We start from the raw sequence: 72,089 nt of genomic DNA, 5'->3' as shown, positions 1-72,089 counted from the left end.
TCGTCGAGATTTTTTCACTGTAGCATGCTGAAGATGACCCGACTTGTTGTGGGAGGCCCTGGTCTTGCTGTGCTGCCACATGACAGCGCCCGACTGGATGCTGACTTCCCTGAATGGTTCTTGGGCCTATACCCCCATGGCATGGAGGCTGACCACTTGAGATGTGAGAAATGAAGGCTTAGAATCAGAGAAAAATGCATTTTCTGCCCTTAAGGGGTGGAGATACGGAAAGGAGCCAGCGTACAAAGTTACAAGAATAGTAAACTCTATGAAGACAAGAACAACATACAAAGAAGACTGATGGGCTCCAACATTTAGGATCAAGTTCCAAATCAAACAGGGGATGAATTTAACAACTTACAGGAAGAAGCAGAGGCAGTTAAGCTTAATATGTCGGCAGCAGATTTTACATTTCCTCCAGTGCTGACACTTGCTGCTACGTCGTCATGGTCTGCACCCATATCCTGTGCAAAATCAGCACATCGAGCTGCAACTAGTGCAGCTGCTGAGGCCACAACTATGCCTGTTCTGGAATCTTTCTCATCAACAGCTGAACTTGCAGTCGCAGCCGCAACAGCAGCTATAGCTGCAGCTACACTAGCAACAGATAAGGCTGCATGTACGTGGGAATTATGGAGGAGCATTTTCTCTTTTCTTCTGTACTTCAACCACTTTCTGGCTGGTGCCCTTCTGAACAGATTCCTTAAAGATTCGATACTCTTATTTAGCTGCAAAAACTAAAAAGAGGTAATGAGACTGCAAGGAAGAAGGCATTAAAAACATATGATTTGTAGTGTGTTTGGTTGGGTTGCTCGTGTACAAAAAATCAATAAGGGGAAATCATGTCTTGCTTCTAATCACCAATGAGGACAACATATGGACCTTGATGATTTGAGGAAACTTAAAATGACTATTTTCCTTCAAACTTAGTGGTCATGCTGGCTTACCCACTTTAGGTGAAGGCAACGGACTGCATTCAACTCAATCGATTGCTCTTGTTGCAGCCACAGCCAATTCTGGTTGTCATTTTTGCACCAAATGTGATCAGTTAAACATGACACCAAAAAGAAGGCACATTGATTCAAAGTGGTATAAAAAGCACTACTTCCAAAAAAGGTGGCTGACAGAGCACGAGAAATTGTAAGACTTGAGAGTTTGAAGTCACAATGGATATATTTCATCCAGGGCACTTCTAAGACAGTACCACCAAGGAATTGAGACCTAAAGCTTTCAACATGTTCTGACCTTCAATGGCATGTCCAAAAAGTAACAATGTATGCCACACTGGTTATAGTGAAATGCCGAGATCAAGGCATACAATCAGACCTTTGAGCCGGTGGATAAGCAAACTACCTTTAGCTCCTCCAGCCTTCTGGGAGTAGAATGACAGCTTTGACGTGCTGGACTGTAGCTGTCATAGCTTAAAAGACTGTAGCCGTGGCTTTGCTTGGAAATAAGAGGATACAGATCCTGCACCAATACCAGAAGCCTGTCACAATCGAAGCAAAGCCCCACCTAATCTTACGTAGAAAGTCAACAAGAGGATTATTCCTGCACTTAGAATACAAAAAAAAGTGGCGTAGAAGAGCAGACAACAAGGGATAACTCGAAGACAGCACGACTAACGTCTTAACGTGAAATTTTGTTGATTCAACACACGTTCTGTGTAGTTGTCAAATTGTAGTTACTCAATTTCTTGCTAGAATATCAGAAAGATGTCGCCGTCTGTTGTAAACTGGCACATCCATTCCTAAAGATTGCAATGAGCTTTGGCGTAGGAAATTTACGGATGGTGAGCGACCGTTTTCCAGGAAGGAGTCCAATTTCAAGCGAGGTGAAATTTCCGTTCCCATGTCGTGTGAACCTCGTTCCAAACAGTGCATAACGGTCTGTGTGTCGTCTAATCGGGTCAAGGTTCGCAATGTTCTGCCGAGCTCAGGAGCCGGCATGCTCCATGAGCGTGTGAGAAGCTCCTGCATATCGTCTTGAAGAGGATCGGAACGCCCACCGAGGGGCGTCGCTGGTTGCTGCCGAAAGGAAGGCTCGTCTTCAAGGTCGTGCGAGGTATTGACATCGTAAGAAGCATTGAAATGCATTGTTCCGGTTCGCTGATAGCGGTCTATGCAAGCGGTCCTTCCGATAGTCCTGCAACAAAGCAGAACGTCAAAGCCAGGGAGCTTATTGGTTTCTTGCTCAGAATCGTATTCGTGGATTTAAAATTACACACCGTTTGCTTCAGGTTCCAGTTCCATGTCGGCGTTGCATGAGAAACGATTGCTTACGAGATGGCTGGTGAAGTGCAATATTTGATGTAAAGCTTTTGCGTGTGAAAGAAGCAGGATGAGTATTGCTGTGAAGAAGGAAATCGAGGAAGAAAGGGATGGGGGAGGAGAGGCGATCGAGCGAAGAGATGGATGATGGTAGAGTGTGATCATCAAAAGCAACAGGCAAGTAGTGCGCACAGCGACGACAATCATCGGAGAAACTGCAGTGATGTTTCGGTCGTCTGACGCACGACGCGATTCCAGCAGCTCTAAGAAGACATCATCGGGAGGAGCGGCAGCTGGCCAGTGTCACGATTCTCTAGTGAAGGAGAGAGGAGGGGAAGCGAGCATCTGCAAGTGCGGCTGGTGGAGGGGCTCACCGGAGCTCATCAGCTGGGAAAGCGAAAAAAAGAGGCCGGCGGGGCGGCTGAAAAGAGCAATGCGATTTTAGATTTTCTTTGTTTGTTGGTGGGGGGGTGGTGCACACCACAAAAGAAGGCGATTTGCTGTTGTGCCGTTGACGGGGGGTGCTTGCTTTTTTGTTTGTTGTGTTTTATGCATCATGCGAACCTCTCTCTCTCTCTCTCTCTCTCTCTCTTTGTACCAATATACCTACTTTCATTCATGTGCATCACACCTTTCCCTCTATTGTCAATCCCACAACATGCCTTCTTTCATTTCCTCTTATAGCATCCAACCTCTACCCTTTGTATCTCTTTCATATTGCAACCCTCTTATTCATAGCTTCAACATGTCCCTCATTCATGATCACACATCCCACCTCTTTAGGTGTTATCTTTGCCAAGTCTATACACTATAGTATTCTTTACAAGCACTATTGAGTGCTATTGACATATTGTACACTGACGTGATCCATAGTTGTCATCTATCCAAGGACTATTACCACTTTGTTGGATCATACAACTCCCAACACCTAACTGCCAATAACAGTATAAAAAAGGTCACCCAAAAAATGTGGGCCCAATCTTTATTGGCAATTTGCAACTCAATACCACCCAGCCATATGTTTGTATCTCAATACCACCCAAGCCATATCTTTGTGTCGGCCATATCAATTTCCTAGTTTAATTTCAAAGGTACACAATACTATTTGCCTACAAGAGCTTTCATATGCCCTTCCATTGTCTTTGTCTCCATCACTTTCTTTCTATAGTATTCAAGCATGAATTCTATAAAATAACCTTTCTAAATCTCAAAAGAAATCTATATCAATATTACTTCAACCGTATAACTGTTGCTCTCACTCAACATGGAACAAAAAATACTGCATACTTGTAGGATTAGCTTTTAATAGTTATGATAGAAGTAGAATATACTCCATTATGTTTGTAATATACTAATAACCAAGATTCCTCGAATGCTCCTTTTGCTAAAAATACACTCATGACACCCATCCTAGAAACATTACTTATTAATGTCTCGAACAACAAATAGATTCCCTATTCAAGACACCTCTACTACTCACTTCAAAGCCCTAGAGCTAGAGCATGAAAGATATAGTATGACAAGACCAGTCCTCTAATTACCACTAGTAGTGCTACTTGTGAGACTCATAGTAGAAAGGCAACGAAGTTAAACATAAGTATGTATGTTTTGATCAGCTTTTGTTTGTAGAATTAGACATTCTCTAAGTAATTTTATGCTCAAGATGGCATTACAGGGTGTAACATCATGGGATGCATTGTGGGCCTATCATTATGCTCTCTCTCTCTCTCTCTCTCTCTCTCTCTCTCTTTCTCGTTCATATGCACCCCTCCCAACACACACACACACACACACACACACACACACAAACTTACTTCCATATTGACAATGTGGACATATTTTATATGGACATAATACAATCCCAAGTAGATGATTCCATGTAATCAAATTCTCTCTCTCTCTCTCTCTCTCTCTCTCTCTCTCTCTCTCTCTCTCTCTCTCTCTCTCTCTCTCTCTCTCTTGTTCACATGCACCCCTCCCACCACACACACACACACAAATTTACTTACGTATTGACAATGTGGACATATTTTAGATGGACATAATACAATCCCAAGTAGATGATTCCATGTAATCAAATTCTCTCTCTCTCTCTCTCACACACACACAACACACACACACACACACACACACACACACACACACACACACACACACACACATACACACACACACACACACACACGCATGCACGCACGCATGCACGCACATGCACGACACCTAATCACTAGGGCAAATTTGTAGTTATAGTGAGCGGCTGCCACATAGATGCTTTGATAAGAAATAATTAACCAAAAGATGCATGTTGGGATCAAGGAAAGTACCATGGGATCCCCTAGATATTGTGCTCCATCGATTATCAATTGTGAGGCTATAGCTATTTAGATATGAAGCAATGGCATGCTAATTCATGGGAATCAAAGATTCAATACCCACAAATGGATGGAACTTTGACCAAATGCAAAGTCTATAGGCTTACTATTTTATAACTTTCAATGCTCATATTCTTACAAACTTTTAAATAGTGTGACATTTGAAATGACAACACTGTATAGTTTTCATTTTGAGCTTTTGAAAGATTTCCTTAAGAACTAAGAATATGTATCAATTTGTAAAACCCAACTTTGTGCACATCCTAGGATAAAAAGACCACTATAATTTACACTTTTGAATTTGTCAGATCATATCGTGGGACCCAGACATAGAATTCTATTCTCATATGAAAGAGGTTAGGTGCTCCCATGTACTTGAAATCCATAGCTGTAAACCATGTACTCGAAACAAAGCTTTGTATAGCCCATTGGCACACTTCTAACACAACAATCTCATTTGAGTTACTCTCTTCTAACGCCGAAGACATGGTCCTTGAAGGAAGGATTCTCCTCGCATCCATGAAGCATGGAAGTGCCGATGTGTGGTCCACCTTGCATGCACAGGTCCATAAGAAGGCTCACAACAAGGGGGTTAACAAAGGTAACTTCCCAAATGCATGTCCATGGAAGCCGATGGCGAAAGGTCGTAGAACAAAAGTGACCCAATGAAGGGAGTGGCCCAAATTTTCAAAGATTGAAGGATGAATAGCTGGTTGTGGAATGAAGTGCGGAAGCATTGAAGAAGCTTACCGAGACTTGCACGAGACCACAAGAAGGCCAGTAGCTAGTTAGAGAAAAGAAGCTGCCTTTAAAATCATATAATCATGAGCATAATGTTGGTACCAAGAGGATCAACTACCAAAGGATAGGTCAAAAGCATACAAAAAGACCAAACAAATCTAGGGGACAAAAAACAAAAGATCAAAGACTAAAGACCAGAAGAGGAATGCCGAAGATCAAAAGCGAAATGAAAACCAATGAACCCTAAGAACAAAGATCGAGGCTAACACCAAAGCTAAATGTTGAGGGCCAAGAAGCACAAAAGGGCCAAAGATAAATCAAAAGATGAAGGAAAACCATGAAGCATCAAAGCAGCAGCAGGCAAGCCCATTGTATGCATGAGACCAAAAGGAGGCCGGCAACAATGAAGACAACAAATGACCACTTCAATATCACATGGCCATGGGAACACCAAGACATCCATGAGGACATGGAAAACTTTGGATGGGGAGATAAGTGTTAACACAAGGTCCATGGAAAAGTGGTGTTAACATCAAAATGAAGGCCAAAGACGAGGAACAAAGATAAAGGACAAAGGTTGATGTGGACAAAGGATGAAGAGTGAAGGTTGGCCAGAAGGCAATAAGCTCCAGACCCAAACAAATTGATGTCAAGAAAAAGGAGAAAAGCAAAAGGCAAAGGCTCGGCAAAGGTGAGGGCAAAAGGGTGAGGCAACGAAAGACAAAGCTGCGAGGCCAAAAGGGCAAGCATCTTGAGATGACGGTGGCCTGATAGGAGCCATAGGGTTTAGCAATTGAGAAATGCAACCATTAGGAGGTAAGTGGGAAGTTAAGATAAGGATGCTAGTATGGGGAGGTAGGAGCGCAAGTGGCAGAGAGAATCTAAGCCAAAGCCACTACTGAAATGCTATAAAATGGCACTCTCCCACTTACAAAGAAAGAAGAGCATACATATATGCTTGTGGCATGCATGGGACATTGGAGTGAAGAACATATCATAAATAGTAAGATCCTTGAGGAATCTATGAGGGAAAAGGATGCTATTGTAAAGTGAAGCAAGAGAAAGGAAATAGTTAAAGATAACCCAAGGAGGCCAAACATGGATATTAACCTTATTGAGGTTAACCATCCCAACCAAGGTCAAGAGTCACAGAGCTCATCAATACGTTGTTCTATGGACATACTTGGTCAATGGCTCACTCAAGGATATGAGGATGGTAGCCATGAAGCTGAGAGTAGTCACTCTTGTAGTCCTAGGAGTTCTAGAGACAATAGTGCCCAAGGACCAGGCCTACAAGGCTGAAATTCTACTAAGAGTCTAGTGAATTTGGTATCATCAAAGAATATGGTCATATGTGGGAATTATGGTAGTTCTAAGAAAAAGGAAGGGACAAGAAAGTCACCTTGAGGTTGTCACAATTGTGGGACATTAGACCACATTGTAAAAACATGTCTGACTTCTCCTAAGGAGATGTCTTCCCAAAGACCTATTTCCAATCCAAAGGACCCTAAGGAAATGTCCTCCCAAAGACCTATTGCAAAACCAAAGGACCCTAAGGATGAGGTGAGGAAGATCAAGCACAGTTGACTCCATTATGATATCTAGTTGTTTTATATAGGGATTATCCAATGAAACAGCTTATGCTCTTAACCAAGGAGTTGATTGGAAAAAGTTGAAAATTTTACTGCTCTCTTGGACAAGATAGCTACGTATTAGAATGCATGCCATACGGCTAGTCATTTCAAATCTTAGAAATAGTTAAATATGGAGTTCCTTAGAGATTTTTTCCCTAGAAAGGTTAACATCAACATGATTGAGTTGCAAATCGTAGGGAATTCTACTAGGGTAGGGAATGTGGATGAGAAACTGGAGTCCACCACTAGGGGTGATCAAGAAGGTTCTCTTATATAATATGCAATGGAATGCTTTATAATTATAGAAGCATCGAAAGGGAAAGTATATTATCATGTGTCCCTCATCAATACCTAGGTTTGGGTTCATCAGAAGCATTGAAAGGGAAAGTATATTCTCATGTGCCCCCATCAACACGTAGGTTTGAATTCATCAACCTATGCCTTGAGGAATTTTCATGTGGTGAGGTGCCAAAAACGAACAGTGAGACCAAGGTTTGTGTGGATACATGTAAATCTATTATGATAGTGCCTAAGAAAGGTAGAGGGATGAAGTTTCTTATGTCAAATCAATTACCCATTTAAAGAGGACATAGGGGTTTACGTGGTGGAATAAGGAGCTAGTTGATGACTAGCAAACTTGCCAAATGTGACCATGAGGGTTGATGAGTCTCTTAGGAAGTATATCCAAAGGTTGAAATTAATATCCATAGAAGATTTAGTTTTCTCATTCAAAACCAACACATGCAATGTTTTTTAAATGGGTTGCCACGCCAATTCAAGTGGTAGGTGCTTAGGGAGAACATGATGCATGCACAACAAGCCCTAAATTTCTTAGCCAATCATTGGATCTCTCACCAGGTACTCGAGCACAACTTGTTCTTACAAACAAAGTACCGAGAGGAGGTAACAAGATTTTTTGAAGACCAGACTACCAACCTATGCTAGGCCAAGGAGGATCTATCAGCAGAGTGCAAGTCATTGCAGGAGCAGCTCAAGGGCAAAACCGCACGAGTTGATTCAGTCCCACTTGCAATTGGAGTAGACCCACAATGAGTTGAAGATGGAATTTGGTAACCTGTAATGCAAAGTAGACAGGCTAAAGGCAATCTCAGGAAAAGCCCAGGCAAATGTCGTAACCATTGCTGGGAAAAATGTGAAGTTGTAGCATGCCCGATAGTGCTCGTAGAAGTAGGTCTCAGAGAATTGGCGACAGCAGGTACCTTGAGCTCAACTCGAGGCTCTCAAGGAAGAGAATGCACGCCTAAGGGAGCCTGCCACGAAGAGCCAAGCATTAAAGGAGGAGATGCATGCCTGTAGGCTAGGCTAGAGAGGTACAACCAGCTCCACCACTCGGTTCGTCTCCTCCGGGTACCTGACGAGCACCCGGACAACTTGCCTTGCCGACAACCACTAGACAACGATGGCACGGATGGCCAAGCTGGTGCGCATAACTCTTCCACTCCGAGTGAGCATGTGGGGAGATTGGGTCAACACTCCACTGAAGGGGGGGGTGCCTCACAAATGAGAGCAGCATAAGGGATCTTGGCACAAGAATTCCTGATGCTACAATCAGTAGGCCGAGCAGAGAGCACCGAGTGGGCTACCCAGACCAACTGCAGTTTTGAAGATGCAGTAGTGCAGGTCCAATTTTCTTAGAGACAATAGATATAGGGGTGCAGACGGAGCAAAAAATGGATGTCGAGCCCATTTTGCCATCCGAGGATTTCCCTGTTGTAGTTCCCACCATAGAAGTTTTGCATCACGTTCGGGAGGAAATGCCCATCCGTCGCTATCGGGTATATCGGTATATTGAAGAAATCAAGATGTTTGCTCCCCCCCACTATATGCACCAAGGGGTCTTGGAACCCGTACAGCCGATCGTCTTGGTATATAATTGAGCAATAATGACATTCAACAGTTTTGTCAAGGAGCATGCTCAACAACGACATCATAACATTTTTAAGACCGGAGCACAAGTTGATCCTTGTTAGAGTATGCCCACTGCCGAAGACAACTATGCCCAAGCTACCCATTTACTATGGTAATCTTTCACGTGAGCTCAAAAAATTAATAAGTAGCCATGTCATGAAAGCTAAGTCTATGTGAGACAATATCCGTGAATTATGTTAAGATCCTGACGTGAAGTAGCAAGAGTGGTTAGCCAGTTCGGGTGATACCATACCAATTTTACAATGGCACTAGATATTGGTGTACCATCTGAAGACCCAGTAGCCAAAGCCTAGATAATGGATTGGCTCACCAACAAAACCATGAGTAGTCTCCTATTCATATTAGCAACATCTATCCTTGGACATGAAGGGGACATCGTTTTGATGTTGAGCCACCATGTTCCCCTTCTTACACTTTGATAGTAGATGAGATTGGTCCATCTCGGCAGCTAGTTTATTCCCACCCTCCCATCCGTCAAAGGCATCATTGATGACCATGAGGCTTTAACCCCAGAGCCTCTATGTTTGAGCAGTGGCTCATCCCTGCTAGTCCATGAGGAAATGGGCAAGGATAGCCGAGGTGAGATGTTAGCCCTTGGGTTAAGCCAACATGCACATGGTCACTAAGAATTGACCTCGGTTGGAATTGGTGGAGTTAGCCAAGCACCAATTTTGTAGTGCAAGTGCAGTTGATCACGGGCGACACAACCAATCAGTAGATGGAGGTTGGTGCACCGAGTGCATACTCATTTGGAAGGCAGTTCTTGAGGTAGTGATATGATTGTAACAGGCAGGGAAGAGAACAAGAGAGTAGTGTGCCGAGTTCTCTTCCTCTGTCATGAGTTTGCTAGGATAGGGAGTGTTCACTGCAAGCCAAGGCGAGGTTGGTTGTAACAAGAGAGTTTGATTTTCAGATTTGTTGTGTATACTCCATTGTCTAGGTGCTTGTGTGTTCATGACTCGGTATTCTCCTATCATCACATGGTTCTCCTACAATAGCTAGCCCCGACCTCTGAGTTTTTTATATGTTGGCACCTGTTATGCACCCAAGCACACTCACCTTGGTACTACAAGAGCAAGCATCTTCACCAAGCATAGCACCAAGTTAGGTTGTAAACTGAGCATTTCTGAGTTAGTTGGGTGAAGGAACCAAACCGTCAATAGTACAGCAACCAAAGCTTAGAAGGAAGGAAAAATACTCGAGGGCATGCAGAGGGTATACAGAGAGATTTCGGAAAGAAGTCTAGGTAAAATAAATGGTGAAGGTAGGTAGGAATCAAGGAAAGGTTGCAACCTAAGGGCTAGTGGTCAAGGAGCCAAAATCGGCTCTAGGAACAAAGACAAACTGTAGTTCCTCCCCAAGAAAAGAAGGCAATAGGTTGAACAAACACAGGCCTTGAAGGCCATTTCGAGAAATGCTCCCACCTTTGAGGTGCTAAGGCAAGTAAAGGACCTAAATATGACCTTGCATAACCTTGTGCAAAAGGCACCCAAATTTTGCATCAAAAACAAAAAATGGACGGGTGCTGACGCTGACTATGGATCCTTCAAAAACAAAAATGGATGGTAGCTAACTATAAATCCTTCAAATCAAAGAGGCCAAGAGTTTGGAACTAGGGAGACTAAAGCAAGCCAAGGGAACACTAAAGATGGAGCAGTTTTGTACCATGCAGACTAGCCCAAAGGCGAAAGATGAAAGAAGACAACCAAGGAAACACAATAGAGATAAAGCAATTCCAGGGCATGTTGAAGCCACCAAGAGGGAGCGAGTCATTCATAGAGTGAAATTTTGAGTGCAAATAATACGATGAAAAAAGGAAGAGTACAAAGACAAAGCCAACCAAATGAATGAAGCAAACTGAGTGCAAGAGCCATCCCAAAGAGACATCGAGTCATAGTAGCTATCAACCCGCTTGTTCCCTAAGGACAACTTACTACCCAAAGAGGCAGGGGAGGTGAAGACCCCAACCAATGGTGCTAAGAAAAGCCTAGGTGGTAAAGATATAGAAAGGATAAAATTTAGAGGAGCAAACAAGTCACCACAAGCTGTAGTTCATGCAATAGGAGCAATGAATCAACAGATATGATAGGGAGAACCTTTCCTATATGTATTGTAATCTTCATATTTGAATTTTGGTAGGAGGACAAAACCCGCACTGATAGAATGAGACATGCTAGAAGCATGGCTCAAAAGATGAAAGACAACAATTGAAGGTCAAATGTCAAAGAAAAAGACAAAGGTCCAAGGTCGAATAAGCCAAGGAAAAAGGGCAAATGGTGAAAGACCACGAATTCGAAGAAAGAAGGGGTGAAGGATTGATGACTATGCGAGATCGATCAAACGTTGACAACCATGAGCTTTTGGGGATGCAGCCTCAAATAATAACAAACAGAAGGGGGAGTTGGTAAGAAGGAGGCAAGAGTGTTGAAGATGTTGAAGTACGGGAGTGCCAAAGCATGAATACCCCACGATCTCCCAAGGATGCACTCCCAAATATCTATTAAGCATAAAAGAACCGACGCGGTGTACTCTAACTAGGTAAGACTAAGAGAAATCCTACAACAAAGACATTAATGAAAGGGGACTTCATGCAGGCATGTTTATGGAAGAAGACAAAATGTAGAGGATCAAATGTGCCAAACAAGGAAGTAGTTGAAGTGCTAAACACAATGTGCCTTCACCTTCAAGAGTTGAACACAGTGCATCTACTCCTCCTAAGAACCTCATAAAGTGAAGGTTGCACATTGATAAAAGATTTATGAGTTATTGGAGGATGAGGATGCAATGCTTGATATCCCATCTCAGTTGAGGGAAACATGCACTACCATGTGTTGTGTTCAAAATTGTTTAGCGAAAGTATGTGTTGCTGTGAGGACACAGTATGTTGGTATGAATCATGAGGGACAACATTATTACTTGAATGCAACAATTACTCCTCTAAATAATGAGTAGGCATTTGGGGAGTATGAAAATTTATAGATTAGTCCTTAAGGACATTCATATATTGGGGATCTCAAGGCTTGCATGTGTACAAAAGAGGACAAGATGTTTTAGGAATCCACATCTTATTGGGCCTATTGGACATACATCCATAATATCATGGATGGAAAGCTACTTTGCTATGAATGTAGGAGTGATGGCCATAACTGGAAAATTGCACTTGATGTGGATAACTACACAAGATTTGAGGTTTACAGACCATTCAAGGAGGAGATGCCAGAGGGGGACGAAAGCTTTGCTAGCTATAGTCATTTCAATAGATTGATGGAAGAACTTCTTTCATATTGTGATATCCCTGAAAAAGGAAGAATAGAAGTATGTAGTACGTGTGCAAACCTCAAGAGTCGATGAAAGAGGGCAACAACCTCAAGTGAATGAGGTACCAAGATTTTCACATGTACAATTTGATGATAGAGGGCCACCCTTGCTCAAGAGGCTCTGCAACAAGTTGAAGAGGATGCACAACAATGAGAACTCATGCACCAGGTTGGGGAAGATCTCCTTGATGTGTTTCCCATTCTAGGTAGTTGCACCTCCCCTGTAGCATTGATTCATGACCTTGGCAGAGATGCTAGCAATAGGCATGGGGGAGACCATGAGAGCTGGCTCATTTGCCACCACCATGAAGAAGAAGGGCAGAAGCCTAAAGCCCAAGAAGAGGACTCCTTGTCTCACTAAATGTTAAAGAGTTGGATGACTTGATACTAGCTGAAAGGATGAGACTAACTCAATCACGATAGAGCACCTCAAGCCCATTACGTCCATCTCCCTACTATTCCTGACCTCTGGCCCCCTCGCCCCTCCATTCTCATAGTCCCCATCCTAGACTTGCCCTAGGAGACTGAAGTTTTGCTTACTACTATGTCCTTACATCCCTTGTCCCTCTTGACAAGTTCGGTTCCACCTTGTGCACCCATCATCTCTCTACCTCCAGTTCCATGGTTCCATTATGACCATCCTTAGTCATTGATGCCCTCGACTATGTTAGGCATTTGTGGTAGGCTTGTTGATTTCTTGAAGAAAGAAGAAGTTAGAAATGGAGGTGAAGTCCACTTTGGCAGTGCACTCTCAGATGTTGCACCCCTAGACCCCCCCTAGATGTGTTGGCTACCCATAGACTGGATCCAATTTGCTGGTAGTCCAAAGGTGTGCCCAATACATATCCCAATCCCTAGAAGTAGAGGCCCCTGCAAAAACCAAGAATCTATGATGGTAGGTTGATGGGTTGCACTCCACAGCCAAGATGATAGGACGCAGAAGGCCGCAGAACAAAGGGAGTAGATGGAGGAGTGGATCAAGCATCTCATCTTGGATATCACAGCTCTTCGCAATGCATAGCAAGCCGCTGGGGCCAAAGATCATCTTTGGATGCTTGTCAGCCTCAGAATCCAAACCATAGATTTTCAGGTCCATGTACTACTCCTCAAAGCAAAAATGGAGAGCAGCTGCCAACCTAGTCAACACACATTTCCGGCTAGACCTAGAGGGGCTTGCACAATCATTGGGGATTCTCAACAGTCAAGACATTTCCCTATGGCAGCAACACATTGTGCAGCTGCATCTAATCCTCCAGCCCGCCAACTACAAATCCATGTAGGTGCTACAAATCAACAAGCTAGAGCCCAATAGTAGTGTGGTGCTAGTCTTCTAAGCAGACTCTATAGATCATCTCCTCCACACGGTCTGGGAAGAGACCACCATGGGAAATTTATAGCCCGCTAGCACCCATATGGTTGCCCAGGGGCAATTAGAGGTAGAACTGTGAGGGTTAAAGGCCACTGTACCTTAACCGTGATTATGTACAATACTCAAACTCATATATATATGGGTGACATAGAAGATTAGGGTATCCTGGACCCACCAAAACTTGTGTGGCTCTCTCTTTTGGCTCTATATGGATGACATAGAAGATTAGGGTGTTTTGCACCCACCAAAACTTGTGTGGTTGTCTCTTTTGGCTCTCCCTCTCTCTCTCACTTTCTTCCATTCTGCTTTCATTGTTGAGATCTCTCAACTAGTATCAGAGCACGGGTGTTCTAATACCTGAGCCCGAGTGTGAGCCTGGAGCCTGAAGTTTGCTACTATAGGTCTGTGAGAGAAAGGAGAAGATTAGTTGGGTGACTTTACCTGCATCCTGGTGTGCAGAGACCTTGCAAACACCTTTGGAAAGTTCTTTGAGTGGGTTTTTCCAAGCCAATAGGTGGTTTTGAAAAAAAAAAGATATTTTTTTATGATTCCTTTATTCCTTTCAACGAGACTGAGAACCCAGAATGACATGCAGAGGCAACCGTCTCTTGTTTTTGATATCCTTTGCACTTTGGGAGTTCAAAAACTCCTTCATTCTTGAATTTGGGATCATTTCATTGGATTTCTGACTCACTGTCTCTGCTTCAATGTTTTCTTGCCAGTGTGTTGGAACTCAAGTTTGAAGCAACCATTCACAAATCTGCCAGTTCCAATGAACTCAGAAGGTCCTAAAACTTCTGTGTTGCTCATCGTTTGCATTCCAATGGTGTTTACAAATAGGCCTATTTGCAAAAACGTTTTTTGGTCCGTTTGTTGGACTCGGTGATTGGGACCATGGTTTCCAAAATTGTCCCCTACCTACGAACTCTTGCACGATTTTGTGGAGATTTGGAAAAGTTATGTCTCTCTGAGGCACCTAATTGTTTGTCTCTCTGTCAAAAATCCATTCAAAGGTTCAAACCTTTGATTTTTTGATTATAGGTCAATTGCAAGGTTGACTCCCCATTTCCCATTCATCACTTGGGATTTTGGAGTTCCAGCAGAAGAGAGATATTTGTAGATTCTCTTACTGAGTTCGATTATGCAATGATGCCCATGTTTTGAGGCATCCCAAGTTCTATTTTTACTAGCGGTCATTGCTATGGGGCTATGATTTTTTGGATATACCTTATGTAGATCACTTTGGCTATAGTCTAAGCCATGTGCACTCATTTATGGTTTGCATTGGGTTGCAGTGGATGCTTTACAGGCCATTTGAATGCATTGCGATCCTTGTTGGATGTGCTGATAGGCCTAGATTGCCTTGTGGGATGCTTTATTAATAGACATTTAGCACACAGATGTTATTTTATGGTGAGGGACAGCTTTGACATATTGCAGTGGATGCACAGGTTGTGCTATGATCTCTTGGATGAGATTTTGTTGATGAATATGCTCATTGCCATTGTAGGTTGCATTTTCTTTTGGGCCAAATTCGCTCATATGGATGCATAGTATATGCAACATGAGTCAAATGCATTTTTATGCTTTGACCCTTTGAGGTTTGGTGATATTGCCTTCCATTTTGCCATACAAATTTGGGTGCACCTTGTATTTGGTGTGATTTCTCTCTTGCACCTAGGTACTAGCATTTGGGATTTTGTTTCATTTGCATCATGGCATCCTCCTCCATGTCTGAAAAGGAGTTTTTCAGCATTGAAAATTTTGATGAGACAAACCTTTCTTTATGGAAAGAACAGATAAGGGATGTGATTATTCAAAAGAAGCTGATTAAACCCTTGGTAGGGATTGGAGCTAAGCCTATAGATATGTCTGAGGATGATTGGAATGAGTTGGATGCATTAGCAAAGTCTACTATTAGACGTCATCATGTAGTAAATGAGCAAACTATGAAAGATTTGTGGAAGAAATTATGTGCCACTTATGAGAAGGAAACTTTCTGTAATAAAGTTTACCTCATGAAGAGGTTATTTGAGCTGCAGATAAAGGAAGGGGTCTCCATTGCTTCTCACTTGAATGAATTCAATATTATTTTTAGCCAACTTCAAGCTCCTCAAAATATGAATTTAAATGTGGAAACTAAGGCAATATTTCTCTTTTGTTCATTGCCATCCTCATGGGATACCTTCCATACAGTTATCTTAGTAACTCTGCACCTAGTTGAGTACTAAAGTTTGATGATTTTGTGGGTAGCTTGTTGGCCGAGGCAATTAGATGAAAGTCTATGGATGGCAACAAGCAAGATGTGGCCTTAAATGTGCAAAGGGGCAGATCACAATTCAGGGGGAAGTCCCAAGAAAGAGGGAAGTCTCGTAGCAAATCCAGGGCAATTAACATTGAGGGTTACCACTATGGCAAGAAGGGCCACATGAAAAAGGATTGCTACAATCTGAAAAGATAGCAAAAGGATAAGAAAAAGAATGCAAATTGGGGTGCAAATAAGAAGGAAGAGAGTCCAAGGGAGGACAAAGCAAAAATGGAGATTGAGGAGATCAATGCAGTCATTGATAATAGTGAGACAATGACATTCTCTTCATGTCTAGTCTAACTGACTTGCTTACCACTTCAGATGATGCATATTCCTAGAATTGGATTTTGGATTTTGGTGCTTCATTCCATGTTACTCCCCATAGGGAACGGTTCTCCACTTATGACAGTGGAAAGACAGGTTGTGTGCATCTTGGAAATAACTATTCATGTGACAAAGTGGGAGGAGGTGACATTAAGTTTTCTTTTGCAAATGGTTTGCATATGTTTTGAAAAATGTGAGACATGTACCTAAGCTAACCAAGAGTCTTATTTTAGTGGGCCAACTACATGACGCTGGTTTTTAGACCACTTTTGGCTTTCAAAGTTGGAAACTTCAGAAGGGCTCTATGGTTTTGGCAAGGGGTGCCAAGTGTGGGACATTGCCTTACATGTATCAGAGGTGTCTGATCATGTTGTTGCAATAACCAAGAAGCCAAGTACTTTTTTGTGGCATTGTAGGCTTGGGCACATGAGCCAGAATGGAATGAAACTCTTATACCATTTGGATTAAATGCACAAACTTGAACAATGGAGTGGATCCAAACTTGGATAATATATAAAACTAAAAATGTTACAAGTTCCATGATCGGTCAATCATGATATATCCCATCCAAGAAAGACTCAGTCATTGGCTAGTCTAAGTCCTTGGTTTGGACTAAGCTGTATACCACATCTTGAAGCAATGTCAAAAACCCCACAAAAATCTTTAGTACTTGGACGTCTATTCGGTTTGGCTAACTTTCCCTGAATCGCAAATCATCGTAGACACCCGATTAGAACTTTTGCAGGTCCTGTACTTGGCGACGGTGCATAAATGTCCAAGATTTTCAAGATGTAATAGGACATGGCGTACACATCTTGTGCAACATCAAAAGGTGGGGGATTGGTGTAGAGGCACTCTGGAGCAACATGACGAAACCTAGCAATGGAGCTCTGCACAGTGTTGGGGCTATCACTGAGTAATGCAGGATAGTGCTTTCTAGTGCTGCATGGGGTCATCATTCCCCAATCACAAATGCCCAGATACACCTCCTCGGATGACTCCGAGAAGTGTAGCATAATGTTTTGCACATGCAAATCATTATGCAGGACATTGTGTTGGTGCATGTAATGAATAGTGCAAACTAGTGCACTTAAAATATCAAATATATGCTGACGGACCCGTGGAGCTCTAACAAGCATTTCTACATCATCTCTGTGAAACACTGGAGATGGTTGCTTTTCGTCATGTCCGAGGTACGTTAGCCATCTTTCCAAATGATTTCCATTCCAGAATGGAAATAGTATCATTGGGTTATGATCATGGACTAGACCTATTGCTTGGATGATGCCTAGATGTACGGCATCACCCAAGCATGTGGCTTCTTCCAATGCTTTGGCCTTCAATGCATCAACAGGCACATAAACCCTCAGCACCTTACATGCATAAATCTTGTGTGGATCAAAGGGAGTGACAACAATATTGTACATGTTGACTGTTTCTTTCATGCCTGTGCCCACAGTTGCACTAGGCGTGAATCAGATGTCTCGTTGCGCTGAAGCAGTATGGGCCGCATGAGTCTTGGCACTACTACATGATCACGCAAGCCATGTGATGTGCATGGTGCTTGTGCAGGCGAGAATGAAGGAGATGGTAATGTATATGCTTGTCTAGATAGATTGTGCATTTGTGGTGCAGGCAAAAATGCGGGAGATGGAAACTGGTCTACGCGTGTGGTAGGAGGCACAAATGGAGGCACAAAAGATGTGGTGAAATGTGATCATGCATGTGGTGGGATATGTAAAAAAGGATGAGGAACTTCTTCTGGGTATGAAAGATCTTGGAAAAAAGGTAGGGGCGTTGCTATACTGGCCTGACATCATCCATCATGGGGATTGTATGTTGCACTACTGCGGCAAGTACTCCTTTCATTTCTGTGTATTTCCAGGCCATGCAATCCTTACATTCTCGTAGGAGAGCTATTAATGCATTCTCCTCACTAGGAGTGAGGTCATTGGCGACAAATACGGAGTGAGGTCATTGGCGACAAATACAGAGTTTTTCTAAATTTGAATTTTATGAGCACTGTCTCTATGGGAAGCAGACTAAATCAGCCCATAAAATAATGGGAAAGAAAGAGCTTGAAAGGCTTGATTTGGTGCATTCAGATGTATGTGGTCCCATGCCTACACAGTCATTAGGCGGGGCTGAATACTATGTGGCATTCATTGATGATGTAACTATGAAAGTGTAGGCTTATGCTATATCTCGGAAGAGCAATGTGTTCCAGGTATTTCAGAAATAGATGGCTTTGGTTGAAAATCAGTCAGGTAGAATGCTTAAATGCCTACAGATTGACAATGGTGGAGAGTATCTCGCTCATAACTTTCAGCATTTCTATGACACATATGGGATTAAGAGGGATCTCACATCCCCTCATACTCCAAAACAAAATCTAGTTGCTGCAGAACAGATGAACTGCACCATTCAGGAAAGGTTGTAATGTATGCTTTCCAATGCAAGTCTTTTTGGTGGTTTTTGGGCTGAGGTAATGAAGACTGCAGTGCATGTGATCAATAGATCACCTAGTAAGAGTTTAGATGGTGGTATTCCTGAAGAGTGGCAAGAAGCCTCTTACTATCATTTGCATATATTTGGGTGTGAGGCATTGCACATGTGCCAAAAGAGCTTCGGAAGAAGCTAGATCCTAAGTCTAGAAAATCCATCTTTTTGGGTTATGGTGAAAGTGGAGAGATGGGCTATCGTCTCTAGGATCCAAAAGCAAAGAAGATCATGTGAAGACATGATGCTGTCTTTAATGAGAAGAAGATGCATAAGACACCCATCACGTATGTGGACATGAAGAGAATCACTTTCCAAGATGTGAATCCACCTGAATATGATGATAGATAGCAAGCTGTCCATGCACCAAATGTATAGGAAATGGTACCTGGTCCACCCGAATATGTTGATAGACAGCAAGCTTTCCATGCACCAAATGTATAGGAAATGGTGCCACCAGGTACTCCCATGCATACACAATCAAGGGAAGATGATGGATCATCTATTGCTGGAAACGATGAGCCAAATGTGGTTGATATGCAAGCGGGACAACAAGCTGAAATGCCCTTGAGAAGATCATCCAGAGTGTCTAGACCGCCTGAGAGATTTGTTCCAAGGGTAGACTATGTAATGCTTACTAATTGTGGGGAGCCTTCTTACTATAGGGAGGCTATGATGCACGAGGATCAGTGCAAGTGAGAGTATGCTATGCAATTAGAGATGAATTCACTCATAAATAATAAGACTTGGGACTTGATTTCTTTTCCACATGGAAAGAAAGCATTGCCATGTAAATGGATCGGCAAGATGAAGGTCACAAGTGATCATGTGCCTAAGTACAAGGCCTGTTTGGTTGCTAAAGGGTTTAAGCAAGAGAAGGGTGTGAACTTTGATGAAATCTTCTCTCTAGTTGTAAAGATGACCACACTCAAAACCTCCTCATGGGGAGATCGCTAGCAAAGGAGCTTTGAGAAACTCAAATAGCAATTTATGTCAATCCCATCTTGAAAGTAGTGGATCTGAATCAACCATTTGGGGATGAGATTGATGTTAGCAATCTTGCTTTAGGTGCCATACTTTTACAAGGAGATAGACCTATAGCATTTGAAATAAGTAGTTGAATCATTATTATCACAATTATTCAACTTATGAGAGGATTTGCACGCAATTGTGCATGCTTTTAAGAAGTGGTGGAATTATTTGTATGGTACCCACTTTGAGATAGTCTTGATGAAGAGAGTATCAAATGGCCATATTCCAAAAGGATTTGAGGGTCTTAAAGCTCATTGGGCTAGAATGTTCTAGGAGTTTTAGATGAGATATAAAAAAGGTTATTACAATGTGGTGGTAGACTTGTTGCGTTGTGCACCCATGGTTAACGAGTTGATTTTACTCAACTAAAGAGTGATTTCTTGGAATCACTAGGGGAAGTGTGAAGTTGATCCACATTATTTCTAGGTGTGGCATGCAGTAAAAAGGAGGGATCCCTTATCCTTGATCTCTAATTTAGAGGAAGTTAAAGATCTTGGCCCCAATCATGCGACAAGCATAGCCAGAGAAGGCAGTACATCTCAACCAGTATCTCAAGAAGAAGAAACATTGCTGACGAGCGACGAAAGGGTGCACTGGAAGAAATTTCCCATTGAAGAGAGTTATTTACTCTATAAAGGTAGAGTATGTATACCATTGGACTTATACATATGGCACTACATTCCTTATGAATGTCAAGATAATTTGAGCATGGGTCATCTTGGAATAAGGAAGACCTATGCAAAGGTCTTCCTTCGCATAGGTCTTCCTATGTGTTAATTAGAAGGAAATTTTATTGGTATGGATTCCATAAGGACGTCTAAGGGTATGTTATGAAGTGCCAAAATGCTAGACCAATAGGGTGCAATGACTTAAGTTAGGTAACCTTTTGAGTCCGCTGAAGATTCCCATTGGAATGGACTTTATAGAGTTAGAATGCCTAGAACAAAAAGAGGCCATCACCCGATATGGGTAATCGTGGACCTATTGACTACATGTCTCAGTTATTTTGACAAAAAGTATGGTGGACTCCAAAGTTAGCTTGGGACTTTATTAAGAACATCTACTACTTATGTGGCTTACCACAGCTAACATTGTAAGTGATCGAGATGCAAAGTCCAATAGCCACCTTTGGTGAGTAGTGTTCAAGCAATTGGACACTTAGTTAAGTATGAGTATGACTGACCATGGAGAGAGCGATGGTCAGACTGAAAGAGTGAATCAGGTCCTAGAAGAAATGCTTCGTGCAAATGTAAATAAAAAGCAAACTAATTGGGAAGATTATCTTCCTATATTGCAGTTTGATTATAATAGTTCTAAACACTTAGCCACAAGTTACAGTCCCTTTATGTTCATGTGTGGTTTTCAACCTTGAGCCCCCATGGCCGTTGGTCATGAGAATGAGAAACTACAGAAAGTGAAATACTTAAGATAACCAAAGATAATGTTAGACATGCACAAGACTATGCTAGACATTACGCTAACAAAAGCTACGAGCAAGTCACATTTGAAAAGGTGATAAGGTATATTTAAGTGTTCCTGAACATTCTGGACCAGGGTAGTTCCTATACTATCGTTGAGGTATTGTAATAAATTCAACATCTCAATGAGATGTTGAAGATTACCAAATATAATGTTAGACAGGCACAAGGCTATGCTAGACATTATGCTGACAAAAGTAATGAGCAAGTCACCTTTGAAAAGGAGACCCAAGGAAAGCTTTACTTGGGAAAAAATGTGCCCACTTCAAAAAAGATTTCCAGAATTCATTTTCGAGGATGAAAACTCTCATTGGGGGGCTAATGTCAAGACAACGGTAATTTTGGGAATTAAAGTGAGAGCAAGACTGGAAATGGACACAAAAATGGACTATGATCATAAAGGATCGAGCTAGATAAGCACGGCCAAAAAGTAAAGGTATGTGTCTATTATTCATGATTCAGTCAGAGCCAGTATAGGCATTGAGTAGACATGAGTGGTGTGCACTAAGGCAATGTTCACATGCATAAAGAAAGGACTAGTTAAGTATGGCGAAGTAAGCTATTTTAGGCAAGGCAAGCCAATTATGGCAAAAGGACAAATAGCTATGTGGGGGTTAAAGGTCACTGTGCCTTTACCTCGGTTATGTACAATACTCAAACACATATAAATGAATGAAAAAGAAGATTAGGGTGTTCTGCACCCACAAAAACTTGTGTGGCTCTCTGTTTCTCTCTCTACCTCTTCCATTCTTGCTTCTGTTGAGAGCACTCTCAACTGGTATCAGAGCCCGGGTGATCTAGTTGAGCATGCGTGAATGCTTGAAGCTCAACAGCTCTATGCCCATGTTTTGAGGCATCTCAGGCTCTATTTTCAGTAGCAGTCATTACCGTGGGACTATGATTTCTTGAGCATACCTTATGCAGATCACTCTGGTTGCAGTCTGAGCATTGTGCGCTCATTCGTGGTGTGCATTGGGTTTGCAGTGGATGATTTATAGGCCATTTGGATGCATTGCGGTCCTTATTGGATGCACTGATAGGCCCAAATTACCTTGTGGGATGCTATTTTTATGGATGCTTTGCACATGGATGCTATTTTATGCTGAGGGACAGCTTTGACACATTTCAAGTGATGCACTGATAGTGCTATGCTCTCTTGGATGAGATATTATTAATGCATATGCCAGTGGACGGTGTTTATGCTTGAGTCATTTGGCACTTATTGGCATTTTGGATTGCCATTGCAGTTGGCATTTTCTTTTGGGCCAGATTTGCTCATATGGATACATAGTATATGCACATGAGTCAGATGCTTTGAGACATGAGTTTTGGTGATATTTCACTCTATTGTGGCATACACATTTGCGTGCACCTGGTATTTGGTGTGATTCTCTCTTGTAGACACTAGCATTTGGGATTTTTGCTTCATTTGCATCATGGCATCCTCTTCCATGTCTGAAAAGGAGTTTTTTAGCATTAAAAAGTTTGATGGGACAAACTTTTCTTTGTGGAAAGAACAAATAAGGGATCTGCTTATTCAAAAGAAGCAGATTAAACCCTTAGCAGGGATTGAAGCTAAGCCTGCAAATATGTTTGAGGATGATTGGAATGAGTTACATGCATTAGCAAAATCTACTATTAGACTTCATCTTGCAGAGTTAGTTTATTTCACAGTAGTAAATGAGTAGACTACGGAAGATTTATGAAAGAAACTGTGTGCCACTTATGAAAAGGAAACTGCCTCTAATAAAGTTTACCTCATGAAGAGGTTGTTTGAGCTGCAGATGAAGGAAGGGGTCTCCATTGCTTCTCACTTGAATGAATTCAATATTATTTTCAGCCAGCTTCAGGCTCAGAAGATGAATTTTGATGTGGAGACTAAGGCAATATTTCTCTTATGTTCATTGCCATCCTCATGGGATACCTTCCGTACAGCTGTCAGTAACTCTACACCTGGTGGAATACTGAAATTTGATGATGTTGTGGGTAGCTTGTTAGCCGAGGAGATTAGACGGAAGTCTATGGATGGCAACAAGTAGGATGCAGCCTTAAATATGCAAAGGGGCAGATCACAGTTCAGGGGGAAGTCCCAAGCAAGAGGGAAGTCTCGTAGCAAATCCAGGGCACGGAACATTTAGTGTTACCACTGTGGCAAGAAGGGCCATATGAAAAAGGATTGCTACATGCTGAAAAGAGAGCAAAAGGATAACAAAAAGAATGCAAATTGGGGTGCAAATCAAAAGGAAGAGAGTCCAAGTGAGGACAAAGGAAAAGTGAAGATCGAGGAGATCAATGCAGTCACACATGATAGTGACAATGACGTTCTCTTCATGTCTAGTTTATCTGTAGAATTGCTTACCACTTCACATGATGCATATTCCCAGGATTGGATTTTGGATTCTAGTGCTTCATTCCATGTTACTCCCCATAGGGAATGGTTCTCCACTTATGACAATGGAAAGACAGGTTTTGTGCATCTTGGAAATGACTATGCATGTGACATGGTGGGAGTAGGTGACATAAAGTTTTCTTTTACAAATGGGTCTGCATTTATTTTGAAACATGTGAGACATGTGCCTAAGTTGACCAAGAGTCTTATTTCAGTGGGTCAGCTAGATGATGTTGGTTTTTCACACCACTTTTGGCTTTCAGAGTTGGAAAATTCAGAAGGGCTCTGCTTTTGGCCAGGGGTGCCAAGTGTGGGACTTTGTATCCCTTACATGTATCAAGGGTATTTGATCATGTTGTTGCAATAACCGAGCAACCAAGCACTTCTTTGTGGCATTGCAGGTTGGGGCACATGAGCCAAAATGGAATGAAACTCTTGCCGTTTGGGTTATGTACCGCGTTTGAGTTTATCTGATTTTGTATTTTGTGAGTACTATCTCTATGGGAAGCAGACTAAATCAGCCCATAAAAGAAGGGGAAAGAGAGAGTTTGAAAAGCTTGATTTGGTGCATTCAGACGTATGTGGTCCCATGCCTACACGGTCATTAGGCGGGGCTGAATACTATGTGACATTCATTGATGATGCAACTAGGAAAGTGTGGGCTTATGCTATAGCTCGGAAGAGTGATGTGTTCTAGGTATTTCAGAAATGGCTGGCCTTGGTTGAGAATCAGTCAAGTAGAACGCTTAAATGCCTATGGACTGACAATGGTGGAGAGTATCTCTCTCATGACTTTCAGCATTTCTATGATACACGTGGGATTAAGAGGGAGCTCACATCCCCTCGTACTCCAGAGCAAAATCCAATTGCAGAAAAGATGAACCGTACCATTCAAGAAAGGTTGAAATGTGTGCTTTCCAATGCAAGTCTTTTTGGTGGTTTTTGGGCTGAGGCAATGAAGACTGCAGTGCATGTGATCAATAGATCACCTAGTAAGAGTTTGGATGGTGGTATTCCTGAAGAAGCATGGAGTGGCAAGAAGCCCTCTCATTTGCGTATATTTGGGTGTGAGGCATATGCACATGTGCCAAAAGAGCTTCGAAAGAAGCTAGATCCTAAGTCTAGGAAATGCATCTTTCTGGGTTATGGTGAAAGTGGAGAGATGGGCTATCGTCTCTGGGATCCAGAAGCAAAGAAGATCATACACAGCCATGATGTAGTCTTCAATGAGAAGAAGATGCATAAGGCACCCATGAGGGATGTGGAAATGAGGAGAATCACTTTCCAGGCTGTGAATCCACCTGCATATGTTGATAGACAGCAAGCTGTCCATGCACCAAATGTGCAAGAAATGGTACCACCAAGTAGTCCCACAGGTATACAATCAAGGGTAGATGATGGATCATCTATTGGTGGAAATGATGAACCAAATGTGACTGATATCCAGGTGGGACAGCAAGCTGAAATGCCCTTGAGAAGATCATCTAGAGTGTCTAGACCACCTGATAGGTTTGTTCCAGGGGTCGACTATGTGATGGTTACTGATTGCGGGGAGCCTTCTTGCTATAGAGAGGCTATGATGCACGAGGATCAACACAAGTGGGAGTATGCTATGCAATTAGAGATGAGTTCACTTATGAAGAATAAGACAATGGGACTTGGTTTCTTTGCCACATGGAAAGAAAGCATTGCCATGTAAATGGGTCTACAAGATGAAGGTCACAGGTGATGATGTGCCTAGGTACAAGGCCCATTTGGTCGCTAAAGGGTTCAAGCAAGAGAAGGGTGTGGACTTTGACGAGATATTCTCTCCGGTTGTGAAGATGACCACACTTAGATGCACGCTTGGACTAGTGGCATCAAAGGATATGGAGCTTATGCATATGGATGTCAAGACAGCTTTCTTGCATTGGGATTTGCATGAGGAAATTTACATGGTGCCGCTGGAGGCTTTGAAGAAAAGGGCAAAGAGCATTTAGTTTGCAAGCTAAAGAAGAGTCTCTATGGTCTTAAGCAAGCGCCTAAAGAATGGTATCAGAAGTTTGATGCTTTCAAGGTCCCAGGGTTTTAGAAGGAGTGAAATTGATCACTGCCTCTACACTAAAAGGGCTAAGGATAATAGCCTGATAATCTTGGCACCATATGCTATTTGCTAGCAAGGATACTTATGAGCTAGATGCATTAAAGTCCAAGTTGCATGAGGCCTTTGATATGAAGGATTTGGGACTTGCAGGTCATATTCTTGGTATGCGCATCTTTGGCTTTCACAAAAGGAGTATGTTACAAAAGTATTGCAATGTTTCAATATGTGAAACTGAGTTATACAGATAGTCCCAAATCAGATGAGGAAAGGGCCATGATGGCCAAGGTTCCTTATGCATTAGCAGTTGGGAGTCTTATGTATGCTATGATAGCTAGTAGACCAGACATTGCATTTGCAGTGGGAGTTGTTAGCCGGTATATGGCTAATCCAGGAAAGAGGCATTGGGAGGCAGTTCAGTGCATCATGAGGTACATGAAGGGTACCAAGGAGATGTGCATCTTCTTTGGTAGAGGAGACATGCGTGTACTTGGGTACATAGATTCAGATTATGCAGGGCATGTGGATAGTAGGAGATCCACTTCTAGTTATGTGTTCACCTTTGCAGGTGGTGCAGTGTCTATGTCTCGCGCATAGAAGTGCATTGCTTTTTCTACCACAGAGGCTGAGTATGTTGTAGCCACAGAGGGTTGCAAGGAGGCTATATGGCTTGATCGGCTAGTGGGAGATTTGGGGATTCATACAGGTGTACCAACATTGCATAGTGATTCCATGAGTGCTATTCAGCTAGCATGGAATCCGATCTTTCATGCAAAGACCAAACACATTGAGGTCAGGTACCATTTCATCAGGGAGGTACTTGAGGACAAGCACATAGAGCTTGTCAAGATTCATACAGATGATAACCTTGTAGATATGCTGACGAAGAGTCTACCTAGTCAGCAGTTTGAGTATTGTCGTGTATTGATGGGCACTAAATAGTATGCTCACTGGTTGTTCTCCCTTAAAGGCAAATTGTCCTTTAAGTGGGAGGTTATGGGGGTTAAAGGTCACTGTGCCTTTACCCCAGTTATGTACAATACTCAAACACATATATAAATAAATGAAAAAGAAGATTAGGGTGTTTTGGACCCACCAAAACTTGTGTGGCTCTCTGTTTCTCTCTCTCCCTCTTCCGTTCTTGCTTCCGTTGAGAGCACTCTCAAGCTATATAGTGGCATGGCTAGGTGGCAAATCTCGGATGCTCTCAGTTCATCTTTAGGGAACTTCCATTGCTCTACACTATACAAGATGAGCATCAAAATAATGGATGAAACCCTCCACAAGGGGCTCCTTTTATAAAGATTAATTTCCCATAGACCATCTGAATGGTTGGTTGGTTTAGTCGATTGGTTGGCTAGTCTGTATATATCATAGACTATGGTAAGTCAACCTAGTCTACAGGTAACTAGCTCAATCGACCTGTTGTTTTAGATCCATGACCATTATAAGGCACTATGTGAGCTAGTTGTTTGCTGACGAATCTTCTCCATACCTGTTATCCTATCTATACCTGTTGTTGTACTTGTTACACAACCCACCTTACTACTATAACTGATGTACAGGCTTGCGGCCCTAGTTTTGCATCGTTTGTTGCTACCAAAGAGTTACATTCTTCTCTATCCTAGCCTTCCCTATTAGGTCCGAAGATAATCTCTCTTGTAGAAGGGAGGAGCTCAAAACAACCAGAGCACTTCAATGAATACAAGAGAGAGTACATACTAAACAGTTGCATATCATCCATATCCTCCGACTCAGAGTAGTTCAATGAAAACATAAGAGAGTATGTCAACTCAGATTAGTTCGATGAAAACATAAGAGAGTAACAAACTAAACACTTAGTAGGGCTCCAACTTCTCAGAGAACATTTCAACTCAGAGTCGTTCAATGAAAACATAAGAGAGTAACAAACTAAATAGTTACTAGGGCTCCAACTCCTTAGAGAACATTTCAACTCAGAGTAGTTCAATGAAAACATAAGAGAGTAACAAACTAAACAATTTACTAGTGCTCCAACTCCTCCAACTTGACATGAAAGAAGTTGTTTTCCTATTGAGCCTCCATGTACTTAGGACAATGAGCATATACCTTGTCATGTTCATCCTTTTCCTTTTGAAGTTGGGACAATGCTTCATTAAAATTGAGTTTGTGTAGCTCCACCTATTCTTGGGCTAGTTGAGAACACCATTAGATTCTAACATGCTGAGCTAGACATAGTTATCTTATAGGGTTAGCTACCAGCTGAAAGGGAAAGCCTATTGAACCATTTAAGAAAGGCTTCCTGAGCAAATATGATAACCCTATAATTCTTCCCCTTTTCTCATCCCTTTCCCCTTCAAAATTTCCCCATTTTCTAGCTTCAAAATTTCAACATTCTCCCCTATTCTCCTTGTTTGCTCCTCCTTTCTCCGCCCTTTCTCGCCTCTTTCTCAAGTCTTTCCCCTCTAGATTTCCCATCTCCCCCCATCCCCTCCTAAATTTCCCATCTCCCTTCTAAATTTCCTTTTTCTCCCCCATCTTCTTCAACATTTCCCCTTCTCACCCATCCCCCGCTCTCCTCATCCACCTTCTAAACAATGCCACCTTCTCCCCTTCCTCTTCTCCCATCCCTCTTCTCGTGTCACTCCTTCTCCTTATCTAGCATCTCCCTTCTCCTCATCACTCTTCTCATACCCCCCTATCCCCATCCCTCTTTCCCTCTTCTCCCTGTCCCTCCCATCCCCCTTCTCCTCCTCCCTAAGACTACATAAACGAGAGTCCTAAACTTCATATTTTTATAAAATCTTTGCTTAAGGTTGTCTTTTTAGTCTATTTTCAAATGAAATATTAAAGCTTCACTATTCTCCCACTAACCTTCCTTGCTCGCCCTAGCTTTTCCACATGTAATTGTACTCTCTTGTTACTTATCTCTCCATTGCTGATAAAAAGTGCTTGACGTTTGGAAAAGCCCCCCTTGACAGTTGATCACTCTGACAAATAAGGAAAGGACAACTAAAACGTTTGTACATCCATATGTAATGCATGAGTGTCGGGACATAGATGGGTTTTAAAGAGCTTGGACATATGCCATACACATACCTAAAATATGATACAAATGTACATGTGTGAGCCATATGTATGCTGTATAGGATGGTATTTATTGATGAATCTACCATGTATGAATTGTATAAAATAATATCTAATTTGTTTTATTATTTGCAAAAGATGGTGTTTCTTGAGCGGTTCATTTACACACGTGGCATTACATACAAGTATAAAGCATTTTTTAGGGTCATGGTCCATTCAAAATTGTCTAATAGTACTTCTTTAAAAACTCTTGAGGAGGAAGCAGACCCATTCTTGAGGCATGGATAGATACAAAATGCACTATCATATTGCGGATTCAAGGGATAGTTAAAGACCCAATATACATAAAAATATCCATATTCCTAAGTGTTCAAATGTCAAGGAAAACTTACCAATCGCTATTATGGTTAGCATTCCTTGACCGATTAACTCATCTCCTTCTTAATTGTGTCCAAAAAGCCCCTATCCACTCATCAACTCATCTCCTTCTTAATTGGGACCAAAAAGCCCTATCCACTTTTTCAGAATCGATCCTAAAATCCCCACAAAATTATTACTTTCATGATATTGCCTTCTTTCTTAAGCTTGTTGATATATATGTACACTTTTTGTGACAAGTGGAAGGCTCTCAAAAGAACTAGTACACAATTTTGTTGGTGAAGCCCCCGAAATAGCCCTTGCCCTTGCTCCTCCATTGAGTACACAACGTGATGTTAGAATTAAAGTCCAATCTTTGTAGTTCATGAATAGACCCTTTGGTATAAACAATCCTCTCTCAACGTGGTTTTGTCAAGAAAAATAGTCATAGATGGTGACATATATTTATGAATTGAAAATCTCCTCATAAGAGTGTTCCTTTATCTATTGATAAAAGGGTGAAAGATTAGAGAGTACTTCTTCCCTATATGCCCGTATATTGGTTGAGTTATTGACACAACTTAACCTAAAGCAACGTAGAATGCTAGTCATAGAGGAGTCATCAACATGTCAAGTGATTTTGATTGAAGATCTAGTTTCATATATAATATATACTCAAACACCCACGTGATCCACAAGACTTTGCTCAAAGTAAATGAAATTGGGCCAAATGGTGTCAAGGTAGGAGAGTAAATGTACAACCTATTAAATAAGGGCAACCACCACTAAGGGGCCGTAGGAAGAGTACGATTGAGTAAACGAAAGTTCTTCTCATGTGTAACCACCATCGTGATGTCCACTTGATTGAAATGCAAATTGAAAAGTGATATCCTCATATGTACCTTATGTGTAACCATAGGATCATGAGGTCCAACTTATTGTACGCCCATACTTAGGCAAACATCTAACTCATTATATAAAAAAGACATGAAATGATGTTCCAAAGTTTTTGAACTTTCAATTTTTTAAGTTGTGTGGATTGGGCTTGTTAGTTGTGCTTGAATTGTGGGGTGTAGAATATTGGATTGAACATCTTGGGTAAGTATGTTAGGGTCTTTGTTTGCTAACCCTAACCCACAAGGATTGGCTTTTGGAACATAAGAGGAGATCCCCTCTTGACCATTTGTGTGTGCAATGATGCTAGCGAAGAGCTTATTCCATGTAAAAAGTTGTTATAGTTGGGGCTTCCTTCTACATCAATAGTTGCGGGGAGACTTTATGATTGCATCATGAGAAGTGCACTATCAAAATCTAGTGATTTGAATCTCTAGAGGGCAACGATCAATTGAAAGTTATGTGGAGGATGGCGGGGTTGAGTAGTGTTGATGAGGGGCTATGAGGGAGGTGCCCTAGCACAAGTTTGAGCATTTTCAAGTATTGGTGGAGGTAAGAAAGTTTGCCTAGAGCTATCGACAAATCTTACCAAACTTAGGCAAGAGCCTCATCAACGGATCAAATGCAAGGAGAGATGAGAAGTCCATTTAAAATTCGGGTTCAACTCATTGAGAAAGTGTAGAAAACGGTGGCCAAGGGCCAAAAGAACCAAGTTGAGGAAAGGGCAACCAAGGAATCGTGAGGTGGACAACGCATATCCGCTCACCTCCACATAACCTATAGGAAGGTGTGTGTACACGTGGCTTTTCAATGCGCCAACTCGTCACCTCTCTCAATCTCTCATCGCTGCCCATCTTCCATCGCCTCGCTACAACCTCCCCAGCTCCGCCTCTACCAGCTCATGACGACTTCCTCTCCCCAGCTTCCTGCATTTCGACATTTCGAACAACCTCTTCCCTCCAGGCATCCTTTAGCTGCATCTTCTCTCCCTGGTTTTTGCGACGTCGCTTCTTCCATCCCCAGAGCTGGTCATTTCGCCTCGATCGCTCTACCCGCAGATCGACGTTGTCGAGAAATCAGATGCATCCTCCCTACAGCTCCGTCAACTCTAGAAGCTGAGAACAACAAGCTGGGCGCACTAGGCCCAGCTACGTCCGATACCGATTCCTCTACGACGCTCGCAACAAGCAGTACGTTGTCTTTTCTTCTTCACATGTATCGTTTTCCTTTGTGCTGTGTCCCAACCTGCACTGCACTGAAGCGTCATCGGTTGGAAAAGCAACATGATCGTTCATAGGTGCATCAAGACAAGTAGGGAACCAATAGAGGACAATTGCCTGCGCTATCGTTTCCGCATTAAATGCGGCACTGCGAACGGGGCTGCCGTGATCATGGCATTCTCTTAGGATTTTACCGCTATATTGGAATGAAGTCTTCACATACCTTGTTTGATCATGATACCTGATAGGTAGTCCTACCGATGCTTCTTCTCTCCCGATCCCATCATTGAGCCAGCAAGGACACATATCGACGGCAAGCCTCCTGGCACCGGTTGAAGACGACCTTCGAACCTTGGACGAGAATTTGAAAAAGGTTGCTTTTTCTATTTCATCTACTCGCTCGATTCCCATTTAATTTCTCGTCAAAGGGCTTGTTAACTTATGCCCATAGTTCGCCATGATAATGTGAATCTCAAGCTGTCACATTTGTGACAGGTCATGACTGCACAAAATCCTCTCCTCATGGCTGCTGCTGAGCAGATATTCGGTGCAAATGGTAAACGAATAAGGCCAGCGCTCGTTTTTCTTGTGTCCAGAACCACTGCTGAGCTCACCGGCCTAGGGTAGGTGTTAATGTTCTTCTTAATTTCATAGCATAGATTTTTTATGTAATATAAAAGGTTGGAATTGCTTCCTTCACGGGCATTACCAGTAGAGGCTTGAGGTGGAGTCAAAATTGCGTTTGGGCAGCATTTCGATGGGCCGTTGACGGAGGATATTCAACTGAGCTATCTGATGAATATATCATGTGTTTAGAGATGGAATGGTTGCCTCTGTGGACCCACCTTTATATTTGACTTTTTTGTTTGCAGGGATCTCACACCCCAACATCGCCGGCTAGCTGAGATAATTGAAATGATACACACAGCAAGTTTGATACATGACCATGTGATCGATGAAAGTAACGTGCGGCGAGGTAGAGCTCTGATTTCCAGCTCTACAAAGAGAGAGAGAGAGAGAGAGAGAGAAGATTAATATCACCAGAAATTGAACTGCGTGCGCCTTTGTGCGTGTCTGTGCACGCGTGCGAGCGAGGCGGGGGGGGGGGAGTGTTTGGGTTCAGGAAAATCACAAAGTATACTTATTAAGTCTACCAGTCGAGACCAAATGCATAATGAATAGCAAGCAACTATTTCATAATACAGACGGGAAACTTAAGGAAGGTATGTGAGGTCAAGATGAACTAAGTATCTCAACGTGAGATTATCTATTATTTCATGTGAGCTCTAGGAAATTCCTTAGAGTGTAAAATGTACGAATCTAGGACACATAGAGAACGTGGGAACAATCTGCATTCCTGCTCAGGTCAAACGGAGTTTTTAGCATGACTTGTAAGGCCAGGTACTCAGATGGACATATTTCCTACGAGCAAGAGAAATTGTGAGCTCTGTTTGCGTGAACTCTTCATTGGAAGAATTGTGCAAACATGTAGGCTCTTTACGATTTTTGTGGCGCGTGAAGATCTTTGTGGCCTTGGAAAATCTGCATCTTGACGTACCCTGGGAACAGGAGTATGGTTGATGGACGCCACGTCGTTTCCGTGCCCTCGTCTTACTGTGTACTGATAAGGGTCTTATCACATAGGACGAAATAGATGGGGTAGTCCCATCCTATTTGATGTTATCCAAAGGGTCATTTCCATCCTATTCATCTGTCATGTGCTAAGAGTTCAAAGAAATAAGATGCGTTAGGTAGGAGAGGACACATGGCCCTTCTGAGTGGGACGACTTGAAGATGTCATTTTTGCTATCCTATACCCTGGCGTTTAGATTCTAGGAACTCCATTGGGATCCCCTTTTTTAAGATTCAGAATTCAAGGAAACGTGGCTAATCTGTTTACCATAGGCATACAAATCATCTAAGGGACGTATGTAGATCCTACAAGGGAGACTCAATTTTGGTGAGTGGGAAGTATTTAATACCCACTTTAGTGAGCTACAGCAGATAATTCTGAGAGCTGTATTAGTCGTCACCACTATTCCAGCTCAGCACGTGCGTTTCTCTACAGAATATGCTCTACTTGTCGCTTTACAACACAAAATAAGTTGTTTTAGAAGCCACATGTTTGAGCATTTATTTGTTTAATTGGGACAGTACCTTGTCAGCCTGAATTAGTCAGTCGCCTCTCCTTTTTCTGAAGACTCAACGAATGAAAGTACTCAAAATTGAAGTTTAAGAGAAGCTGTAAGCCAGCTAGCTTTTTCTTCAACGCCTCAGAGATAGCTAACTGTTTCTATTGTTTTCAAAAGTTTTAATAGGAGGTCCCTTTTTTTGGAAAAATATAAAAATAAACTAATTTAAGTTTCAGTAGTGCAAAGTCAAATCTTCTACCAGCGGGCACTGCAAGCTCAATTGGAGTATGTGGGCGCTCTGACATTGAGTTAATAGGCTACATAATCTCTTTTCTATTCTTTTATTGCAGCCTATTGGGATGTGTTAGCAGACCACAATGAGGTGTTCTTGTAGGCTAGGGGATTCAAACAGCCGGATTACCATTCAACACTACGTGGGAGCATGCGTTATGAACCTGCTCAAAAAGTGCACAGGGCTATGTGAGCCAGGTTTCCATCTCTTCATGTGTGGGGACATAGGAGATGGGTGCAGCACTATGTCTTCCACCAGAGGATCTTCTGTCAGGCTTGTGCTTTTTCTTGGCAAAGAAATTGGCACTTCGCAAAGCCAACAGATGATCTTCGAGAACATTCAGTTTCCAAGGAACTATTGCAACCCAGTTCCTTAGAGCTGAAAGTGTTGAGAAACCTTATTGGTGATAGTTGTATCATAGCACTCCGATCCTAAACAAAACCTATCTATGTAGCTCTGATGATATTGGGGAGTAGAGGTCTAAGACGCAAAGCCAAAGTTTTTGCTAAAATCTTGTTGGGTGTTGGAAGCAATGGAAGCACAATGGAGAAAAACGAGATGCTGTAATAGATTGCTGCAAAACTGAAGTGTGTAGGCTCAAGGGAGAGCCAACATAACAAAACCCTAGGACTAACTGCCCTAACTGGACTAAGTGTCCTAACTGACCTAGATGGTACATAAACTAACTGTACCAATAGTCCTAACTGACTATAACTAGGCCTACAAGGCTCATACCAAGGTATAAGTGGCATCTATGGATAGCCCATGAGATAGCCTACAAACCCCTCTCCATGGTATGGGCTGAAGTATCCTGGACATGGTTCAGGATACCTAAATATCTAGTGTCATGGTTGCACATGTTCGTCCCATAGGATATAGCAACCTATGACTGTACAGAGTACAACAGATCAAGTTACAAAAGATACTAAGTTTAAAGCTTGCCGAAAAGCCTCAAACTTAGGTCGAGGTAGAGCCTTCGTAAAAAGATTTGCCAAGTTGTCTTTAGCGGGAACATAAGACAACTCAATATCACCTGCTAATAATCGCTCTTTGACATAGTGATAGTGAACCTCAATGTGCTTTATGCGAGCATGGAAAACTGGATTCCGTGCGATAGCCAAAGCACTCTGACTATCAATGAAGATGACGGTAGGAGCAGTCTGACATGCACAAAGATCTACAAGTAGCTTCCGAAGCCAAACACACTCCATTGTAGCTGTAAAAGCCCTGTACTCAGCTTCAAATCTAGAAGTAGTAACTGTACTCTGCTTCTTGCTGAACCAAGAAACACATGAAGCACCAAGCATAAAACAGTTGCCACTATGTGACACACCAGTGTCAGAACAACCAGCCCAATCACTATCAGTGAATCCATGCATGACAAGTGAAGTATCAGCCTCATAAAGGCGGCCCAAATGCTGAGTGCCTTTAAGATATCTGAAAACACGCACGCTTCACGGCATGCCAATGGTGCATAGATGGGTTGTGCATATATCTGCTCAACTGTGAGACAGCATATAGTAGATCAGGTCTTGTATGGAATAGGTAAATCAAACAACCAACTGCCTACTGATAGAGAGTGACATCACATGTACCACTGCCATCCTCAGAAGAGAAGTGAAAACCAGTCTCTAATGGTGTGGATACTGTCTTGCAATCCTCAAACTGAAAACGTTGCAAAAGCTGTCCAATGTACTTGGATTGTGACATCAAAATGCCCCCTTCACTACTAGCAATTTGAATTCCCAAATAGTAGTGCAGAAGACCAAGATCAGACATAGCAAATGTATGTTGCAAATCAATTTTAAAATCTGCAAATTGCTGAGCATGTGTCCCAGTTACAAGCATGTCATCCACATAAAGGATTAAAATCAGCAAATTTGTCCCACGCCTGCGGATGTAAAGGGTAGCCTCTATAGGGCTGTTCTGAAAGCCAAGTGTGAGCAAATGAGAATGAATTCTCAAATACCAAGCCTGAGGTGCGTGCTTCAATCCATAGAGGGCCTTTTTCAAGCGGCATACCTTCCTTTCAGAACCTTCAACCTCAAAGCCAGGAGGTTGGGAAACATAGACCTCTTCTTGCAAATGCCCATGAAGGAAAGCTGTCTTAATATCAAGCTGATGTATCTACCAATGAAAGTGGGCAGCAAAGGTAATAACAATGCAAATGGTAGTGATCCTGGAAGTGGGAGCAAAAGTCTCCTCAAAGTCAATGCCATGCTGCTGAGCATAGCCCTTAGCAACAAGACGGGTTTTGTGACGGTCCACTAAATCATAAGCTTTTCGTTTGATCTTCTAAACACACTTAGTTCCAATGGCATTCTTGCCATAAGGCAAATCACACAACTCCCAAGTGTCATTCTGATGGATAGAATCCAATTCGGCTTGCATGGCCTTCATCCAACAATCATTCTAAAAGGCATCTTGATGACATAATGGCTCTTCATAGCATGTTGTAGCAACCAAAGCATAAGCAACCAAACTAGCATGCTCTTTTCGGACAGTTGCTCTTGCATGGGCTGGAAGAGGAGTGTCTTGTTTGTTGTCTTTTAATGTGTCAAGGAGCCAACGGGGTATCTTTTTAGGCTCCAGAATTTCTGCTCTTTCCTGGTCAAGAGCCCGGTGCAAATGATCCTGATCAATGATAGGCATATTAGGCTGAATTCCTGCATGCACATGTGGCTGTAAACGACCAATAGATGGAGTTCGGCATCATGACCATCCCACTGAATTTGTTCCTATGAAGGAGGCAAAGCACCTGGAGCAGGAGGTGCAGGAGTCCTGGCTGTAGCAGTAGAACCATCACCTGAAGAAGCAGAGGCTGCAGGTGTAGCACCAGTAATGTCCTACCTGAGTTTCCATACCTCTCTCACTTTGTCTTTGAGGGGCAATGCTCAGTTTCTTCAGTTTAAGGAGCTAGTGGTTTTGTTGTTGTTGTAGGAGGAATAGAAAGAATAAATCTCTCTCTTCTCGTAGCGGTGATCAGCACTTATATCCATGATAGGATTCAAGGAAGGTCTAAAGGTGGTGCACATAAGCTACTTTACAACAACCATCTAGGCAAAGCTTGATACCAGCAAAACCAAAAAGAAGGGAAGATGCCATTATTGTAAAAAGCCAAGTAATCGTATTAATGGATGCAAGAAAGTATTGAAAAAGGAAAGAAGATGGAATGTTAGTTGCTGTCTCTCGTTGCTTTAAATGCTGACAAGAATAATGCTTCAACAAACTATGTGGTTCGAAGAGTGGTGTTTTTATATATGTAGTTATGACCCCAATCTTGTGGTGAATTCACTCAATCTGAGTGTTACCAGTTTGATATTTTGACAGTGATGCATCTAGGCTAGAAACATTTATTTGTTGATTTGCAGCATTCTTCTATTCAGAAAATAGTATCCTTTGCCAACAATTCTTCATATCCTGTGAAGGGAGTTAGGAAGACTATCTTGTCATCAATAGATGACTGATTTATGCAGTGTTGGCTACAGTAAGCAACCTCCATCTCTTTTTTTAACATCTAGGTGCCCTTTTTGTTTTAAAGAACAAGTAAGAATTTGCTTTCTGTTTCCTATTTTGACAGAAGAGGATATACTATCGTTTTTTAGGATGATCAGTGTATAGATGAAAAGGCTACCCGATAGTCACTACAAGCACGTCACATCATGGTTTATATCAATTGGACACATGATAACAGTATGCAAAATGTTTGTGTGGCAACAATAACAACTGTAAGGAAAAATGTAGATTGTGGCAAGCCAGATTCGGCCATGTGAGCTATGGATGTTTGCAGATATTACAAAAACACGATGTGGTATTGAATATGATTTCGGTGCAGACACCTCCAAAAAATGTTTGTGAAGGATGTATTTTGGGGAAGATGCACTAGAATGCCTTTCCAAGGGATGAATCTGTTAAAGCTGTTAGAAAATTGCAGCTTATACATAGTGACGTGTGTGGTTCCATGAGGATACCATTCTTGGAAAAGAATCTACACTTTGTGATCTTTATTGATGAATTTTTTTTATTTGCATGGGTCTATCCTTTGAAGGAGAAATTTGATGTTTTTAAATGTTTTCAGCATTTTGTTGCCATGGCTGAAAACTAGACAAGGTGCATGGTGCATACTTTGAGAATAGGCAGAGGGGGGGAAGTACATGCCAAATGCTTTTATAGCATATTTGCAAGCAAGAGGAATTAAGCACCAATCTACAATGCCATACATACTCAGGAAATGGTGTTACTGTGAGGAAGAAATAATTTTTGATAGAGATGGCTACCATGTATGATTAAGGACAGAAAGTTGCCTCATTATTCTGGGATGGAAGCCATTATGTGTGCGGCACACACCTTGAATATATTCTTGACCAAAGCCTTGAAAACCATCGCCCCAAGTAAGGTTTGGCATGACAGTAAACCCAAGCTTGATTACCTTAGGTGTTTGGCTGCATAGCATATATACATATGCCTCAAGTGACGAGAGACAAAATGAATGACAAAGTATAATAGACCCAACAATATCTGTTGTAGCTGTCGATGAAAGTGAAGTAGTAAAGTGAACCATTAACGATGCGGGTCTATGCATAACCACCCTATATATTTGTATGTATCAAATCAAGAATACATCTTGCTCAAGAGGTACTTCTACTAAAAATGGGTTTCTTTTGTTTACCGAAGTAACATGCTTCACAAACTTTTTCAAGAAACTGAGGTTTAGAAATACCAAGTGCCATATTCTGGTTTCTCAACTGCATCAAACTTTTGAAATTGACATGGCCATATCTCTTGTGTTATATTGCGGAAAGTGGCATCGGATACTGTTGCTCGGTGACATGGCATGCAAGTCTGGTATGAAGCTAGCATCTTGAACAAGCGTCCTTCACTGCTTTTTCCACTAGCTGATATCCACTGGATTTATCCTTGATTGTGCATTCATCTCCATCAAAGATGACTCTGTAGTTGTCTTCCGTCGTTTGTCCAACTGACAAAGGGTTCTTGCTGAGCTTTGGAACATAGAGGACATCTTTCTCCAATCCTTTCGTACCAATAAAATTGTTTATAGGTACAATGCATTTTCCTTGAAGTGGATTTGGTGTGTTATCTGCAGTGTGGATGACATTCTTTGGTCTTTCTTGTCAGAAAGTAGAGGATAGAATCTCTCACACCTCTCACTCTAATCGCAGCTCATACAATACTCAGTAGACTATATAGATGATGACACTCATAGACAAAACCTTCCTTCAAAGAGATAGAGAGAGATAGAGACCAAAACTCAGATATATTCTTCCACGAGATGTGGGCTTACAAAAGCTCAAAGATGAGCAGAGAAGACAGCAAAGGTTGCTGCCCAAAAAACCTAAGCACTCTCCTCTCCTAGCATGCTTGCTGGGTGCAAGGCTTTCAGTGTAGGTGATGAGAAATGATGGGGACAAGGGGGGCTATTTATAGGCCCAGTCCTACGCTCAGAAGACCGACTAGCAGGGGCTCGGCCCCATGCTGTAGCACCGACCTGAAGGGCCCCTCCACTGATCAGACTGGTTGGCCATTTGCTGGCTGATCTGGCCGGCTTGGGCCAGGCCTATATAAAGGCCCATGTTTCCAGCACATGGGCTGCTGATGCAGTCCACAAACCCTGCCAACATGCTGCTCCAGGAGGCGCCTCCAATGCTGCGCCATCATCATCCTGTTGCGTGGGTTCCTGGCCAGGTAGGTCCTCTTCTGGTTGTCGCAGATAATCACCGTCGCATCTTCTTGGGCCACGTTCATGTCCTCAAAGGTTCACCTGAGCCACTATGTTTTGCATGCCGCTGTACTGATGAAAGGGCAACAGTAGGTTGTTTCTTACTCAGCCATGACACGGTTCCTGATGAGAGTATGAAACAGTATCTAGAAGTCGATCTTCGGGTGTCACCATCACTTGCCCAATCACTGTCGCAGAACCCTCCCAACTCAATGCCTCTCATGTAAGTGATGCCATAAATACAAGTACCTTTCAAGTATCTCAGCACCCTCACGGCTATGTCCCAATGGGCCTTCTTGGGTGTGGCATAGAACTGATAGAGCATCTTTTTCGTATGATCTCCTATAATGATGAGGTCATCCACATACAGAATTAATACCAGCCGCAAATCCCCCTGTGTGTTGAGATAAAGATTTGCCTCTGATGGACTTCGCTGAAGCCCAATTTTTTGAAAGAAAGCATCTATCCAATGGTACTATGCTCTAGAGGCCTGTTTCAGCCAATATAAGGCCTTCTTCAGCTTGCATATTTTTTATGGGGATCCTGGAATTTGAAATCATGGTGGCTGTGCCACATATACGTCCTCCTCCAAGGCTCCATTCAAAAATGCTGACTTGACGTCCATTTGAAAAATAGGCCAACTGTGATGAGCAACCAATGCAATGACTGTCTGAATGGTCACCATCTTGGCTGTGGGGGTGAAGGTCTTGTCGAAGTAAGTCCTCCCGATTGTGCATAGCCTTTCACCACTAATCTAGCTTTGTACTTGTCCAAGTTCCCATTAGACTTGAACTCAAGCTTGTATACCTATTTAATACCTATTACCTTCCGCTTGGGCAGCTTGGCTACCAAATCCTAGGTGTCATTTTTTCAGAATGGCATCCATCTCTGCTTGCATGGCTTCCTGCCATTCTGGAATTTCCTTCGCTTCCTCGAAGTAACGGGGCTCCTCAAGTTGAGTCACCATAGCATAGTTCACGGAGGGAGTCTTCATGTTGCATCGAGACCGCCGTGGTCTGGAATTGCTCTCAGGAATGTCCATGACCCGTGAGTCTGCTAAAGTCTTCAAATACCACTGAGGTAGCTTCTTCTCTGATGGAGGTGCCTTTGTTGGAGTTGCCTTTGGAGCCGGTACTAGAACATCATGCTCCTCCTCCTCCTCCTCCTCGGGTTCCTCAGTCGTTTCCACCTCTTGAATGGTGACCTTGAGTGGGGTTATGATGGAAGTTCTTGAACCTCTTCTGTACGCTGGGGTGGTGGGGAGGAAACCAGAGGACCTACCTGACCTGGAACCCACGCAATAGAATGATGATGGTGCAGCATTGGAGGCGCCTCCCAGAGCAGCATGTTGGCGGGGTTTGTGGACTGCATCAGCAGCCCATGTGCTGGGCGCATGGGCCTTTATATAGGCCTGGCCCAAGCCTGCCTGATCAGCCAGCAAATGGTCAACCAGTCTGGTCGGTGGAGGGGCCCTTCAAGTCGGTGCTACAGCAAGGAGCCGACCCCCTGCTGGTCAGTTTTATGAGCCCAGGACTGGGCCTATAAATAGCCCCCCTTATCCCCCTCATTTCTCATCACCTACGTTGAAAGCCTTGCACCCGGAAAGCGTTCTAGGAGAGGAGAGTGCTCAGGTTTTTTGGGCAGCAACCTTTGCTGTCTTCTCTGCTTATCTTTGAGCTTTTGTCAGCCCACATCTTGTGGAAGAATATATCTGAGTTTTGGTCTCTATCTCTCTCTATCTCTTTGGAGGAAGGTTTTGTCTATGAGGGTGATCATCTACATGGTCTACTGAGTGTTGTATGAGCTGCGATCAGAGTGAGAGGTGTGAGAGATTCTATCCTCTACTTTCCAACATGGTATCAGAGCAGGGTCTCCAGCTCTAGAACGGAGTTCCTTAGCAAGAAGGCGACTCTAATCGACACTCAAGTTTGCTGCGCGGTCAAGTTCTCTACTGCAAGTTCGCTTTCAGTTAGCTGTTTGCTATTACAGCAAAGATGGAGGTCAAGGATTCATCTGTAGCCTCTTCTTCCCATTCTCTTCCTTCCTCCTTTCCTAGATTTCTTTCTTTCACCATCCCTAACTTTGGAGAGTTAGGGAAACTGGATGGATCAAACTACCCGATCTGGAAGGTGAAGATCCAGAGTCATTTAGTGGCTCGAAAGTTGTGGAAATTGACAACGGTAGTCGAGGAGAAGCCAAAGAATATGGTGGACAACAAGGGGAAGATACTCATTCTAATAGTGGGAGGATAGAGATGCCCACTCCCTGGCATTGATCATAGGGACCACGGCGGACTCTGTTCTTCCTCACATCTAGATGGCCGAGACGCTAGTAGGGACGTGGGCCATTTTGAAAGATCTGTACGAAACAGATAACACATCCCGAATCTTGCTTCTTCAACATCAACTATACAATCTGGATATGAATGAGGGGGACAATGTTCATGACCATCTAACAAAAGTCCAGGTGGTAAGGGACTAGCTCACAGCAGTTGGTCGGAAGGTAGACTCAAGTCATCTAGCGTTGCTGACACTACACAAGCTACCTCGTAGTTTCAAGAGTTTCGTTACTACGGTCACTGCAAGATAGAAGACCTAGTCTCTCATCTTTGAGGAGCTTGGCCCTTTACTATTGCAGGAAGAGGCTCGGGGAAAACTATTCACTCAATTGAACAAGATGGCTCTCATGGCAAGGAACAAGCTAGACAAGGGCAAGTTCAAAGACTCCAAGAATAACAAGACCGAGGATGCAGAGGAAAAGAGGCAGATGAAATGCTTCTATTGTGGAAAGCTTGGTCATTTAGCCAAGGAATTCCGCAAGAAGAAGGCGGACCTCAAGTGAAAAAAAGAGTCCAAAGCCAAGGAGGAGCCAAAGACCGAATCGGCAAACGTCACTACCAGCACTCTCTTTATACTGCTCAGCCTACGCAGTTAGTGAAGGAAAGGAAGGCTAGTACGTGGACAATGGAGCTTCAAAGCACATGTCCAGCAAGGAGGATTGGTTTAAAACCATGGAAGGAGAGTTGATGTATTGCTCGACCGCCAACAACATCTCATATGTCTTCACAAAGGCGCTTCCCAGGGAGCAGATGGAATACCTCATTCGACGCATGGAAATCGACCCACGGTTGTGTCATTGAGAGGGGTGTTAGAATGTCACTGCCCCACCTGTGAGCCCCCGATTTGAGGGGACCACTGGGGAGGAAAACCAGAGGACCTACCTGGGCTAGAAGCGACGCAACAGGATGATGATGGCGCAGCATTGGAGGCGCCTCCTGGAGAAGCATGTTGGCGGGATTTGTGGATTGCATCAGCAGCCCATGTGCTGGGCACATGGGTCTTTATATAGGCCTGGCCCAAGCTGACCAGATCAGCCAGCAAATGGACGACCAGTCTGGTCAGTGGAGGGGCCCTTGAGGTCGGTGTTACAGCAGGGGGCCAACCCCCTACTGGTTGGTTCTTTGAGCCTGGGACTGGGCCTACAAATAGCCCCCCTTATCCCCCTCATTTCTCATCACCTAAACTGAAAGCCTTGCACCCGGCAATCGTGCTAGGAGAGGAGAGTGCTTAGATTTTTAGGGCAGCAACATTTGTTGTCATCTTTGCTCATCTCTGAGCTTTTGTCAGCCCACATCTTGTGGAAGAATATATCTTAGTTTTGGTCTTTCTCTCTCTCTATTCTTTTGAGGAAGGTTTTGTCTATGAGGGTGATCATCTACATAGTCTATTGAGTGTTGTATGAGCTGCGATCGGAATGAGAGGGGTGAGAGATTCTTACTTTCCAACAAAGGGGGTTTTTACTCCTCAAAGATCACGTCCCTGTTGATAAGGATCTGCTTCTTTACTGGATCGAAAAGATGATAGGCCTTGGATTCTTCACTGTATCCCACAAAGATACATCTTTTGCTATGGGAATCAAGCTTCGTCCGCTCATCGTTATGCACATGAACAAATGCATTAGAATCGAAAATCCGTAAATGAGATATGGTTGGCTTCTTACCATAGCAAGCTTCATATGGAGTCTTATCATCAACAACCTTGGTCTTGGTTTTGTTGAGGATGTGAACGGCAGTGTTCACGGCTTCACGCCAATAAGCGTTGGAAAGATTTCTCCCTCGCAACATGGTCAAACCTATCTCTATGACGGTCCTGTGCTCTCTCGAGATGTGCGAGCTGTAGTGAGTTGTCTTTTGATCCCGTGCTTCTTGCAAAATCCTTTGAACTCGGTAGAAGTGAACTCCCCCCCCTCTGTCTGTGCGGAAGGCTTTGATTACCTCCCCGCTCTCCTTCTCTACTTGGGCCTTCCAGTCTTTGAATTTCTCATAAGCCTGAGACTTCTTGGCCGGGTAGATAGCCAGGTCATGCGACTGAAATCATCCACAAATAAAAGAGAATATCGCGAACCTACGAATGAATTTGTTGGCATTGGGCTGCAGATGTCGAAATGAACTAACTAGAGCAGCTTCTTGGCCCGTGATGAGGCCTCCTATGGGAATTTGTCCCTGTGTTGCTTGCCCTCCAAGCAAGCCCTACAAACACGATCATTGCCTGCGAATCGGTGGAAGTCCATCCACCATCTTGGACTTTTGCATCTTGGCGAGAGTGCCATAATTGACGTGATCGAATCGCCCATGCCACAATTTGGATCTGCCATGGTCCCGTGCACCAATAGAGCGTTGAGCCGATATAGCCCATGCTCCTCGACGTCTTGAGCCACTGCCTTTCCATTTGCCTTGGATGTGACAGTGACTTTGTCGTTGAATAAGACCGACATGTTGTGCTTGTTCATCTGGCTGACAGAAAAAAGATTCTTGCACAAATTCGGTATATAGAGTAACTGGAAATAGGCTCGTTTCCTACAGTCGTGATGAATGGAATACTAGCAACACCCTTCACAGGGCATGTCCGGTTATGCCCCATAGTGACCTTGGAATTGGGATGCATACCTTCCATGGTTTTGACCACTCCTTGCTGGACGTGCTTTGAAGCTCCACTGTCCAGGTGTCTTCCTTTCCTTCACTGACTGCGTAGGCCAAGCAGTACTCAGTAATGAAAAAGAGAGTGCCGGTAGTGACGTTTGCCCATTCAGTCTTTGGCTCCTCCTTGGCTTTGGACGACTCCGTTCGCTTGAGATCCGCCTTCTTCTTGCGGCATTCCTTAGCTGAATTTCCAAGCTTTTTATAGTAGAAGCATTTCATCTACCTCTTTTTCTCTGCATCCTTGGTCTTGTTGTTCTTGGAGTCTTTGAACTTGCCCTTGCTACTAGAGCCTTCTCGTCCGATTGAGATAAGTGAAGTACAAGCTTTACAGGCTACACACACACATACTAGCACCAAGTGCATATGGGGTAAGTCCCATGGTGACACGTGGCACTCACACATCAAACCACTATTAGATCTCTAGTACAAAACACCAACACAACACATCTCACACACTCTTTGGCTACGATATCTCCAACACCCCCCTTCAGAGAAAAGAGTGCGAGACCCAACACACAAGGAGTTGACCAACCCCCCCTCCACTGCAATACTACTAAGAGCAAGTCCAACTATCAAACACCTTCCATGTGATCGTGACTTCTTAGTCAGCTTGCGACCGGCAAGGGTAAACCATTACTCGTCACTCCCCTTTTTAATCTGAGCTGGGTGGTCAATGTCATCATACCAACGTAAAAAACCATACAATTATTTTTGGGGGACAACCCAAGGCAGAGTACCACATGATATTCTCTTTCTATAGTACTCATCACTCATAACCATACGGCGCAATCCATTGTAGACACTGTCATCTAACAAGTTTGCTAACATGATAAACATGTAAGCCAATAGAGTATGAGGAGATTTCACTGATTCCTTCTTGTTGAAAGCTCTATATAATGCTAACACAGTGTGCTTTTGAGTAACAAATGTCACAATCATGTTGGCATGTGCGAACAGTAGCTTAACCCAAGCAATCTGACCAATGTTCTCAAACAAGATATCAAGGCAATGACATGTGTATCTAGTATAGAAAATATGGGCCCATTCCTCCTCTACCAATTCTCCTACTAGCACAGAGTTAGATGCATTGTCCATGCACTCCTCCTCTACCAATTCTCCAGCTCGCACATAGTTAGATGCATTGTCCCATGCACACCTGCACTACATTATTTGGCCCAACATCAAGAATGACATATTTTAATATCCCAAAAATGTATTTTCCCGATTTATACTGCTCACTAGTATCCACAGACTTCAAGAAAACACTACAAAAATGCATGAGACCATGATATTAATGATAGGCCTACGTTGAGTATCAGACCAGCCATCACACACTATGTTGCATCTATACTTTTTCCATTTCTCAAAATTGTAGAACTCTTAATCTATGCATACCACCTCATTTTTCAGCTCCGAAGTGCCCAAGGCTTTATAAGATAGAGGCTTAAAGCTACGCCCAACTCGGCCAATTGCGCGGACCATTTTCAAAAATATAGACTCCTCACCTTCCAATGACAAATGTCCTCTACAAAGAAAAAGCATCGAAGAGCAATGTAGGCATCCTTCCGTGCCTGGGACTCCCATGCCTTGGCCAAGACTCCCTTTGACACCTTTTTTATCTTCTATTTTGGCTCATGTGCAGATGCACTTGCACTTGTAGCACCACTCTCCCAGGCATTTTCCAAATCAGCCACATCTGCATCAAGCTTTTCTACAAAAAAAAATTTACATGCCTTTGCTTGCAACCTTCTGCAAGTGTCTTTCACATTTTCAAGGGGGGAGGTACAAGGGCCAACCCCAAGGCCTGTCAGCCCAAGAAAGTGTGCTCTTATGCAGGTAGGTCCTCCATCCCATTTGTGAGGGCAGTAGTTGCATTTATAAGTGAATTGCCACTTTCGCAAAGGCTTCAGTGTCTCCACATATTCCCATTCTTCCCCTATCTTTCTTCCCATCCAAGAGAGAGAGAGAGACAGAATCTGAAATTCAAACTCGATAGAAAACTTCAAGACCCAAGATTCAATAGAGGGCATGGGAGAGGTAAGAGGAAATGACCTCGGTCCTCCTTTTGTTATATGTTTTTTGCTCCAAAGAAGAAAACACGTACGGAATCCGTACGGTACGGACAATTATACGCGTACAGTTTCAACTTTGTGATAACTGCATTTTCCTTTGGATTCACAATCAATGTCAACGTACACTATGTCAGTCTATTGCATATCCTCGGACCTCACTTGCAAGATACATTGTGTGAGTTTCATTGGCATAATGACAGAGACTTTGATGTCCACCGCGGTGATTTCCTCTTTCACGAAAGTTTTCTCTATTACTGCTAGATTGTCTTCCTTGGTCATATTGTCCTCCTTGGTCATACTGCTTCTTGTGGCAATCTCTTTTATATTGTATGACAGTAGTTGCATCGAATATTTGACATGTTGGTGGATGCATTCCCTCTTCCTTAAAGTCTCCATCAGTTGGAATGATTTCCTCTTAGACGCCGATGTTGATGCTGCTGTGGATGCTGATTTTGTTGATGCTAAATTTGATGTTGATGACCACTTCTCTGAGATGCTCTACCTGCTTCTATCTTTGCCTCTATTTGAGGCTCTGAATGCTTGATCATTAGAATTACCTTTTCATGCTTGAACGGATTGAGTCCTCAGTTTTGCACCCCTCTGCCTCTACCTTTGTCTATGATTTACCTCTATTTGAGGCTATGAATGCTTGATCATTAGAGAATGACCTTTGCGTGCTTGAATGTCTTGAGTCCTCAGTTCTTCACCAAGTAACACTGATTGTAATTCTTTCAGAGTTGGAATATATCTTTGAATGACAATATTCTAGATTAGGTTCTCGTATCTCTCTCCTAGTCTATTCAGGATGACTTGAACCATCTATGCGGGATTCTTAGTCTCTCCTATTGTTGCAAGTTGATTGTTGATCCGTGATCATGAGTACATTAGCATGACTAGTTTCATTGCTATTGTGAAAACTCTAGTTGTGACCTGGTTTCTCAGTGTGAGAATCCTGGATGTGTTCTTAAACTCATAGAGGGCTACAAACATATCCCATGCTTCTTTGGATGTCTTCGTTGTATTGAGCTATCCAAGCATGACATCTTGCACATTTTGCTTAATCAAATAATATGCATATTTGTCTTTCTTGTCTTAATCTGCCTGTGCTCGAGCAATGGCAGGATCTACTTTGGTTGTGGACGCAGTTGGTGCACCTGTAGACCCTTCTGCATGTGGTTCGGCAATGGTGGGAGTTGATGCAGGTTCACTAGATGATCTAGATGTAGATCCATCTACATACTCCCATTTGTCTTGAATTACAAGAATGATCTCCATTCATTATTTCCATGTGCCGTATTTGGGCTTGTCTAACTTAGCAATTGTCTCCAAATTGAGGTTACTAGTGGTAGACATAATGCAAAAAATGTATTGAAAGTGCCTGTGCAAAACACTGTGTGTATCAATTGCAATCTAAAGTGCTGGTAAAGATAGAACTTTAATATATCCAATCTATGACATATCCCTCAATCTAAACTGTTGGTGAAGATATAACTATAATATATATCCAATCTGTTTACAAGGCTTATCTCTTAGGTTACCACACAATTAGGCTTGGCCTTGAAGTTGCCTTGTGGCAACCCTATTCTTGTTGCAGCATCAGTAGCAAGACCTCACTACCACGCCATCAATCCACATCAGATTGCCATGCAAGCAATGCCATGTCATCACAAACACATCATCACCCATGTCAACATCCTAGTTAGTAGCCACATCATCAGCCATCTCAGCTGCCATGTCAGCATCCACGTCACCTGAGGAGTAGTTGTTGGCTACACCTTTGGTTACGGCTGTAGCTTAATTTGCATGCTTTTTATGAGTGGCTTAGGAGCCTCGTAGAAGTCGTTGCTATAGTTGATTTGTAGATAGTCTTCTCTCACTCTCTCAGATAAGAAGCATAGGGTCTCTTGACAAACTCTCTCTATCTCTCTTTCGACAGAGATGGGACTCTACCTATGTCTCTCTCTTACAAAGTGGACTCACGAAAGATCTCTCTCTCTTTCTCTTTCTCTTTCTCTTTCATATCGACATGACTATGTTGTACTTAGGACTTAGTACTGTCATTTTGCATTTCTTGCATTTTGCATTGGTGTGGATGCTCGTTTAGTAGCTCCACTACCACAGCTCATTGCATCAGGTTTTCAGAGTCTCATAGACCCATCGGTCTTCCGAAGACTTTAATAAACTTTCTTTCTTTCTTTCTTTCTCAAGAGTTCTCTCAAAGAAAGAATCCTAACAATCACATCCTTGTTTGTGTTTAAGTATGCAAGTAACTCAGATATAACATGAGATATGATAGAAACACAATCTGAGAGGTGTTGTGTAAATGGATGCTCAGCGCATGTGGGTGTGTGAGAGATTTGAATGGTGCTGATCATGTTAGTGCTGATATTACGAAAAGTTCTATCCATCTTAGTCCTATCAGGTTGGAAATGCTCATTCAGGAGAGACTATCGTCTTCACAAGCTTGAATGAAGAGAATGTGGACTATGTCACTCCTGTACAGATATTTCTCCTTATGAAAAAGAAATTGAGTCTTTATTTTATGGTATGTGTGGATCCTTCAAATGTGAAATGTGCACTGGACTTTTGTGACACTTCCGTATATTATTGGGGGGCTTACCTTCTGTCAACCCAGAAGGTGGATGGCAGCTGGCAATCTTTCTAAAGAGGTGTATGTTCTGACAATTGCTGAGCTGATTGTTTTGAAGGGAAAGATACCGTTCATCAGCTATTTGGAACTAGAGTTGCAGTTTTAGCGGGAGATTTTATATTTGCTCAGACATCATGGCTGGTTGCGAATTTGGAAAACATAGAAGTAATTAAGCTGATCAGTCAGGTCAGCACTTCTGTTTTGATCTCTTTTACAGTGATTCATTTACAGCTCCATTTTTTTTTCGCTAAGTGCATTTATTTGGTTCTGAGTTGTGTAGTCTGAGTCTGTTAAGTTTATAAATTCAGTGGAAGTATTCCTTGATAAAAATCAAATCCCTGTCTGCCTTTTAATGCGCTTCTTACCTCTGACAGTTTTGAATTCTTTCTTTCAGATTAAAGTGGTTTTATTCATGTTCAGGTAATAAAGGACTTTGCCAGTGGTGAGATACAGCAGACCACAAAACTTTATAATTGTGAGATGTCTCTGCAAGACTACTTGAGAAAGAGCTACTGCAAAACTGCATCTTTGATAGCTGCAGGTACCCGTAGTGCAGCAATCTTTAGTGGAGCAAGTTTGGACATTAGGGAGAAAATGTTTGATTATGGCAAAAATTTGGGTTTGGCCTTCCAAATTGTGGATGATATCTTGGATTTCACTGAGACTACGGAACAACTGGGTAAACCAGCTGGAAGTCATTTAAGGAAGGGAAATTTGACCATACCTGTCCTATACGCATTACAGAAAGAATCAGGCCTTCACGAGTTGATTCAGTCAGAGTTTGTTGATGAAGGTGCTTTAGAAGCCGCTATAAAGCTGATCCATCGGAGCGGTGGGATAGATAAAGCTCGTAACCTTGCAAGGGAGAAAGGTGAAACTGCTCTGAGTTGTCTCCAATGTTTGCCAAAGGGATCAATGAGGTCTTCTTTGGAAGGCATGGTGGACTACGTACTAGACCGTGCTCATTAATGCCGTTATTGTGTGGGACGGTTTTCTGAACAAAACGTTCCTCACATCCTTTCCATTTTGTGTACGTTTTCTATGGAAGGAAGCATGTGTCTCCATCCATTATAGGAGCCATTCAGGCTTATGTGGGACTTCTTGGGTTCTACATTTGGAAACCAGAGTAAGTGCCTTGGTTCAGTTAATTTGATAGGTGAATAAGAAAAAGGGGCCCAGCATTGTAAATACGCATTCCATCAAGAGTATCTGACTATTACATGTGTATAAAGACTTCCATTCAGAACAGGTATAAAACAAAGTATCTTCCATTCAGGATAGAGCTGTATGACATTTGTTGTTGGGACAAAATTCAAGTATTCTGTCAATATTAGTCGCAGTTAAAGACTGCCTGGCAGAGTTGTAAATGCCGGTAGATTGTTGCTGAGACTGAAATTGCTTCTTTTCAGAAGTGTCCATGTGCTTAGCAATTGTTCTTTTGTTGCTGCCATTGGATTGCTTTTTGGTAAGACTTCTCTCATGAATTCTGCATTGTTTCCTTTGGGGGTCACGTAGGACTATCATGTGCATTAACTGAAGACATATTTAATCATGTTTTGAAAAAAAGAAAATCACATATTTTCTTGATCAAAAGTTACACATTTATATATGAAAAGCGTGTCTCTTAATTATGCAATATCCATAGATAAGGCCTTGAACACAAGTGATATATAGGGTTTGCATATGGTGACTCCACTAAAGTTGTTTGAAGGTTCCATAAGAAAGTCAGGCTGGTCGAGAAAGCTGTATTTGTACTTTTGATATTTTGATCAATGAGGGTCTTAAGATAGAAATTTGAGAAATACATAAACACATTGCTAAGGATCCCACTAAGGACTTTCCTCCCATGCCTGCTGGGTCTATTATTTGTCCATAAGTAGCTACTGTGGGCTATTACAGAACATGATGATAACAACTATAGAAAATAACAAGCCTTATACTTATAGTAAAAGAATATAAAATTCCACCGCATGTTTAATCAAATCATCAAAGCCTCCATACACATTTACGGGCTATTACAGAACATGATGATAACAACTATAGAAAATAACAAGCCTTCTTATAGTGAAAGAATATAAAATTCCACCGCATGTTTGTCAAATCAGCAAAGCCGCCATACACATTTACAATTTACCACCTTATTACATGTAGCTAAATGTACTAGATTATTCGTTACTACAACTACTTGGGGCTTGGCATTTTGCGAGTAAGTTTTTGAGAATTTTGCGAGATTGTTTCTACAACTCATGGCATGCCATTAAAGATCGTATGGTGTAGAACTCTTACAACCACCTTGATCTCTAGCTACAAGGATGGATTTGACTCAACCATAATGATTTTTTTTAATGGAAAAATTTAAGCAAAACTATGCATTTAGCATTGGGAGAAATATAACATATTATTATATGCACAACTTGTATTCTTACATGCAGAGGACCCAAGACAAACAAACACATTTCCCACAAAACTAGAAATTACAGATGATCAAATATTTGACCTATGGATGACCATCGTTACTCTGCTCCATTAGTACAAATTCTTGGAACAAAACAAAACTTGAACAATGTTGTCAGAGGGGTATAAATTCCTTGGAAAAAAAAACAAAACTTTTAATGCATGCACAACTTGACCTCTTTGATACCAGAAATGAGCTTAGAAGGCCCAAAAACCTTGAGAACGACTACAAACATGGGTACCTTTAGACAAAACCCCAAAATGTCCTCTGGGAAAAAAGTTTTTGGCACCTTGTCTTTATAGCTTGCCGACGAGCTATTGTTTCAAGCTATTTGAATTTAATGATGCTTGGCTATTGCTTGCTTGCTTTTATAGCTTAATGGTGATCTATTGATCCAAGCTATCTATGATGAGATCTTGTCCTCTAATAGAACTAGCTCCATTGTTTTCATTGAGTGTTTTTTATGTATATGAAATATATTGCTTGGCCTTATTATTATTTATACTTGCATGGTGATATGCAAGAATTATATCTAGCCACTAGCTATAAAATTAACACATAAAAATACTTGAAAATCTCGCAAACTTGCAAAAACATTTACTCGCAAAAACCCCAACTACTTGAAGCCAAACTTCATAGTTACTAGACAAAAGTTTTGACATCGCTCAAGTACTTATCCTTGCGTTAATGTGATGTACAAGACATCACTAATCTTTGAACACATAATGCCTAAGCATTTACTTTATTACATTCGAATAATTTTGAAATCACATCAACACATAAAAAACATATGTTAAAAATGAAATTCAATTTATACCATTGCATTCTGATAGCAATCTCATCAACTACAACAACAAACCAGTGTGGACATATCTTCACAACTTAATTTGTCCCTTTAACAAACGTATTCTTCCACCAATCTTTCAAGATCCAGGGTAGACAACACGATACTACGTTGGAAGAGATGATTCTGGAAAATACATTCATTTCTACAAACAATACAATGTGCATCTTAAACGAGAAGTTCCTGATAGCATTGATTTGCATTGACACTACCAGACGTAAAATGTCGAACATCAAAAAAAGAAAGCTGCCCACACTAATATCATACAAAGATGGCTATAAAACTCAAGACACAAACAGATACAGCAATACAGAAGCGCTCTAACAATTATTGTACTAGAAGAAAACTCAAACGCAAAGGCAACAATTGTGAAACGAAAAAGAAAACGAGCACACATAACAGATCAGTGTATAACACTACAAAAATATTTAGTAGTGTTTAAAAGTCCAACATTTGTAGAATAATATATCAATGCAATTCAAGATACCCAGTGTACGAATGCTTATCTTGCGAGCATCTTCTATTTAAAAAACAAACAACATACACAAAGGAAAACACACACGCTTGGATAATCTGGAAAAAACATCACTATTTTCCTTTTGAAGAGAAAAAACAATGTATTTTCAGAGAATGTAAGACAACCATAAAAGCAAACAACATCCCAAAGTACTTTGTCCCCTAGCAAATTCAGCGGAATGCCAAGTTATCGAATGTGGCAATCCTTAATGACATTGAAGAATGATTGGTCGCTAACTACAAGAATAGCATTTACTCAAATAAGAGAATAATCACATGGTGGACAGTATGGGGTTCAAGGCAGCATTGTGAACGTAATGGCTGACATAAGTAAAGTGCAACAGATCTTACCGTGATTTATTAGCGACGATGAATCATCAATAATACTTGAAATTTTAAAAAAATTACAAAATAAGAGCACGTACATGCTCGGGAAAGTCTGTCCAACTATCCTCATGCAAGCATTACATACGCTTATTGAAACGCCACTTTACAAATCCAACAATGTAAAAATCAATGAAGAATGGACGGAGCATTTGCAACAAATATTGTATTCAGAACAAAATATAGAAGAAGAAGACAATGACCAACAATTCAATACAAATAATAATGAGGAGACTTACATGGACACTTAAATACACAACCTCATCACAACTGAACAAGTCGTAGATTACGAAATTGACATCGACCACATAGCTCCTTGTGAGAATAACAAATTGGTAGGACTATTTCAAGACAAGAATAGTGAGGAATTGATTTTCCCTACACTTTTCTACACCTCAGAAAGGCATATTCAAAATCCCAGACTGACATACCACGACATTGCAAAGTGGGAATTAACATATGCATCCATCGAATTCTCAGAGAATATACCGAACCTATTTTTTAAATCAATTAAGGTCCTCATCAATCAAGTAATGCAATCTATTTGGTTGCGGTTATGCAAAACAGAATAATACATGCAAAAGAGGTAACAAATGATACCAACATTGAAGCCATGCTAAAGTCTAAAATTGGGTACAGAGACTTTGAAAACCTATTTACTTCTCCAGACCACAAAGAGAAACTCACGAAAGATGCATTCGCGATGATGAGGCAGTTAGGGCCTCCAACGTTGTTTGTCACATCATCATGTGTACAGAGACTATTGGAACCTTTAACAAAATGTTTGCACAACAAATACTCATTCATCAACAAAGAATCATGGTACAAGAAAGCACGAACATTGAAGCAAGGAAATTAATAAGAGATAATCCAATAATTTGTACGAGGTATTACACTAAAAAACTCCAATGATTCCTTAACCCAATAATGAAGGATGGAAAAATACTTGGAAGTGTACTCGATTACTTCTTCGTCATTGAATTCCAAAGCAGAGGAAGCCAACATGAACATGGCATCATCTGGATAGAAGATACCCCGATGTATGGTATTCATGAGACTAGCAAAATCACATCTTTTATTGATAAGTACATATCGTGTGACAAAAACGTACTAGCACCAAATATCAAGGACAACCAAACATACATCTATATGCCACAAGAAAAAAAGTAGCATCTATAGATTTCACTTCCCTAAACCTCCAATAGATGAAACCATGATTCTAACACCTCTGCAAGACAATGATCTTCATATTTACAAAGATATATACACAAAGTTGCTACACATCTACACAACATGGAAATCGAAACAAATATGACATTTGTCAATTGGATCGACAAGATCGGACTAGACATATCAACATACATACCAGCATTACGATCACAAATAGGGAAACCAACCCTATTTTTGAAAAGAGAGCCAAAAGATATTTTTACAAATGCTTTTAACCCAAACATGAGCTTCTTATGGCAATCAAATATGGGCATACAATATATTATAAAAACTTGCATACAAGACAACACTACTGCGTGCGATACACATACGATAGTAGGCTACAAAAAATAGAAAATACATTTTTACATGTGCAATAGATGAGTGCATTAGCATCTTTCATTATTTTATCTTTGTCATTACATAGAACGACAAGGAACTTTTGCTTTATAAACACAAACAAATAAGAAAATAGAGCACCCATCCTCAAACAAAAACACCAAGTCCAACACCTCCCTAGTGAGTCCATCGACATAACATGCAAAACTATCATCAATAAATACACAAGAAGAAAAGATATGGACAACATTTGCCTTGCAACACTTGCAAAATATAACTACATCATGGCATTAAGAAGAGATAGAGACCAAGAATTTTAAGATTTTTCAAGCTCAACATCGGGAAAGATCCAGAGAATTACTGTTGTGAGCAAGTACTCCTATACTACCCTTTCAAAGATGACAAAGATAATGAAATATTAATACATGGATCTTGGCAACAAGCTTACAATTCTCGGCATGACATTATACTATGGAATAGAGCTTTAGATGACAAGAACAAACAAAAAGCACAAGAACACGATATCCAACACATCAATAATGACGAAACTAGCTTTGCTGAAAACAATCGTTTCGAACAAAATACCTTCCCCACATATGACATTGCATTCAACATGAGAAGCATAAATTAAAAAATGATGAACAACAAATTCATTATCCCTATTAAAAAACAAATCCTCATGCATAACAACAAGTACCTCAAAATGATTCGATCTCTGAACATAAAACAAAGACAACTATTCGACAATGTCATGATACAAAAAAAGGTTCGTTCGACAGAAAAAATCCACTTATTTCTCACAGGTGGAGCTGGTAGCACAAGCAAAACATACCTTCTTCTACTTATGGTCCAAGGCTTCTTACAATTTTACAAACAATCTCTTTTGCATGCAAATTATGAACTGCTACATGTATTAATGTTAGCTTACATAGAAAAATAGCTTACAACATAAACGGGCTCACTATACACTCTACATTACATTTGCCATTACAAACCCAAAACTTTATATCTTCCTCTCCAAGGAAATCCTTAACACACTCACTCATCTTTATGAACAATTACAACTAATCGTGTTTGACGAGATCTCATTAGTGGGAAGATGAACTTAAGATTTTGCAGACCTTCGTATGAGAACCTTCAAAAGAAATCATGCGGAATACTTTGGAAACGTTGATGTCATTTATTGCAGAGATTTATATTAGGCCAAACCAGTCAAATATAGCTAGGTATTTAAACCAAAGGAAGGCTCATAGCAAACAATTGCAAACACATATTGCTCACAAAACCACGATGTTATGAGCTCCAAAAAACAATGCGACAAAACAATAACCAATTCATACAAGTGCTGAACTCTTTCAAAAAGTGTACACATAGCATCGAACAAATACAATACCTCAACCAACGTTGCCTTCGTGACCCACCACAAGACCATACTTTCCTCCATCTTTACTATACCAACCTTGAAACAAACAAATATAATGACAAAATTTTCCAAACACTATTAGGCAAAGAATACAATATCAAAGCAATTGACACATTCACTAACGACAATCCTATTATACTACAAAATCCTAAAGCAACAGACGGACTACAAACAATAATACAAATTAAAGAAGGAATGTCGGTTGAACTATGTGCAAAAAACATTAATCAACAATATGGATTAGTACACAAAACAGATGATGTTTTCATGCGCATTCCACATATCAGAATAATGCAGTGGATTCAATTTTAGAATCTTCAAATAGGGAATGAAACCCAGCAAAACAACTTTCACGAATGCACAACAACCATCAATCGCAAATGGATATCAATATTTAGAGTTACAAGGGAGGTACAAATTAGCCCTTCTAAAGCAAACATCCTCCCTCAATAATAATTCCCGATTCAAGGAGCTACTGCTAGAATGATCCACAGAGCACAAGGTCTAATAATGGTGGATAAAGTGGCTTTCTCACCAGCACAAATTTGGACACACGGTCTTGCATACACAACACTCTCATGCATTAAAAACACGAAAGCATGTAGAGACGTTCATGATTAGATGAAAAGATTAACAAATGAATCAAGATGGGAGACCCTGAATGATAGAATACAACAACACACTGACAACTATATTGATACAATATTTAAAACAAGGTAATTACAAAAATACAAAGATGATATACAAGCCATAGAGACACTTATGAATTCTGATATTATTTGTTTAATGCTTATCAAAAAGCCAGCGTGCATGCTTGGGTCATGGATTAGTCATGGTTTTGCCTAGGAATAAAAAGCACATGTTGGCATCCATATCGACGAGAAGGACAACCTTTGTAGTCATGCTGAATGTCACGCTTGTGAGCCTCCTCATCTGCTTGTAAGTGACTAATTGCATCCAACCCATCACCATTGTAGCAGCAACATTCCAGACATGGTGGATCAGCATTGCATACTTGCACCTTGTTTGCAAGGCTCTCATGATTGTATCTCTGGTTTCTCTTTCATCCAAGGGGAGCCCATCATTAACAAAGAAAGGTCTCCACACAATGTTGGTATCAAAATTACAGCAATCCTTGACACTACCATGTACTCTAGTATTGTTGTGTTATGTTGCATGTCGATGGAGTGCACAAGTGATGCTAGTCGTTTGAGGGAAAATTTGGAAGAATTCTAGATCAATCTCCAATCTACTGGTTGTTGAGAGTTCACGCTCAACATCATGTGATCATGTGTGCATAGCACATCACGTGATTATATGTGCATAGCACTAACCCAATAGAGTGCTATAAAGGAAAGGGTTAGATCCCCTAACCCTAACCCTAAATGGGTTTGTATATATTCTATTTTTTCAACTAAATCTAGTCTCTCCTCATCTCCACTCTTCATATTTTGTTATGGGATCAGAGCTCCCTTGCCTTCTGCTGAGGCATTGCGATCCTTGTGAGAGTGAGAGAGATTGAGAGATTGAGAGGTTCTTATCTTTCATTCTGTTGATGAAAGATTTTCGTCCATTGAAAGAATTGTTCTTGAGAGATTTCCATTGTGAGAGAGTCTGAGATTTGAGAGAATTTTCGTTCTCTTGTGAAATTTCATTCCTTTTAGAGATCTAGTTTGTGAGACAGATCTGTGAGGAGTTGTTATTCTTCTTCTTAGAGAGAGAGATAGGTACTTCTGAGAGAAAGAGAGACCTGATAGTTTTCTGAGAGAGAGAGAGACTTGTGTTCCTTGAGAGAGTTTCAAAGGTTCAAAGGTTCATACTCCAATGATAGCTCCAAGCCTCACAGAATACTACAACGACCTTACGAGCTCAAGGCGCCTCTACGAGCCGAGAAGAACGATAACTTTGTTGATTCCTTCGTCGAATTCTAGAGCCCTAATGCAGTGAATTGTGATCCTGAAGTGTTTCCCCGCTCCGTAGATTTGCCTCATCAATTCCATGCAACATCATCCGCTTCTAAAAGTGATGGCATATTGGGGCAGACTTCATTTTGGACGAGTTCGACTATTTGGTGATTCCTACCAAGGGAACGTCCGAGTTTTCTAACTCCCATCTCGCTAAATATCAACCCATAGATTGTGCTGCCAAGGAGCTCTCGAAGGAATGCACGCAATGGCAAGCCTCTCAGGTCGAGAATTGCAATGTGAGCTGCAGCGATGCGAATGTGAATCCGGTGCAGTCGATCTCTAAATTATCATCCAATGTTGAGCTTGAAAGAATAGAGGTTGTCGAGAAGGAATCATTCTCTCCACCAACAAGAGCCTCCATCGAGCCTCTCCTCAATCGATGGCTCTTGCAGCTCCAACCTCTCCTGGCGACTCCATATCTACCCTGCACTCCATAGTCTAGCATCTCTTCCAAGCTCTAGTAGCTTCTCACACAGACCGATAACAGAGTGGCTCACAGAACGACTCAAACAGTTCTTCACACCATTTACAGGCTCTAAGGAGATGGAATCAGGGATGGAATCTTCAAAAGATTTCGGTGAGCCAAATCACAACCCATGGCAGATCACTTACCCTCTATCCTCCACGTGGCAAGCTCACCTAGCCACGTTAGCAGCTTCTCGCATCTGCCACATCAGCACCTGATCCTTAGTGACACGTCAGAATCAGTCAGCTCAGCTGCCACATCAGTTGCCACATCATCTTGCCACATCAACTGCCACATCATCTGGCCATGTCATCACTACCACATCACCAATGCTACATCATCAATGCCATGTCATCTCAGTAACACATCATTAATGCCATATCACAAATGTCATGTCATCAATGCCACATCATCAGTGCCACATCATCAGTGCCATGTCACCTTTACTATGACATCATCATCTGCCACATCATCAATGCCACGTGGCACACTGGACCTCTGCAGGCACACACATTGCTCCATAGTCACTGTATGTGACCACTCCTGCCACCTCAGCATAGGGCTCCATTGGCACACCTCTTGCTAGGCATAGTGCCGCATCATCATTGCATGTGACCACTGTGACACATCATCATTGAGCACCATTTGCACTCCTTTTGCCCCTCCACCTAGATCAAGTTGTATCTCTTAATCCAGGAAGAATTTGAGGGCGCTCCAAAAAGGAAAGTCGCTCGATTTTTTGTGCTCTATGTGCTCGTCATATCACATGCACATTTCGACACAAGTTACACTCATATTTGAGCCAGACAAAACACTTCCTTCACACACATTCGCCTCTACATCGACGCATTTGACCCAGCACTTAAAAAGAACAAAAGAAAAGGAATTATTTGTTGTTCTTTCATCTCGATCGACGGTTGGTATAGATCTACATCATAGTAGACTAGGTCGCCATAGAGGGGACACTTTGAATTTCCCCAAGTTGCCAATCTAAGCCATGCCCGAAATTCCCAACTAGTACCTACTCGGAGTCAGTCCATACACTCATACGGTTTCACATCATTACATTACCTGAAACCTTACGTTCATTAGTTCAGTGAGTAGACTTCAGAGAGTATGGAGGCATTGCAGATTGTTTCAGTGGGTAGATAGCATTTGATTTCACACACACATGCCACCATTATAAAGCCTATTCGGCTATCTCACGACATTGTGCACATCATTTCAGCCTTGTAAAGCCTCTTGGCTATTCCCGGCATCAATTGCCACAAGCCTTGTAACACAGATCAGATTTTATATATTGCAGTTCTATCTTCACCGATGGTTCAAAGATTTCACTTGGCACAGTCAGTGTATTTGCAGTTGATTCATACATACATTTTCATGACACTTATGAGTACATTTCTTGCACCATGTCTATGACTAGCAACCTCAATTTGGAGGCATCTATTAAGTTAGACAACTCCAATTACGATACATGGAAACACCGAATGGAGACCATTCTTTTATTTCTAGAAAAATGGGAGTATGTCGATGGGTCTACACCTAGACCATTGGATGATCTAGCCACCAGTAGCTCTACTCCACTTGTTGTCACAGCACCAGCAACGGGATCTACAACAATACAAACAAGTTTTGCACTTGTAGCAGATCCTGCCACTGCCCGCCGAGCTCAGGAGAATGGGATAAGAAAGACAAGTATGCCTATCATCTGATGAGTGCAAGATGTCATGCTAGGACAGCTCAACATAGTCAAGACATCAAAAGAAACATGGGATCTGTTAGCAGCTCTCTGCGAGTCCAAGAACACATCCAGGATTCTCACCTGGAGAAACCAAATCAACCAAAGTTTTCGAACAGTAGTCAAACCAATCATGCTTATGTATTCCGCCTAAAAGACTACAATAATCAACTTGCAGCAGCAGCAGGAGAGACTATGGACCCCGTAGAAATGGTTCAAGTCATTCTGAATGAACTAGGAGAGGGATACAAGAATCTAGTCCAGAGTATTGCCATCCAACGACAAATTCCAATAGTGGAAGAACTTCAGTCAGTCCTACTTGGTGAAGAACTTAGGACGCAAGCAATTCAAGCACATAAAGGTCATTCTAATGATCAAGCATTCACAGCTTGAGGTAGAAGTAGAGGTAGAGGTAGAGGTAGAGGTAGATCATATCAAAAAAGTAGTCATCATCAGCAACAAAATCAACATCAGCATCAGCATCATCCTCAGCAACATCAAAATCAACAAAGAGGAAATCATTCCAACCAAGGAAGATTTCAAGGACGAGGGAATGCATCCACCAACATGTCAAACATTCAGTGCAACTACTATCACAAGTTTGGACACTATGAAAGAGATTGCCGCAAGAAGCTGTACAACCAAGGCGGTCAATCCAACAATAATCGAGGGAATTTTCGCGATAGAGGAAATCATCGTGGTGGACATTCTAGTCACAGTCATTTTGCAAATGAACATGGGAATATGTTTCTTGCAAATGAGGAAATGCAGCAAACTGATACAGTGTATCCAGACACTGATTTCAATCCCAAAGAGGATTTCAGCTATCAAGTCAACCAAGTGGAATAGGATCCTTGGTACATCGACAGTGGTGCATCATCTCACATGACAAATCATCAGGAATGGTTCACAAAAATGAAGCCATTAGAAGGACAAAAGAATGTCATCTACACAGCAGACAATACACCAAATCTGGTTCAAGGGATAGGCGTTATCCCTATGAACAATTGCACTGGTACAAAAGGATTGGTGAAAGATGTGCTCTATGTTCCAAAGCTCAGCAAGAACCTTTTGTTAGGGTCAAATGACAGAACACAATTATCGAGTTATCTTCGACGAAGATGAGTGCACTATCAGAGATAAATCCAAAAGATGTTAGCTAGTAGCAAAAGGTGTCAAGGAAGGATGCCTATACAGAATGCTAGCTACAGTACCAGATAAGCATGCCATGTCAGCTCGCAACAGATGCCACTATCTGCAAAATGGCACAAGAGATATGGTCATGTTAATTTCAAGTACTTGTTAGATCTTAGGAATCAGAATATGGCAATTGGGATTCTGCTTTCTTGGAAAAGTTTGCGAAGCATGCTACTTCGTCAAACAAAAGCAAAACAACTTTGGCAGAAGTACCTCTTGTGCACGAGGTATTCTTGATTTGATACATACAAATGTATGGGGTTATGCCCAGACCCGCAGCATCAATGGTTCACTTTACTACTTGACTTTCATCGACGACTACAGAAAATATTGTTGGGTCTACTTTCTGAAAGAGAAATCTAAAGTGTTTTCCAGATTTCAAGCCACGGTAGAAAACTAGACGAGCAGAAAGATCAAGGTCATGAGATCAAATAGAGGACGTTAATACATGTCTTCAGCATTCATGAACTTTTGTAGAAATCACGGCATTCGAAGACAATTCATATGTGTAGATACTCCTCAGCAGAATGCAAGAGCTGAAAGGAAGAATGAGACTTTAGCACACAGTGCTAGAGCAATGCTTAGTGAGAAGCATCTTCCTAATCAGTATTGGGTAGAAGCAATAGCCACTACAAACTAGTTGCTTAATCAACTTCCTAGCGAACCAATACAAGATATGACTCCTTATGAAGCATTCACTGGACACAAGCCACACATTGGGCATCTTTGCATATTTGGTTGGATAGCATATGCCCACATACATGATGATCATCACAGGAAATTGGATGCGAAGTCACGCAAATGCATCATGGTTGGCTATAGTGAAGAAAGCAAAGCATACAAATTGTATGATCCCATCAACCGCAAGGTCATTATCTCTAGAGATGTAATCTTTGATGAGGAATCAGAATGGAAAACCTCACCTACACAGGAGATAGAAGCATTGACATCACAGTCATCTACAAAACAGGTTGATGAAGAAGAGCAAGAATTGCCAACAACACCCCAAGCAGAGCCGTAGTAGTTCAAACTGTCTACTAAGGAAAGCAGACCACCAACCAAATTGACATATGCTTAAAAAGGCAAAGCAATTCAGGTGGAAACCACCAACTATGCTCTTATGACTATCATCATGACTACAGAAGAGCTAGTGTACTTCGAAGATGCAGTAGACAAGCTAGAATGGCAAATTGCCATGAATGAAGAAATGGATGCTTTGTATAAGAATAATACTTGGGAATTATGCGACCTTCCACTAGGAAATAAGGCCATAGCAAACAAATGGGTATACAAAGTGAAGTATAATCTAGATGGCAGTATTCAAAGATACAAAGCCAAACTAGTTGCAAAAGGATTTGCACAACAATATGGTCAAGACTATGATGAGACTGATGCTCCATTAGCAAAGATGGATTCCATACAGTTCTTGATATCACTAGCGACACTCAGCAAATGGAATGTGTATCAGCTTGATGTCAAGAATGTATTACTCAATGGTTATCTAGACGAGGAAGTCTACATGCAACAACCGGTAGGTTATGTTGAACCAAGAAAGGAGAATAAGGTTTTCCATCTCAAGAAAAGTCTCTATGGCTTAAAGCAAGCACCCAGAAGTCCGTACAGTAGAATTGATAAGTATTTTGCTGATCTGGGATACATGAACTCCAATGCAGATCATACTCTCTACTACAAAGTTCAAGGGGAAGACATTACTATTGCAATTTTGTACATAGATGATCTGATTGTGATAGGAAGCAAGGATAGCTTCATCAGAAAACTAAAACAAGACTTATCTGCAGAGTTCAACATGAAAGATCTTGGACTTATGTACTATTGTCTTGGAATTGAGTTTTGGAGAGATTCAGATAGCACATTCATGAGTCAACTCAAGTATGTTGGCAGTCTCCTGAAGAAGTTTCATATGGTAAATTCTAAGATTGCAGCCACTCCCATGGAACAGAGTTTGAAACTTACTAAAGATTCAAAAAAGCCTACAGTCAATGATAGATACTACAGGCAGCTCATCGGATCTCTTATATATTTGATAATCACACAACCAGATATTTGTTATGTAGTAAGCTCACTAGCACAGTTTATGGCAAATCCAAAACAGTCTCACTGGAATGTAGCCAAAAGAGTCTTGAGATACATCAGAGGTACGAGACAGTTTGGGATAGAATACATAGGAAGTCATCCACGGTTGCATGGATACTGTGACATTGACTATGCTAGAGATCATGAGACTAGGAGATCGACACAGGGATATGCATTTTCCTTAGTCAAGGTGCTATATCATGGTTGTTAAACAAACAGCCAAATGTTTCTTTGTCTTTGACTGAAGCAGAATATAGGGCACTCACTACAAGTGCATGTGAGGCTATATGGCTCAGAAGACTATTGCCAGAAACAGACTACTTTGATGAGTCAAAGCCAACAACAATAGACTGTGATAATCAATCGGCTCAAACATTGGCCAAGAATCTAGTATATCACTCCAAGACAAAGCACATTGATGTCAGAGAGCACTTCATCAGAGAAAGAGTGTTACTTGGTGACGTCACACTGCAGCATTGTGATAGCAAAGAGAATGTTGCATACATCTTTACCAAACCACTCGGTAAAGGGCTATTCGAGAAACACCGACTAGCTCTTGATTTTTGACGCAGAGGAAGGACATTCCCATTAAAGAGGTGTGATGGAATGTAATGCTCAGTCCTTCTTCGAGTCCCTAGAATCATCATCTTGAGGGAAGGCCTACTTCATGATGTTGATCTTGAGGGAAGGTGTTGAGAGTTCATGCTCAACATCATGTGATCATGTGTGCATAGCACCATCATGTGCATAGCACTAACCCAATAGAGTGCTATAAAGGAAAGGGTTAGATCCCCTAACCCTAACCCTAAATGGGTTTGTATATATTCTATTTTTTCAACTAAATCTAGCATACAGTTAGTCATTTGTGGTGTGCTCTCTAGATGTGCCCTCTCTCCTCATCTCCACTCTTCTCCTCTCCCCTCTTCATATTTTGTCACTGGTAGCCTCTACACTTAGTGTGTCCATCTCTTTGGCAATGGAATCTAGCAACCTATGCAATTGCATGGCTACTACCTTTCCCTCCTAATTTTATTAGTGAGGAATTAATGGATTCCGTATAGTCTACAAATGCAAAAATGTGCTTGCAACTTCTAGTAGGTCTGGGGTTGCTAAGAACTGCCCTCAAGTCCAACGTTATGAAAGTATCAACAAAAAGTTACAAATATCTTTGATTTTTTATAGATAAGCTATATCTGTCAAAAGTTCAATCGATTGTACTCAAAATACAATAAAACAAAATTGGAAGTAGAATAAAAGGGAAAGTGAAAAAGTCTTCATCTGGACAAATATAGTAGAGTGTGGCAAAAAAGTTCCATATATTATAACAATGTTGAGGTTGAAGCTCTACATGGCAGTTATAGCAATGTTTTCAATGAAGTTTGACTATAATGGAAAATGAAGTTTTAGATATTCACTTCCAAAAGACCATTTTACAATAATTACTGCCAACTAGTAGCTCATTGCTTTTATTCTCGCTGCAGATCCAAGATGAAAGTCAAGATTTTAGGGGAATTTTGGACTAAAAAAGGACCTCTTGGATCAGGCCGTTAAGATTTGTGATTAGCAAACCAACCAATGGGAAGGCTTGGACATTAAAATAATGGAGGATTCCATATTAGTCTCTCATTGGTGGAGAGACCTCCCTTGGTCCTCCCCACTAGGCTCCCACTTGCCTCCCTCTGGCCCCCACCATATCCTCGGGCATTTAGTTCCCCCCTTAACTTTTGGTTGGTCCCCTATCCTCCCCTCTTGGTGGCCCCAAAAATTCGTGAGTTTTTTTCCTCCCAAAAAATGAAAATTTTCCAAAAGTATCCCTACCCCCCCTAAACACCTCTTGTAGGAGTCCTCCCAAACTATCCCCATTGACTCATGACCTTTCTCTCAACCTCTTTCTCCCCTTAACCTTCTCTCAACTACCTCCTTCTCCTCTCAACCTCCTCTCGTACTCCTCTCATTTTTCTTTCAACTTCCTCCTCCCCTCAACCTCTTCCTCCTCTCAACCTCCTCTCCTCCTCCTCTCAAGCTCTTCCTCCTCCAGCGTGTCTCTCTTTATTTGATCCCATTCTGTCTACAATGGTGAAGCATTCTGCAAATTGATCAATTCAATCTTGGATCAGTTGCATTTTGAAGGATGACAATAATTTTTGGATTCCTCAATAGTTTAGGCTAATGTCTTGGGTCACTGTGCAACCATCTTCAATAGGTTCATTCAAGGTTTCAAGAAAGGATAGAGAAAGAAAGAGAATATATGGAAGGGTCGCATTGTTGGGTTTTTAAATACAAAGAAAGGACTCAAGGTAAAGGTTTAACACATGTACATGGCTGGAAAGATGAAGTTAGACCTTGCAAATCAACCTTTCCTTCAAATTTTATCTCTCTTTTACATTGTCATTTTTTCATGATGGAACTTCATTTGTCCATTCTAATGTGTATGTGTGTTGTGGAGAGAGAAGGAGAAAGGATTAAGAGAGAAGAGAGAGAGAGAGAGAGAGAGAGAGAGAGAGAGAGAGAGAGAGGAGTGTGTGTGTGTGTGTGTGTGTGTGTGTGAGGTAGATAGAGAGTGAGAGAAAAAGAATTGATTGGCTTATTGACATCTATCTTTGCTTCCTATGTAGATGTTTTTCCTTCTACTGAAATCAAAACCCCTAGCCCTTGGAGAGTTTCATGGTGGGAACATTTCAAGATTTCCATTCAAACATCAAGGAGTTAACATCCTTGGGATAGAGTCCTTCCTCCTTAACAAAGTTTAGTATTTTTCTATAATGCATGCTACCACGTACCTTGAAGAGCATGTGCATATGGAAGCCATCGATAATAATCCTCTTCCTAACTTTGACAGTCTAGAATGGCATCTTTCTGATCCATTTTCTATAGGTGCATTTAGAATGAATACAAGATCTGATATTCAATCATCAATGAAGTTTACTTTTGGTTCAAACTCTATGGGTGTTAGTTGGTTCATGCCCTCCATTGTATTTGTTTACTACTTCAAATCAATTTTCCTCCACAAAACAAAGACCATGTGGGTATACAAAGACGTAGCATAGGAATTTCTTGATAATCTCCTATACCCAATGAGGGATGTTAGGGAAGGTTTTTAGAAGGGAGACCATTTTAGATATGTAGTTAGTAAATAAAGATTAGTAATAAGGTATCAACTAGTGTGTAGTAGTTGTTACATGAGATATGCTTATAGATGGGAGCTTGAAGCACATTTGAGAATAAATCGCTATCACATTTGATGATTGTGAGTTTTTCTTTACATAGAATGGGAAAAGGTGACTTGAAGTAACATCAATGCTCAAAAAATGGAAGCTTCCTTGTATCTTGGCCATTCATACCGATATTAAATAAATGTAATAGTTTTTGAAGTGTGAATTTTTGTAAATCCATGTGATGAGTCTACACTTAATAAAATTAGTAGTTTTGAAGTTCACAATTTTTTGATTCTGTGCAATGAGTATATTACCTTTTTGAATCTTTTAATTTTTTGATTACATTCTAGAAAAGTGTCATGGTAAATTATTCTCATGCTTTGTAGTATCTAATCATGGTGATGGATGTACATATTGGTTCCTAGATTATTAAAAATAAGCTAAAATATTTATTGCCTAATACTTTATTACCTAAATTGTATTTAGGTGTCACCTTTTACTTTAAAAGTGTTTTTAAGAGTTCATATTCAACTACATAAAAGCTCTAGGGCTAAACATAGCCTTTATTGTGCTCACCTCCACCCCTACTCATTCCAGCTTCCACAGACCTCCAATGGCCACACCCCACCAAGCATACCACAACTCCGTGGCTTCTACTCATTATTTGAGTAGAGAGGTAGACTTGTATGGGATTTTGATTACGAGGTTAATGTCATTACAAAAATCCACAACTACATGGACCTTTTTAGAGATGTCATAGATTACATCAAAATGACAAAGCTAGACCCTACATGATGCGATTAGACATAGATACAGTAGAATGGGTTCTCGTCAATATCATCATGTAAAGTTGCAGTACTGATAAACGTTTTAGACATAGGTTGCAAAGAATGTGTAAATGCCTTCGTCCAGTCAAACCATCAAAAGTGGTACATGCATGTGATGTTGCTAGAGTTAGCAAGCAAGAGTACCTAGCCATTTCTAATATTTTTTATAATGCACTTCATTGCCATGGTCTGAAGAATCCATTGTTGTGGAGAATAAAATATATTATGAAAGAAAGAAAAAGGTCTAATTTTGTTGTGCAAAATATGTTGGGTGTTTTTGTGCACATTTTGAATAGAATCTTATTACTCAAAAAACTTATGTGCATTTGAGTACATTGAGTACAACAATGTGTTCTTGGATGTACATAAGGTGCAAGATGCAATGGTCCAGTTCTACAACATGAAGGTAGGAGGTGACTAAAATAATTTAGGTCTTCATTTCATGTTTTCCTAGAGGCATCATGTTAATGAGAACTTGTGCATAGGCTTGATGGCTTTGCTATTGTGCTTTTGTAGATTACAATGGAAAGCTAGTGTTTTTTATCAAGCTAGATGAGTGTGAAGTAGTGAACACACAAAAGTTAGAGCATTCAGCATTAGACTTATGAATAAGGCCTTAAAACATGCACGAGATAGCAAACTTGTTGAAGATTTTAGTGTGCAATTAGAAAAGCATATTTGGTGGGCTTGTTTTTATGTTGGGTGCAACACATACTTTACACTCATGGTCCATCGTTTATTAAAAAGTATGGTTCTTTGAATGTTTGAAGTGCACAAGTTATGGAAAAGTCATATTATGGAGCACAAGGTGCATATTTTAAAAACACATGTCATGGGGGTGGAATGGCTCCAAGAAACTCTCTCCATGAAATGTTTGAATGGTTTTATCAGGGAATTATTGGTTCTTCTTATCAAAGGGAGAAATATTTGCAAACAATTAGGTCAAGCCATCCATGAAGCAAATAAAAGTAAGAGGCAGAAGTCTTGAAACATGTCACGTGCTGTGCAAAAATTCAAACAATGGGTGACCGAAAGAGTTCCTTGTGGAAGATGGTGGATTGAGCCACCATGATCTTAAGACTTTCAACTAAAGGCCATTTGGCCATTTACAAAATAATTTTGGAAATAGATTTCTATTACAAAAAAAGAGCCTTTCAATCATACATATCTCCAAGTTTTTTGAAATTTGAACTTTCACGTGTTGATGCATATGTTTGTTTTGCATTTAAGAAAGTATAAAATCTAACATACATTGAAGTTGTGTGAAAAATAGAAAAGCAAGGGGCAGGGGTCTTTGAAAGCTCCATGTGTCCTTCTAAAATAGAGGCCATCAAATGATGGATACAACCACCCTACTTGCGATGTAAACCTATACCCTACACAATTAAAATTGCTCTCCCAATTGTCTATTAACCATGTCCAAAAATATGTTGTAAAGCTTAAATTCATCAACTTCTAGAAGGTCTTTGTGTTAAGGCCCTAAACCTAGGCCTTCATTAAATTCCTAAACATAAGCCTTAAAGCTAGGCCTTTACTAAAGCGTGAACTTAAAACTTAAAACCTAGTTAAGCCATAGGTAGCCGATCAAGAGAGCGATATCAAGCAAGCAGTACCATATAAGCGAGCGAGAAAAAGTGAGCAAAGCAGAAATGGTTGGGCTACCAACACAAAATCTCATTATATGTATGTACTCATTATTAATAAAGATTTATAGTGCTTCCTCAACATTGAACATGATTATAACATAATATTGCAAGTACACAATAGTAATGGTGTTCTATATTCTATGAGATGAGCTTAAATAGAAATACTTTGGCTATTAACAGGTACTATATAGTTGAAGTGCATCACTTGAGAAAAACATAACCTCACTATATATATGTACTGATCGCGAATAAAGCTTTATAGTATCACCATAATTTTGAAGATGATTATAACATAAGCTTGTAGGTCTAAATTAGTGATAATGTTATTTATTCTCATGAGATGAGCTTGCATTGAAATTCTTTAGCTATCAACAAGTAGTATATAGTTGAAGTGCATCATTCAATAAAAACTTCAACATTGAACACGATCTTAACATGTTATTGAAAGTCTACCTTGGAAAAAGTGCTCTATATATTTTCATCAGAAGAACTTGCATAGAAAACATTTGATTGTTTTTTTCCCAATATATAGATAGAGTTCTAACATGCTCCTATTATGAGCGGCCTTTCTCTAAATTTGGTACAAGAAACTGGCAAAATTTCCATTTTGATGCATGAAGTTTTACTAAATGGTGCAAAAGGTCATGATAATCATCTAAATCATGCCTTGCAATTCGTTTTGATATGTAACATGACCCCATTTGGATTTGTAAATCAAAAGATACAGGATGTCAAAAGTCTCATCTTTTGGGCCAAAAGAGGGACGCCAATCCACCCCTTTCTTTTCTTGACCTTTGGGATTCCACTTGGTTCTACCAGACATTACAAGGACCATTGACATTACAAAGGCCATTACAAGAATTTCTAGTAGTGATTTGTATATGTGCTAATTGAAAGTTAGCCTACTCCTTCTCTGCTTGCAAGTGGTGGTCATTATTATTTGTATGATGTTAAGATGGGTGTTATCCTTTCATAAGTGTCATTATTTTTCATGGTTAGGTAATCATTGCTATGTTAAGCCTTTTACGACAATAAGAAATCCTCACAAATTTGTCACAAGAGCCTTTTATTACAACAAACTTTCACATTAACATTACAACTATCTAAAATGTAAAAAATTATAGAATGAGAAAGGAAAATTGATATTTTCAAGAATGCAAACAATGTACCATTGAAAGTGTTTGCATTCATATTGATGAAGGTATATAACTATATCAATGTAAGTATTTGTAACACATATGTTCTCAAATATACATTGTAATATATAACTATATCAATAGCTTTAACTCTAATCTTCTTTCTTTGCTTCTTCTAGCCTATTTTCAATTGAAGCCCATCTTTGAGCTACTAATATCTTTGGAATTGCAAATCTTTGAGCGAGTAGTGGAGCATTCAACATGTCCATTGCCGCAACTCTTGCAAGTGCCAGGATTCTTCTAGCTCAAGATTTTGCCAAAAAAATCCAAGAGCTACATCTCAATGCACCAAATTTTCTTTTTGTACATGAGATCATGATGCAAGGGATGTCAATTTAGATAGATCCTTGCACTTTATTAGTTCATCTTTTCCATGAGGTGTAAAATTGGCATACATGCATACAATTGTGAGCCGTTGAAAAATCCTCACATAGTGGGCAAGGGAGGCATCTTTTCTAAAATATTACCTTATGCCTCCCTTTTGCATTCCAAAAGTGTTAACCTCAATGGTAGCTTGAGAAATATGGACAAAAAAACGTATTCCCCCAATGAAGGCGAAAGCCTTCATTACCCCAACCATGATGATGCACGGTTCTTTCACACATGCATGCACTATGTTTGCTTACCACACTTAAGACTATGTCTCTCACTGGAATACGACCCGAGGTCCTAAGCTACACTTATACTACAAACGACAACACCGAAATATGTAGGTGACAAAATGCCTTGGAACCCTACATACTGAGAATACCTTGCTCTTCTTGCAGAAGCTGTGGGAAAGAGCTACATGCAACATGCAACATGCAACTCCTACATGCAACTATGCTTCGTCCAATGCCTCTGACAACCCTCTGCCCTAATGATCTCGCTCTTTCAAACGGAGAGACTACAAGATGATCCCACTCTCTAACTGAGCAAGCGCGAACAAGGCCATTGAGAAGATGTACGCACGTATGTGGGCAAGATGAAATGCTTAATTACCAAATGTGACCCACTCCTCAATGCTAATTACCTTAGGCCTAGTTCATTGCAGGCCTACGGAAGAATATCAAAAGAAGAGGAAATTTTTTCCGCTTAGGAGCTCTCAGAGGACGAATATGGATTGTGTTTTTGAGCAAGAGCACGGCCCAATCTTTAAGTGGATTAGGACTAGCTTTGACAATCTAGGAGGCAGCAAGCCTATGAGTAGCTTGCTCAATATCTAATATCCCCAAACCTCCCTCCTCTTTGGGCTTAGTGCAAAAAGGCCATCTGGCTTTAGACAATCTAGAAGGACCTCAAACCCATAGAAAGGCTTTACACAACTTAGAAAAACTCTCAAGTCTAGCCCTTAAGGGTGCCCAGCAAGATAAGTAGAAGATGGCCATAGGGTAGAGGCAATGGTTAAGAACTAACCTCCACTCGACTAAGTTGGCTTGGTATCCTCCATCTATCGAGCTTCTTCTTGAATTTGCATAAGAGCCAATCCC

General features: G+C 41.2%; 2 protein-coding genes across 3 annotated transcripts in view; one reads left to right on the top strand and one right to left on the bottom strand.

Moving 5' to 3' along the window:
• The window catches only part of LOC147883811 (uncharacterized), an 8,736-nt gene extending 6,172 nt beyond the window's left edge, over positions 1-2,564 (bottom strand). The window contains exons 1-5 of one of the 2 annotated variants that reach the window (XM_087398915.1): positions 2,228-2,564; positions 1,788-2,145; positions 1,354-1,470; positions 948-1,016; positions 362-737 (exon numbers count right to left, since the gene is read on the bottom strand). In XM_087398915.1, coding sequence (XP_087255041.1) covers positions 362-737; positions 948-1,016; positions 1,354-1,470; positions 1,788-2,096 — 871 coding nt within the window. In that variant the 5' untranslated portion in view covers positions 2,097-2,145; positions 2,228-2,564. The remainder of the gene's footprint in view (positions 1-361; positions 738-947; positions 1,017-1,353; positions 1,471-1,787; positions 2,146-2,227) is intronic. The other variant, XM_087398916.1, reaches the window with a different exon arrangement.
• A 28,393-nt stretch (positions 2,565-30,957) lies between these two features.
• On the top strand, positions 30,958-50,528 carry LOC147883810 (solanesyl-diphosphate synthase 2, chloroplastic-like). Its single transcript, XM_087398439.1, has 6 exons — positions 30,958-31,270; positions 31,549-31,673; positions 31,796-31,923; positions 32,173-32,276; positions 49,220-49,347; positions 49,582-50,528. Exons 1-6 carry the CDS (start codon positions 30,982-30,984, stop codon positions 50,128-50,130), a joined length of 1,323 nt encoding a protein of 440 aa, XP_087254565.1. The 5' UTR covers positions 30,958-30,981; the 3' UTR covers positions 50,131-50,528.
• The last annotated feature ends 21,561 nt before the right edge of the window (positions 50,529-72,089 follow it).

The sequence above is a fragment of the Dipteris shenzhenensis genome, chromosome 27, assembly GCF_047967505.1.
Source record: "Dipteris shenzhenensis isolate YYH24624 ecotype China chromosome 27, Dip_SZ_1.0, whole genome shotgun sequence".
Taxonomy (NCBI): domain Eukaryota; kingdom Viridiplantae; phylum Streptophyta; class Polypodiopsida; order Gleicheniales; family Dipteridaceae; genus Dipteris; species Dipteris shenzhenensis.
This window is presented reverse-complemented; position numbering and strand designations above follow the sequence as displayed.

What these genes read in the sequence shown, in the direction of transcription:
- LOC147883810 (XM_087398439.1), top strand. Translation starts at nt 30,982, where the DNA reads ATGACGACTTCCTCTCCCCAGCTTCCTGCATTTCGACATTTCGAACAA. An exon ending in TGAAAGTAACGTGCGGCGAG is followed by an intron (nt 32,277 to 49,219) that starts GTAGAGCTCTGA and finishes ATTGTTTTGAAG; the next exon opens with GGAAAGATACCGTTCATCAG. An exon ending in TAATTAAGCTGATCAGTCAG is followed by an intron (nt 49,348 to 49,581) that starts GTCAGCACTTCT and finishes ATTCATGTTCAG; the next exon opens with GTAATAAAGGACTTTGCCAG.